At 47.4% G+C, this 60,948-nt stretch overlaps 1 protein-coding gene across 5 annotated transcripts; it reads right to left on the bottom strand.

The window, feature by feature from the left end:
- Nucleotides 1-291: 291 nt before the first annotated feature.
- On the bottom strand, nt 292-43,185 carry RILPL1 (Rab interacting lysosomal protein like 1). 5 transcript variants are annotated; one of them, XM_055551024.1, is made up of 9 exons: nt 42,318-43,185; nt 34,758-34,908; nt 26,063-26,181; nt 25,180-25,401; nt 12,838-13,010; nt 10,327-10,419; nt 3,308-3,395; nt 3,006-3,029; nt 1,050-1,139 (listed from the first exon to the last, which is right to left on the bottom strand). In XM_055551024.1, the coding sequence occupies exons 1-8, from the start codon at nt 42,624-42,626 to the stop codon at nt 3,027-3,029; spliced, it is 1,158 nt and encodes a 385-aa protein (XP_055406999.1). In that variant the 5' UTR covers nt 42,627-43,185; the 3' UTR covers nt 1,050-1,139; nt 3,006-3,026. The 5 variants fall into 5 exon arrangements, with proteins under 5 accessions (XP_055406996.1, XP_055406997.1, XP_055406998.1 ...); XM_055551021.1 differs by lacking the exon at nt 3,308-3,395 and having other exon boundaries at nt 292-1,139; XM_055551023.1 differs by lacking the exon at nt 3,006-3,029 and having other exon boundaries at nt 1,000-1,139; nt 42,318-43,183.
- Between the last annotated feature and the right edge of the window lie 17,763 nt (nt 43,186-60,948).

Here is a 60,948-nt window from a genome sequence, read left to right as displayed (position 1 = left end):
AAAAAGCATTATTTGGGCAAACCCCCAACTTTCCAGTTGCAGACAGGGCATCCGGCTGTCCAACACAGCCCCAGAAGTCAGCCAGACATCAGTGGTCCCCAAGCCATCTTCACCCACCACCCTCTCTTTGCCAAGTCTACCCCACCCACCATCCAGCATCCCCTAGCACTCCACACCCCACTCTCAATCCACTTTGGGATCTTTGTCTTCTTCCCAGGGGACTAAGTATTTGATACAGTAAATGCTGAAAAGAAACAAGATGCCAATAAAAAAGAACACACACGAGAACCATTGCAGTGTCTCATCCTTAGCAACTTTGTTTGGTTAGTACTGCATAACTCACAGCAGATTCCAAGGCACTGGCCTTGAACATTGCTACATGCTCTAGGCATTATCAGTAACAAGGTGCAATAGAGAACCACAGGCTCTTGCAAACTTGTCTCCAGTTTCTGGGTGGGAGGACTGTCTGTTTTCTGTTGCTTTGTGTCTGAGCCGGGCCAATGTGTCCTGTGACTTCGGAGGCCCTCCCTGTCTAGTTGATGCATTCTATATATTCTGCTACCACCATGACAATATCATGAACGCAACTAATAAAAACCTATCAGTTCCCTGCCTCCCATGTCAGTATGCCAAACGTGATCATAAAATTTCTACACAAAGAATTTCATACAAAGCAAGTCAAACAGCAATTAGAGCAGCAGGTGATATATCTGGCGAAGCTCGTGTTACTGAAGTTAATGCAAAAGTCGGCCTCCGCTCATGGTCTTATTAAACATATATCTTAAGGTATCGGAGTCATCTATTAGAAACGGTGGTAGCCCTGGTATAAATAAACGTCTTTTTAGAGTTTGGCATCAGTTTTTCAACGTGCTCCCTCGAAGCAGACAGTCTGTTGGAGGGATCAGTTTTGAGGGTGTGATACCCAAGGTGGCCGTGTTCCATGGCAGCCCCTGGGGGTGGGTGGTTCAGGTCCGAGGACAGAGGTGGGTCATGGTCACAGGTGCTGCAGGGCCTCCTGTCCTTGCTCCGTGTAACCGTCATCGCGGTGGCAGTTGGCCCACTGGCCGAAGGTCTCGTGGATGCGCACGTTTCTCTGCGTGTTGGCCAGACGCTTCTTATCTCGGGAGAAGAAGCTAAACCTTTGGGAAGGGAAAGATGGAAATGAGAGGCTGCCCTTGGCTGTGCACGCCACAGATTTTGCAATTGCCAGGACGTACAGCAGCAAACGTGAGGGGAGCGAATCAACTCAAGGTGTGAAAGAAAAGATTGGGGGTGCGGGTCAGAGTTACTCCAGAAAGCAGCAGGGGGCTGATTCTGCATGTGACTGTCACGGTACCTTGGAGGTGACAGTGTGAGCAGGGCGTGCGCGTAGGTGATGTGTGATGTACCTCCCCCCTTAAGCACTGCAGGGGATTTCTCCTCCTTACCAGTGGAAATAAAAGCTACTGGAAACATACGTCATGGGTTTCTTTACCTCGATGATGCAGAGAAAGGAATACTCAGAAGCCATATGAGATGTAAGATGATTCAGATGTAAAGAGATGAATGTTTTAAAGTAACTATGTATTTATGTGATGTGAACTGGGAAGCTAGATAAGTAGCACCTCAAAGTCCAAATTTCATGGATATTTCTACTGCTTAGAATGAGCTGAAAGTAGGTAGTTAAGAAAAGAGATTAAAATACATATTAAGAAAAAGTAATAGTACACATGTGCACTGATTAGATAAACACTGTGAATACAGACTGTGAAAGAAATTTGGAAACATCAGTTTGGACAAGTGACAAGAAGTGATCTAATGGTGAGAGCCTTTAGAAGTTGCCACAGTTACTATCTGCATGGCTACAGTAGACCATGAAGTCTTTTTCAAATAGCTGTGACTGTTGCTCATTGATCAATCAGAGCGAACCATCAGATGCCTGAATGATAAAAGTGGAAAGCTCAGGCCAAAAGTTGACAAAGTGGCCCGCTTGAAACAAAGTCAGCTTAAACGCCACCTCAACAGAGTTGAGGACCCAGGGCAGTCAACCCGAGTTGGCCCACATTGAGTATTTCCGATAAGTTCTTTCTAAGCTGCCAACTGTCCTCCTGTACTCCCAGCTTCTAATTAAAGATGATTTCTAGTCTTACTAAGTTCCTCTACTCTTGAATTTTGGTTTTTGAACTTGGTCAGAGTTATAGTAATTCAGTTATGTTTTCTGAGAGCAGGAATAGGAAGGAATCCCTGAGAAATCAAAGCTTCAACTATTTTTAGTTCCCTCTGTCCGTTTACCTATTAGGTTTTATTGTTTGTTTGTTTTGTTTCTGTTTTTTGGTGCTGTGGCCTATGGAGTTCAGTTTCAATCACATTTGGGTGAAAATGATTTTCCTATTCTGTGGTTACTGGATCCTACAATCACTTCCTACCTAGAATGAAGTAGTCTTTCACTGTAAAGCTGGGGCAAGCAAAGTCTGCCTGGAGAAATCCTCTGTACTAGCTAAAGTCTCTCTCTCTTTTTTAACAATGTCTTCTTGGACTGTTTTTGTTTGTTTGTTTTTAAACTTTTTACTTTGTACTGCGGTATAGCTGATTAACAATGTTGTGATAGTTTCCAGTGAACAGCGAAGGGACTCAGGCATGTATATGTAAAGCCTCTTTTTCTTCCTGCAGCCAATATATGTACTGGCAAATGAAGGAATGACTCTCGTTCTGGGTTATTTGAGAGCTCTTTCTGTAATGTAATCGAAGCAATTAAGCTGGCCAGAAATATAGCAGCATTCATCACTGATACATATCATGTCTATCTGATTCAAGCAGGAAAGCCACTTGCAACTTCCTGTCTAAGGGGACACAGAAAGAATCAAGACAAAGTCCCCTCTTCTGCTTTTCCTGTTAACAAGCTCAAACGGCTTGCTGAGGATGGCTTGGCAAAACAAAGCAGTTTAGAAAGCCAGGGTGTGAAGATCGAAAAACACAGAGTTAGTGTCACTCAGAGGGGTGGGTCATGGTGGGTGTGGCTTACTGACCCGTCATTTAAAGGACCTTCTTTACTGGATCATGGACAAGGTGGTTTTAGAATGGAAACAGAAAAGACAAAAAGAATTATCGGTGACAGAGCCCAGAATTCCAAGGCTTCACTCGTGCAGATGGAGCGTTCATGAGTGGCGCGTTTGAAATCACACTCAACACCCACTTCAAATGGGAACACGCAGGGGGATGGCCATGCAGCTAAAGGGGCCAGAGGAGACAGGCCAGCCCCAGCGATAGCCGCAGCAGACATTGCAAAGGCACAGCTCAAGAGGAAACCAGAAAAAAATCCAGTGCCTACGAGGGACACAAGTCGTCGGACAGGCTGCAGGGTGGGGTCGTCTATTATCAGTCCGGCTGCTACCATGGGCATTATGGCTGTAAAGATCCTGGTTAGAAAAGTACAGATAGACACAGAGAAGATAAAAACAGGGGAGGTTGGGACTTCCCTGGTGGTCCAGCGGCTGAGACTTCACGATCCCAATGCAAGGGGCCCCGGGTTCGACCCCTGGTCAGGAAACTAGATCCCACATGCTGTAACTAAGAGTTTGCATGCCTCCATTAAAGATCCCGCATGCTGCAACAAAGACTCAGTGGAGCCCAGTTAAAAAAAAAGGGCAAGGTGTGAAAAAGAAACACTTTCCACAGACAGGTCAGCTGAAGGGTTTGCTTATGGTTTATGTGGAACTGTGCTGCCCACCTACCACCCCGCCTCTGTTCGTATTTTGGAAAGTCCTAACCCGTAGCTCAGAATGTGACCTTATTTAGAAATAGAACCCTTGCAGATGTAACTAGTTTTGGTGAGGTCATACCAGAGTAGGGTGGCCCCAGTCCAATACAACTGGTGTCCTTATAAAGGGGGACGTGTGGACACAGACATGCATACAGGAAGAAGGCCACGTGAAGATGGAGACAAAGTTTGGGGTGATGCTTCTATGAGTGAACAAAGGCCAAAGATGGCCAGCAAACCACCAGAAGCTAGGAGAGAGGCATGGAGAAGACGATCTCTCTCGACCCTTTGAAGGAACAGACCCTGCCGAGCACCCTGATCTTGGATGTCTAGCTTCCAGAACTGTGAGACAATACATCTCTGTTGTTTAAACCAGCTTGGTTTGTGGTACAGCAACCCTAGCAAATGAATAGCATGTGACAACCACGTAGGGAAGACAGGCTGGACTCAAGGGCTGAAAACACAGGCCTGGATGTGAAGAATGGCAGATCAAAACCTCCTGTGGGATTCAGTGGTGACATCCGTGGGTATCTTCCAGCCCGTCTCCCCCACCTGCCACAAACTGCAGGCTTCGTATCCTGAAGGCAGCCGGGGGAGACGCAGGAGAGAAGATGAGGCAGCCAGGATGGGCCGGGCAGGAGACAGGCTGCATAATCGCTCCCCTGGATGAGCCAGAGCCTACTCAGCAAGCTCTGGGAGACACTGGATGACAGGGAAGCCTGGTGTGCTCCATGGGGTTGCAGAGAGTCGGACACAACTTAGCCACTGAACAGCAAACAACAGTAATGAATGCTCATCAGTTCCTTGTCTGGGCAAGGAAAATGAAGAAACTCCAACCACGTCTCCAGAACTTATTTTGAATAGCTTGGTTTTGTTTTTGTTTGTTTTGTTTTTTTTAAAGAGGTTGGCTGGGGGAAAGATATAATAATATGATGATCTCAAATGAGGTTTGAGAATTCTCTGTGTCTGGATCACCTTTCATGCAACTCCCCAAAGTAGCTGGGAGCTGGCATCTCAGCAGAACCATCTGAACGGCTTCTCATGGTGACAGTGAGGGGCTTCCTACTGAATGGGCCCAGTCCACAGAGGCCAGGCTAGCGGGCACCATTAGCTTCTCGGCCATAAGGCTCTGCATTCACCTTTATGCTCTCTCTAGCATAACAGGGAGCCCCCAAAGACACAGTCATTGTTTGGGGGATGGCCCCAGATATGCGGGCTGGGTATTTTTCCTGGATAGATGTTTGCCTGCTGGGAAATGCTGGACTTCATTTGGGGCCCAATCAGGGGCCAGACTGATGCATTAGGGCCTTGGGACACCTGGCGGGGAGGCAGGAGGGGGTTCTGGTTGAGCTACTCTGTGGGTCTCGCTGGGATCCCTGACATGGACGGCCCCCCTCCCCTCCCCATTCCAGGTGCCTCCCTGCAGAAGCCACCTCCTCCAGAGGCACAGCCACTGCCATGAAAAAAGACTGGCTTGTTTTGGTCAAAAGTTATATCCTGGATACAATGTAGCTGGTTTCAAGCTCCCACCAGCCCCCACCACCGCCCCACCCTGCAACAATTATTTCTGGAAGACTCAAAGCAAATGAGGTTCTAACAGTGGCATTTCAGGCAGTGCAATGGGCGGCTGTGAAGTTATTTCTGGGCTGCAGTGAGCAGGGTGGCAGGTAGGAGGACAGGGAGAGACTGCACTGTTGTCACTACCGTTGGATACTCAGGTGCCCACCTGCTTCAAGGCCAGCTTTTCTGGTGTGTGAGGCCAGCTGTTCTGATTGCAGCTTCCCTGGCTGGGCCTCTGTGCCCACTACCAGCTGCCTGTCTCCCTGGTCAGCCCCCTTCCTCCGCTCAGCAGCCCTGTGTGTGCCTGTCAGCCTGTGATGGAGAGCTGCGAGTGACACAAAGGGGGCGCTGCTGCCTGGTGTCCACTGGGGACGAGGGTGGAGCCACTCAGGCACTCCCTCGTGACCTTCCCAGGCAGTGCCAGCCCAGACTCTCTGGCCAGCAGCTGCTCAATCACAAGCTATTCTTGGAACGTCCTCTGGGCACGCTGTTTGGACAGGCGGTTGGAGTTTCTGGTTCCCTCGACCAGTTCAGCCCAGAAATGTAGACTCTGGAGTTTTTGGCTGGTGGTGCATTTGAAAGATAAGGGAACTGGGCAGTCAGCCCATAGCTGGTGACTCGGGAAGTGCGGGAGGTAAAGAAAAGGAGGAGCAGGGAGGCCGAATGAGGCGGTTGGGGCAAGCACAGGGCTGGGGGGCAAAAAAAAGGCATGGGTTCCAATCCATCCCAACTTTGATCCTTCCCAGCAAGTGATCACAGTGAAGTCAATGGGCTTCTCTGGGCCTCAGTTTCCTCATCTGAGAAATGGGGCTAACAGTCCCAGCTCTGAATCTCCCGACAGGGCAGAACCTCCAAGGTATTAAATAGTTACTGCTTACTCATTGGTGGGTGGGGAAAGTGGTGGAGAGCAGGAAGCTAAGCTGGGGAAGAGCTGTGAGCTGCACTAAAAAGGCTGTGTCGGGATTTCCCGACACACTGGACACTGTGGTCCAGGGTCTGGGACTCTATGCTCCCAATGCGGAAGGGCCCGGGTTCCATCCCTAAGTCAGGCAACTAGATCCCAAGTGCCGCACCTAAGACCTGGAGCAGCCAAGTAAATTTTTTTAAAAAAAGCTGTATGACTAACATTCCACAAAAGCCAGGACAAAGGGACCAGACAGACCCAGATGGGTGCCTGAGAGTGAAGGATGGAGAGGGAGACAGGCGTGGAACCATCTTAAGAATGGCCACTCCCTTCCCTGGTCCCCAGGGAAGATCCATTTCTGCCCCAGGCTCTGAGCTCGTGGTCACCCTGATGCAGCTTCCGGTCAGCGGCCGAGGTGGACAAAGGCGACCGCTGTCCTGTCTGGGCTGGTCAAAAGCCTTTTGTGCCGGTTTGATCTCCTACTTATCCCCTAGAAGACCGGGGCAGCTATGGGACTAGCCACCTGCACCCCGTGGAAGAGAGAATCTGAATTCTCTCTCCTTCTCTGTCTCTGGCTCCCAGATTCCAGCTGTTTCTCCAGCCAGGCTCAGACCCCAGGTCTTGCTGAGCAACCAGAGGCCAAACTAAAGGGGAAATGGGGTTTGAGAACAGAGTCCTTTCCGGAACAATCTGGAAAAAAAGAGGACCAGACACCACAGCCAACTCAAGTGTGGGTAGAAGAACTAGTAGAAAAAAGAGTGTTGGCTAATTCTGATTCCTTTCCTCTGGATTTTACCTAGTTTGACATTCGCAAAGACCAACACTTAATTACCTGTTTTAGAGAGGGGGGGCTGGAGTGGAAAACTAGAAAATCAGAACCACACTGCTTCAGAAGGAAGCCTTAGAATTACATGTGACTTGGAATTACAGTGCCAGAGATGCTGTATATGCAGTGCTGGTGGAGCAGAGGTGATGGAAAGGTCTGACTGTTAAAGGAAGGAGCTGCTGAGGGAAGAAGATGTTGCTCTCTTGGTCTTATCCTTCCCTTAGCCAAGGGAGGGACTGTGTGAGCTCATAAACATTTTCTCTAGTTCCCCAGGATTTAAGCCAAAGCATGTAAGATCACTTCTGCTTGTCCTAGGGCTTCCTTGGTAGCTGAGATGGTAAAGAATCTGCCTGCAATGCAGGAGACCCAGGTTTGATCCCTGGGTTTGGAAGATCCCCTGGAGAGGAAATAGCTACCCACTCCAGTATTCTTGCCTGGAGAATTCCATGGACAGAGGAACCTGACAGGCTACAGTCCATGGGGTTGCAAAGAGTTGGACATGACAGAGCGAATAACACTTTCACTTTTCACTTTCTGCTCATCCTTACATGCAAGTGGGGCTGGAGGACATATCAGGGTCTCAGCGAAAGGAATCCCACTTCTTACCAAGCACTGGATGGGAAATCCTAACCAAGGATACTGAGTACATCAGAGAATCAAGACCAAAGGGCTCCTTCTCCCCAAAGATGAGGTTACAGTGAACGCTGGTTACTTCTGTCTGCTCAGCAAACTGATCTTGCTTGGGGTCTGTCCCTCCCTTAACGTCAGTCTGTGGGAACTGGATGCAGTTAAAGCTGCTCCAAGCTTCAGGTGTGAGAAATAGACCAGACCAGACCTATGCATGCACTGCCCTGTGATTGATTGGCTTAGGGGGTGGTCATGTGACCTGGTCAGAGCCAATGAGACTCAATTCTGTGACCCTGTGGGAGATTCTCTTTTCCCACTGAAGTTTCATGCCAGAAAGCAGAAGCCTGAGCTGATGGTGGCTGTACTGCCACCCAAGAATACAGCACGCAGAAGGAAAACTGGGGTAGAGGTGGAGGGAACGAGGCAAAGCCCTGATGACAAGGCCTGGATCCAGCTGAATCTAAAGCCAAGATGACCGGAAAATTGTTAGTTGCTTGACCAACAGTTTATCTTAAGTTACTTAGAGGTGCGTTTCAAGTGCCATCAGAAGATTACAAACTAATACATGGCCGACATGGTGTTGAGATCCAGAGGAAGCCTATCAATGAATAGTTCCAAGCTTCACCCCCGGGAAATATTTATCCCTAAGCAGAACTGGGGACCACCCCCCCCAAATCCAGCAGATGGAGGGCCAACGTGTGAAGCTGGCCAAGAGTGGCTTGGAAGAAACCCACATCTTTAACCCCACACTCTACAGCGAGGCCAGCCTTTCCCAGGGCCCAACATTTGAACAAGTCATCCCTTTCTAAGGGCAAAACAAAAACAAAAGCCAACCCAGGGACTTCCCTGGCGGTCCAGTAACCACTGGACTTCTATCATAGAGGGTGCAGGTTCAATCTCTGGTTGGGGACCTAGGATCCCACATGCCTCAGGGCCAAGAAACCAAAACATAAAACAGAAGCAATATTGTAACAAATTCAATAAAGACTTTAAAAATAGTCCACATGAAAAAAAATTCTTAAAAAGAAAAAAGACTGTACTTCCAATGCAGGAGGTGTGGGCTCAATCCTTGGTCAGGAAACTAAGATCCCATACGCCGCCCAGCTCAATCAAAAACCCAAACCAAATAAAACCAAACAAAAACTAAAAGCAGAAGGTCCAGCAGTTACACACACTTTGCATTCCCTTCCCATCCCCCAACGCTGAGGCTTAAGTCAATTCACAGGATAAGAACTAGTCGAGGATTTTCAAACATAAATGGGCTTTAAAGTTTGAGGCATCCTCGTAACACCCCAATTCCCCTCTCCAAACATCCCAGCTAGCTTTCCAACCCAGGCCACTCGCTTTCACAAAGCTTCTACCAAGGTTTGTGTGGAAGAACTGAGGCCTCTTTTACAATAAGTTGTAAGGCTGAGAGCCAGGAAGACCCTCTTAAGGGAGAACAGGAGGCCACAAGACAGCTGGGAACGGGAGGCCCTCCTGCAGTTTAAAATGGGAGCTCTGGGCCAGGTGCCTGGGTTTGAACCCTGACTCTGCCTCTTATTAGCTGTATGACCCTGGGCAGGTGACTGACTTCAGTGCCTCAGTTTCCTTAATTGTAAAATGGGAATGACAATGCCCCCACCTCACAGGGCTACTGGAAAAGACCCTGACGCTGGGAAAGACTGAGGACAGAAGGAGAAGGCAGTGACAGAGAATGCGATGGTTGGATGGCATCACTGACTCAATGGACATGAGTTTGAGCAAACTCTGGAAGATAGTGAAGGACAGGGAAGCCTGGCGTGCTGCAGTCCATGGGGTCGCAAAAAGTTGGACATGACTGAGCGACTGAACAATAACACAGGGCTATGGTGAGGACTCAATCTGCCGGGACAGTACTGGGCACATAGTACATTCTTAGTAGATATTAGCACATAGTACGTTCTTGGTAGATATTAGCTAATGAGACTAGAGCTTTAGCCCTTTACCTGAAGGGTTGCAGGGGTCAATGAACCAAAAACTGTTTGCAAAATTTTATGATTTCCTCCCCCAACCTCTCCAGGAAATGGTCTGAAACCTCTCATCTGAGTCTCAAAGGAGTCTTTTGATGCGAGGATCCCTGAAGTAGCTTTAAGTCTAGTTGAGGGCAATGACTAGGTTGCTCTTTTTCTTGTGTGTTCCCCACAGCAACCAGGACCTGGCTCTGCATGTATTATGCACCAATGAATACTTAATAGAGAGATGGAGAGACAGATAAAGTCATCACAGAAAAGCATAGATAGGGTGGACCTGGGGCCATTCGGACATCTCAGAGCTGGGGTTTCAAGCCCTTAAGATGCACAAACCTTCCCCACCACGCAGTTTTTCAGAGACATGCCCCACCTGATACACTCAAGCAAGCCCTGAGCGTCAGCCATAGGTCCCAGCCCTTTCCCGCACTCTCAGCCTTCCCCAAACCTCTCTGCCCAGGGACCAACCCCCATCCCTCTAGGAGGAACTCAGCCTTCAAGGTATAAGGTGAACGCCAAGTCAAGGGCTAGGCCCAAAGTGCCCCAGGGTTAGGTCCCTCTCGGCGGAAGGTGGTTAGTGACAAGCCCCGGCCTGGAGCAGGTGCCCAGGAGAAGTGAGAGGCCATGTGAACCACCAGCTCAGCCGCCAACGAACAGCTCCAGAGACCGGAAGCGCAGCACTTACAGTCGCTTGATCCCAGACTCGGGCTGGGGAGACATTCTCGGGTGGGCAATGGGTGGAGGTTGGGGTATTTGATTCTCCTCTTCGATTTCTTCACTGGAAGGAGTTGAGAGACATGAAATTAGAGAGTCAACAATTCCATGAAAGCTGGAATATTTCAAGGGCACTGTCTGGTGGTCTGAGAGGGCACATCCTTTTACAAAGGAGTGATAATAAGGGACCCAGGAGGACAACAGTGGCCTTTGCCCCACAAGCTCTCTGCCTCTGGGGCTGGCTTCTAGAATGGCCAGTTAAGAGGAAGGATATGTCCTGGAGGCAGTGCACACAGGTGTCTGCAGCCCCTTTGGCCCAGGTGGCCATGAGTGAGAAATTTCAGGAAGGTACCCACATCTCTATTTTAAGTTTACTTTGGAGAGTCTAGCCAAATAGAATGATTTCCTATTTCCTGTTCTTTCCAAATGTTTCCGTGTCTCCACGCCTTTGCGATTCATTCTGCCTGGAATATGCCACCCACATCTCCCATATCTAAGAAGTACCCTGTCCTTTAGAGAAGGCCCAGTTCAAATGCCACCTCCTCCATGAAGCCTTCCTGATTTCCACCCCATCCCCAAGCCAGAAGAGACTTCTCTCTGTCAAGCAGCCAGTGCACACACTGTCATAAAACTTTCTTACCTGGCAGACTCGCAGTGGGTTTTCAATAAGCATGTATGGCATTGTATTTTCTCTGATGTCTTATCTTCCCTACAAGGGCAGGGACCACATTGGTCCTTCCTTCCACTTTTCTATTCAACAGGCACTTGTGCACCTACTCTGGGCTAAGCTGCCTCCTGAGTGCTGGGAACTTAGTCATGAACAAGACAAGTAAGGTTTCTGGTGCCATGATGGTGCAGTCTGGTGTGGAAACAGACAATAAAACCAGCATGTTCCTGAACAGGAGAATGTGAAATGGTGAAAAAAGCCATGAAGAAAGTAAAACTGAGGGGGGTGTGGGACTTCCCTGGTGGTGCAGTGAATAAGAATCCACCTCCCAGTGCAGAAGGACATGGGTTGACCCCTGGTCAGTGAAGATTCCACAGGCTGTGGAGCACTAAGCCCGCATGAGGGCCTGAGAGCCAAAAGTACTGAAGCCTGTGCTCCACAATGAGAAGCCTGAGCACCACAACGAGGAGTAGCCCCTGCTTGTTGCAACTAGAGAAAGCCTGCACAAATCAATGAAGACACAGCACAGCCAAAAAGAAAGCAAAACTGAGTAAAATGAGAGACTGTGACTAGGACCGAGCACTCCTTTGAAGGGGTGGCGATGGTGAAGGAAGGCCTCTCTCAGGATGTGACACCCAACCCAAACCCTGAGTGACCAGGAGCCAACTATGGGAAGAGTCATGTGGAATGTTTTTCCAGCTGTAGGAGCAGCATGCGCAAAGGTCCTGAAGTTACCTGAACCGAGCAAGGTGTGTTTTGAGGAGCCAATAGCAGGGCAATGTGTACAAAGCTGGGGCTTCCCAGGTGGCGCTAGTGGTAAAGAACCCACCTGCCAATGCAGGAAACATGAGACATGGGTTCGATCCCTGAGTTGGGAAGATCCCCTGGAGAAGGGAATGGCAACCCACTCCAGTATTCTTGCCTGGAGAATCCCATGGATAGAGGAGCCTGGCAGGCTACAGTCCACAGGGTCACACAGAGTTGGACACAACTGAGTGACGAAGCACATGTACAAAGCTGAACGAGTACGAGGTGGCATGGTATGAGATAGTTGTTTAAGTCGGAAAAGTGCTGTGCATAGGACTTTGCAGGTGAATGGGAATGTTTTTCTTCACTGTTCAATATGTGGCCGTCAGCCACAAGTGCTGATGGAACACTTGAAATGTGGTGAGTGCCACTGAGGAACTGAATTTTACATTTTACTTAAGTTTAATGCATTTAAATAGCCACACATGGCTAGTGGCTACTGTATGTGCAAGGACTTCATTGATCACGGATGAACTAAATGATCAAAAATATTAGGCTGGGTAGCTCCATCATCTCTGTTAATTTTTTTCCTTTTTATCCCCCACCATCTCTTATCTGTAATTCCCAAGTCCACACAGCTCTAAAAACCAAAATTCGCTTTTTTGGTCATTCATTTGGTGGCAAACTCTGAAATGAAATCTCGTGAGGCTGTTTATCATCTTGACTGATCCCATTGATTCCGTATGAATGTTCACATCTTTTGCTGCAAAAATATTCTCTTGTTTGATTTGGGGGGAGCTGCCCCAGAACTCACATGTAGTAAAGATCATAAGGTAATACAGTATTTATAATATTCCTTTCTAACTGCTGGAAAAGTTCTGAATTATAAGAGGATTCTGAGCCTCAGTTTCAGAAAGGAATTTTGAGTTGGTATGTAAGTGCTTCAGGCCAGCGACGATGCCTACAACGAACATAGGTGCAGTCCTTGTCTTCCAGGTGTGAATTTGTCCCCAGACTCTGAACAACCCTCAGAATGGAGCCAGCCTGGGAGCTCCGTGGAACACTCACCTCTTATAGTATGCCAGCTCTTCTTGCAACAAAAACACCTTGGACTTGAGCTCGTTCCTTTCATGTAGCACGTCCCGCAGCTCCTGCAGTGTGAACCGGGGGCGGTTGGGGTCCTTGAGATCCATGGCTACCTTCTCCGCCTCAGAGACACACTCTTCTCCGCCCAGCTCTGCCTGGAGGGGGCAGAGATGCTGCTAATGAATTCCTGGCCACAGCCACTAGCACCCACTCTGCATCCTGCCGGAGCCTGAATTTCCCACCCTCCCCAGGGCCTGAGCAGCTTGCCGAGGGCGCTATTTTAAGAACTTGCAGGCGGCCTCCGCTCACGTTCTGTGCAGTCAGCGTTCATCCCTGGGGAGAGCACAGCCAGTGGCCACCTGTGCACTGTTTGCCTTCTCAACACCCAGACCCACAGTCCCATTGCCTCCCCAGTTGACTCAGGGTTTTAATTACAAATAACATTAAAAGGTGTCAGAGGAGAAGAAACTCAATGCTCCCCCAGCGCCACCGTCCTCGTAAGTCTGCCTGGTTTCCCTTCCCCATGTTCTTGCTTCATTTTCTAACCAATTGGCATATTCAGTCCTGTCTGACTCTTTGTGACCCCATGGACTCTAGCCTGCCAGGCTCCTCCGTCCATGGAATTACCCAGGCAAGAATACTGGAGTGGGTTGCCATTTCCTCCTCCAGGGGATCTTCCCATCCTGGGAATCAAACCCGAGCATATTGCATCTCCTCTCGTGTCCACTGCGCCTCCTAGGAAGCCCTTTCTAATGGAGGCTATTGCTAATTTGGCCAAAGTCGTTGGAATCAGATCCAGTGTGCCATTCTCTATTCCTTTTTTCTTTGATAAGAAGTCGTACACAGTTTCCTATTTGTTGCTGGCCTTCTGGTTAAGCCCACTCCTCCCCAGGGGTGGTGGGGATCTATTCACTGGCGTTCCGTGGAAACCCTGGTAGGGGTGGAGGTGGGAGGTTAACGTCGCAGCTGCCGCAGGGCATTTACGTCTCTTCCATGTGGGTCACATAGATGGATCCTAGTCTGCTAAGTTTCCAGACCCAAACCCCACACTCCTGCTCTCTTCCACAGCAAGGAGTTTTGTTGTTTTTCCTAATTGTGATAAAAGTCCACTTAACATAAAATCTCCATTTTAAAATGCACAATTCAGGGACTTCCCTGGCGGTCCAGTGGTTAAGCTTCTGCACTCTTAGTGCAGGGGGGCCAGGTTCAATCCCTGGTTGGAGAACTAAGATCCTACATACCACTTGGCATGGCCAAAAACTAAAAAGAAAATAAAATTCAATATAAAAAGTCAAAACCCTATTAAAAATAAAACGCACAATTCCATGATGTTAGATGGCACAATGGTAAAGAACCTGCCTGCCAATGCAGGAGACTCAGGAGACACATTCAATCCCTGGGTTGGGAAGGTCCCCTGGAGAAGGAAACAGCAACCCACTCCAGTATTCTTGCCTTGAGAATTCCATGGAGAGAGGAGCCTGGCGGGCTACAGTCCATGGGGTCACAAAGAGTCGGACATGACTGAGCACGCATGCGTGTAGCACGTTCTTGGTGCAGTGCAACCACTTCTAACTGGTTTCAAAACATTTTCCAGAGGAAACTCCACACCCATCAGCAGTCCCCCTTCCCCCAGCCTCTGGCAACCACCATCTGCTTTCTGTTTCTCTATGAGTCTGCCTTTTCTGGACATTTTCTAGAAATGGAATCATATAATATGTGGCTTTTGGTGACTGGTTTCTTTCACTCATGCTTTCAAGGTTCATCTACATTGTAGCCCACATCAGCACGTCATTCCTTTTCATTGCTAAATAATATTCCACTGAGTGAATAGACCACATTTTGTTTATCCTTTTATCCACTGATGGACATCTAAGTTGTTTCTACCTTTCGGTAAATGAACAATGCTGCCATGAGCATCTGTGTGCGAAGATTTGTTTGAACACTTCAGTTCCTTGGGGTATACATCTAGGAGTGGAATTGCTGGGTCATATGGTGACTCTATGTTTAACTTCTGGAGGAACTACCAAACTGTTTTCCACAGTGGCTGCCCCCTTTTACATTCCTGTAAGCAGTGTAGGAGGGGTTTGACATTCTCCACATCCTTGCCAACGTTTTTTTCTTTTTTTGATAGCAAGGAAGTTTTTGCAAGCTTTCCAGGTCCAAGCTGGCCATATCAGCAGGTGGCCCATACTCTACAGGCAGTGTACAATTCCTGACAGCCTTGCGTTGCCAATGTCCCATGATCATCCAGAAGGAGTGGACAAAAGCTTAGGACAACAGTTGGAAAGCTTTGGACCAAGGGAAAGGGACTGAAATACAGAACTGGCTCCCCCCACACCAAAACCCCACAGAAGCACAAGGAGAAAGGGACTCCAGCCTAGATGGGCCAGGTGGCTGAAGGACTACAGGAGGCAGAGCTGAGATGCCTCACGTCTGGAGAGAGTCGGGGACGTGCTGTTCTGGGAGAGGACAGTTGAAAGGAGACACCACCCACCAGAGGAGATCAGGTGACGGCAGAGCCACCCGGCAGGCGTGGGATGGGAAGCAGGTCTGAGCCGGAGTCAGCGCGAGCAGGGGCAGCAGGGGAGGGGTCTGGAGGCGGCGGGAAACTGAAACCTGACACATGCTGCCCACCCAAGCCGGCTGGGCAGCTGAGAGGGGCCCCTTCCTGCCCAAGAACTGGAGAGGAGACAGGGGATTAACACCCCAAGAAGGCACTCTAAGGTGGTCACTGATGCTATACCTGCAAAGGACTGTGTTCTCAGGGTACATCTTCAATGGGTTTTGGGTTTTTATTTTTGGCTGTACCACTGGCATGTGGGATCTTAGCTCCCCAACTAAGGATCGAACCTGCGCCCCTGGCATTGGAAGCATGGAGTCTTAACCACTAGACCACCAGGGAAGTCCATCTTCAGTGTTTAACTCCCTCTGCAGAGCCTTTGGGGCCGCTCCTTGGACCACCTGATGACCATACATTCAGACAGTATCCTCTACCCAAGACCATGTAGAGCAAATGCTTAATACACAGCAAGCACTCACTAATGGCAGTTCTCTTCTCTTCGTCTGCCCAGGTTAACCACAGAGCATCCTCGGAGGTGTGTGTGTGTGTGTGTTAGTCGCTCAGTTGTGTCCAACTCTTTGCAACCCCATGGACTGTAGCCTGCCAGGCTCCTCTATCCATGGATTTTCCAGGCAAGAAGACAGGAGTGCGTTGCCATTCCCTTCTCCAGGGGATCTTCCCAACCCAGGGATCAAACCCAGGTCTAACAGTCACTTAATATGAGTGAGCACCAACTTTGTGCCTGCTGGTCACTGAGCTAATAAGACGAATCAGACAGGTGGAGGTGGAGGAAAGATACACACAAATAGAAATTTATAAGATAATATAATGAAAGGTGCAAGGACATCAATTCTGAGGAGGACCACAGATGTTACTGCAGATGTGGTCTCTGTGCACAGGGTCTTGAGGGATGTGTAGGAGTTCACCAAGAACTCTGGGCCCACCCCAGTGGCCCCACTTCCACCCCACCTGCCTTTTATTTGATTCTGTGTTCTAAAACTCCTTTGAAGTAGTTGCCAATTGTTTTAGATCAGGATGTTTCACATTAAAGTTTGGGTTTCGGGCTTCCTTTTGGGAAAAACATTGGAAAACTAGGTCACATGGAGTGTACATGGCAGCACTGGGCTGGCGCTGTGTGGCAGCTACATCCTTTTATGCGCTGTTTCCAGGGCTGCACACTCACCTCCCCTTTTCCCCTCTCTGCCTAGATGCCATAGGTGTTAAAAGCTGTAGACAGAGATCTCAGGCTCACACACTCCCTTCCAGCCCCTCCTTCAAACAACCCAGGCTCTTACACTCGCTGGGCAAGTCCCCTGCCTCTTTCTGTCTCTGGGAAGTGCCAGCTGACAGATGACCACATGCCTGGGGAAGACATAAAGCCCTTCAGGAGGCGTCCCAACCCCTCAGTTTCCCAGAGGGCTCTGGGCAAGCTGCCCGCTCCTTTCCAGGCCCCTGTTTCCCCATCGAGCCCTAAAAAACCCATTAATATTTCTAAGGGGTCTTCCCACGCCTACATCAGGCATTCTTATGAATACTGGCTTTCAGGGTATGGTAGTTCCCTGCTCACCTCCATGGGTTGTCCTCACCCAAGACACCAAAGGGCTTGCTCAGAACCTGAGTTCTTTATCTCTGGCAAAAAGACAGTTCTTTTATCAGAGGAGCAACCTGATCCCCGTAATGCTTGAGGGATGCCGAGACAGGTGTGGGAAAAAAAGTCCAGACTTCTGGCAATGCCTCCTGGAAGTGCAGAAGAGGATGAGACTGGGGCTTCAGCTTTTCCGGAGGCCACCAGGCACTGCTGCAGTGCCCTGGGCAGCCCAGTCCTCGAGAGACATGGCCAAGGCTCTTCCCAACATGGCAATCAGGTCCATCAGCAGCGAGCCTTCTAGACTTACCCCATGAGGGACCACAGAGGTAGCTCAGGTTATCGCTGATTGTCTGTGGTCCCCTGAGGCTCTCTGGGCACAGCTTGAGGGAGATGCCTGAGGCCCCAGGTACTCCCCAGGGAGGCCCAAGAGACCAGCCGACAAGCAATGGGGCCTGTCCAGAGGCCTTAGGGAGACAATACCCTCCATCAGGGCCCTCCATCCTGAGTCCTGACCCCCTGGGCATGCTCCCCTCACCACACCACTGCCTGGGTCTAGCAAGATCACTTCCTGTGCTCCCAAGGTCCCTGGAACATACTTCTGAGCAACCCTGGCCCAGCAGTGGGGAATGACTGTGCTCTGGTCACCCTTGGTAGCTCCGGGCTACCATGGATAAATTCAGTGCCCAAAACCCTGGTTCACAGGCCAGCCATCAGGCCCCTCTTTGCTTTTCCTGTACACTTAAAAACAAACAAACAACTAGAAACAGACTCACAGACTTAGAAAAGGAACTTACAGTTACCATCGGGGAAGGATGAGGGGAAGGGATAGTTAGGGAGTTTGGGATCAACATGTACACTCTGCTCAATTTAACATGGATAACCAACAAGGACCTACTGTGTAGCACAGGGAACTTTGCTGTATGTCATGTGGCAGCCTGAACAGGAGGGGAGTTTGGGGGAGAACGGATACACGCATAGGTGTGGCTGAGTCACTTCACTGTGTGCCTGACACTATAACAACACCGTTAATCAGCTACACTCCAATATAAAAAGTTAACAAACAAACAAAACCCCAACTTACTAAGAAATCATAACTTAAAAGGCGGAGACACTGACATCAAGGAGGTACTATTAACTTTAAGTTTTCTTACTGGTTTTATATAAAGTCCTTTAGACAAGAAGCCGACTTCATTTTCTTAGGGTTTATATGTCCAACTGTCAAAGGCAGGACAGCCATCAGTTAAACTGTGAGAAGCTGGATGAGCTAGAAAACATGCTGAGTAGGAAGGCAGTCAGGATCACATGGTGCATGAGTCCATTTCAACGAAATGTCCAGAAGAGGCGAATCCACAGAAACAGAAAGTAAACGAGTGGTTGCCGGGGCTGGGGGAGGCAGATGGGGAGTGACTGCTAATGCGTAGGGAGTTTCTTTCCGGGCTGATGGAAATGTTCTAGATAGTGGTGACGATCACACAATAGAGTGAATATACTTAATGCTAAAAACCACTGACCTGGGGACTTGCCAGGAAGTCCCGTGGATAAGATTTTGCCCTTTTGGGACTTCTCTGCTGGTCCAGTGGCTAAGACCATGAGTTCCCAATGCAAGGGACCTGGGTTTGATCCCTGGTCAGGGAACTAGATCCCACATGCTGCAACTAAGACCCTGTACAGCCAAATAAATAAATATTATTTTTTAAAGACTTTGTGCTTCTAATGCAGCAGGTGCGGGTTTGATCCCTGGATGGAACTAAGATTCCACATGGCACAGCCAAAAAATAAAAAAATTTATCTGTACACTTTAAATGGATGGATTGTATACCATGTGAATTACCTCTCAATAAATATGTTATAAAAATATACAAAGAGACCTGCCTACTGGAGATCACACTGAAATGACAGCAATAACATCTCAGAAAGAATCATATGAATCAAGAGGCAATGTTAAGAACAGATTCCTCTAGGCATATACCCAGAGAAAACCGTAATTCAAAAAGATACGTGCACCCCAGTGTCCACTGCAGCACTCTTTACAATAGCCAGGACATGGAAGCGACCTAAATGTCCATCAACGCAGGAATGGATAAAGAAGATGTGATACATATATACAAACGAATATTACTCAGCCATAAAAGGGAAGGAAACAGGGTCATTTGTAGAGATGTGGATGGAACTAGAGTCTGTCATACAGAGTTAAGTAAGACAGAAAGAGAAAAACAAATATCGTATATTAGCGCATACATGTGGACTCTAGAAAAATGGTACAGATGATCTTATTTGTAAAGCAGAAATGGAGACACAGAGAACAAATGTGTGGATACTGAGGGGGATGGGGTGGAGTTTGGGATGAATTGGGAAATTGGGATTGACATATATACATTATTGATACTATGTATAAAATAGATAAATAAGAACATACTGTATAGCTCAATGCTCTGTGGTGACCTAAATGGGAAGGAAATTTAAAAAAGGTCGGGGGGTGGAATACATGTATACATATAGCTGGTTCACTGGGCTGTACAGCAGAAACAGACACAATATTATAAAGCAACTATACTCCAATAAGGGCTTCCCTGGTAGCTCAGCTGGTAAAGAATCCGCCTGCAATGTGGGAGACCTGGGTTCCATCCCTGGGTTGGAAGATCCCCTGGAGGAGGGCATGGCAACCTATTCCAGTATTCTTGCCGGGAGAATCCACATGGACAGAGGAGCCTGGCGGGCTACAGTCCACGGGGTCGCAAAGAGCTGGACACAACTGAGCGATTAAGCACAGCACAGTACATACTCTGATAAAAGTTAAAAAAAAAAAAGAATTGATTCTTCCCCGGCTCTGGATCCCTGCATAGCTCCCATCTTCCCTCACTGATCTGGTGCCAGGACTAACTACCACCCCAGCCTCACCCTGCACAGTCTCTAGTCTGGCTTATGCTGTTCCTCTTGCCCCACATTCCATCCCTGGACATCCTACCCAGCCCACAGACCCTCCTCAAGGCCTTGAAGCCCTGCATGGCCATCTCCTCTACACTCCGAATTCACTGTGCCCTTCTCTGATCACCACCCTCTATCCAGCCATGCTAACTTTTTTTATATTGGAGTACGATTGCTTTACAATATTGTGTTGGTTTCTGCTGTACAATGAAGTGAATCAGCTGTTTGTATATATACACCCCTCCCTCCTGGACCGCTCTCCCAGCATCCCCATCCCACCCATCCAGGTCATCACAGAGCACCGAGCTGAGCTCCTTGTGCTATATGGCAGCTTCCCACTACTATCTGTTTTACACATGGTGGTGTACATATGTCAGTCCTCATCTCCCGATTTGTCCCCCCCTCCCCTTCCCCCACCCTGTGCCGACATGTCTGTTCTCTACCTCTGTGTCTCTATTCTTGCCTTGGAAATAGGTTCATCTGTCCATTTTTCTAGAGTCCACATATATGCGTTAATATATGCTATTTGTTTTCTCTTTCTGACTTAATTCACTCTGCATGACAGATTCTAGGTCCATCCATGTCTCTACAAATGACCCCATTTTGTTCCTCTTAGTGCCAGCCATGCTAACTTTTAGATTTACTGAATCAAGTCAAGTTCATGTCCCTCATTTGTCAGATAAGAACCTATTACCAAAGAGATGGACGGGCCCCAAGTCACACGGCAGCAGGTGACGAAGCCACCACTACCTGCAGCTTCCTTGTTTGAGTGACAAGCATCCTGAACGCCACTCAACTCCAAAGGATGTTGTCAAGCCCTCAAAAGACACCCTGAGTTCAGGAACAGACGCTGCAGAGAAGCTTAGTGGGTTAGTCATAACTGCTACTGGATTTTACTCCTCTGTTTCTGCCCCACCACCAGAAAGGAAACTGAAACCTACCGGCAGCCAGGCCAAGGAGGTGTGAAATGTCCTTGTCCGAAAGAGATCTGGAACAGTGCTCAGAGTCTTGTGGCTAGGGGTGATGTCCTCAGGACCCAGGTTTGGACCAGCCAGAGACAGAGCCTGAGCTCTCGTGGGGCTCAGGAGGCTGAAAGGGGGACCCAGGGGAGGTGGAAGGGAGTGACTACCCCAAGCTTCGCCTGCTGGGCGCCCCCACCATCCCAAGGCTATCGACTTGGTCCAGCTCTCACCTTTCTTGCCTGGATTACTGCCAAGGGCTCCTGACAGTCATGGCTGCCATCATCTCCTTGTTCAACTGTCCGCCATAAACTCAGAGCTGATCCTGCCACTCCCCTGCTGAAACCCTGTGAAAGAATCCACAGCCTTCACTGCTCTGAGTTCTGTGTGTGCCATTCTCAAGCCGGACTCTGACACTGACGACAGCTGTTGTCCTGCCTGGCCTGCGCGTCTCTGGGCTGGGTCACGGCAGCTTTCCTCTGGAGAAACTCCTCTTTCCTACTCTCCGTGCATGTGGCTTGGATTGGCACCCTCATGGAGAGCCATGTGCTCAGAAATGGACAACATGTATAATCTAGACCTCAGACCACAGTGATGGATTCAGGTGAGGTCATGAGAAGGTTCCTGAGACTTTTGCTGAGAATTTGAGAAAGAAGCAATTTCTTTCCACTGCGGTTGCAAAGCTGGTTGAGTACTAGGGGCCACTATATGGCAAGAGGCTGCTTGAGAATGACACCAACACAGAGAGAAGCACTGAAACAAATTCCTGCCAGCGTCATCAGGGCACCTGGAACCAGCTATACCTGAAGCCATCATTAACTCAAAGCTTTTAGTTACACAGTCCCAAATTCCTTTTTTTTTTTAATCCTTGAACCATTTTAAGTTAGCTTTTGTCACCTGTAGCCAAAAGATTCTACTCCAGTTTCCCTTTTAAGACTTCTCTCTCTTCCTCCCTATCTGTATCTCGCAGGTTCTTGTCCTTCAAAGAACCTAGGAGTGTATGGCCCAGATTCACAAGATACTTAATGACTCTGCTGGGACTTGAGCCAGCCTGATGGCAAGTTCGTCTATCTTACCTCCCTCACCTGGAACCCAAGAGACCAGCACAGTGCCTGCAAACTGGAAAGTCAAAAAATATGTGCTGGAAGAAATGGGAAGCTCTGAGTTTTTCTCTAACAGTTCATTACACTTTTCTGAAACAGTATATCCATCTTCTACATCTGTCTATCAACATCTTAGCATTGTTATCACTGACATTCAGCTGAAGCAACAGCTGGTCCATGAAACTCCACGCCACCCCCATCAGGATTAACTGCCCCATCTCTATGTTCCTGGAATATCCCAGGGGCACATCCACATGGGAGATACCTTTGGTGCCCTGGGTCACATACTGGGCCCACCCAGATTTCCGCTGCAGCTGTGGTGTGGTTCCATTCATGTGGACAGAGCCCCACCTCGAGCACACACTGGATGTCTTTCCATTTTTTTTTTTTTAATATTTACTTCATTTATTTATTTGGCTGTACTGGGTGTTAGTTGCCACATGTGGGATCTTAGCTGCGGCATGCAGGATCTAGTTCCCTGAGCAGGGATCAAACTCAGGCCCCCTGGATTGGGAGCTTGGAATCTTAGCCACTGGACCACCAGGGAAGTGCCCTGTCTTTCCATTTTCCCCCCAGTTTCTGCTCCATAAGTTCTGCATGGGAGTACTGGGAGGGATAACACCCCTGGGGACCCCACCTTCTCTTAGTAATTAGGGACAGGCATTTGTAGATCACTGCTCTAAGACTTTCTCCTCCAGAAAGACTGTTCTGGGAGGTCTTCTCTGAGGTCCCAGAGGGACTGAGCTTCCCTGTGGCAACCTCAGTGACACATCCTCAAATTCCCTTTTCCTCCTTCCCTGTGTCAGTTCTCTGGTCTTTGAGATCAATCACTTCCCCAGTTAACCTCCTGCCCACATTTCTCTTCTCAAGCTCTGCCTCGAGGGAACCCAGACAGAGACAGCTTCTTAGTGCGAAGACAATCCCGTCCCACCTTGAGTGTGGCTGCTGGGGTCCAAGACTGTCTCCTGTACTGGGCTGTAAGCTCCTCAAACCTCCACAGCGCCCAGCACAGTGCTTGCAGATAAAAGCCAAACTCCACTCTGCAGCACTGGCCCCTGCCAACCTCTCTGACCTCATTCAGACCCTCTCCCTCCCTGTCAGCTTGCACACCAGCCATCCTGACTTTCTTTTTTCTTTTTGGCTGCGCCATGTGGTATGTAGGCTCTTAGTTCCCTGACCAGGGATCGAACCCTTGCCCCCTGCATTTGAAGGGCAGAGTCCTAACCACTGGACCACCAGGGAAGTCCCTCACCCTTTCTTTCTTATTCTTCCTTGACTGCACTGCAATTTCCCCTGCCACGGGGCCTTTGTACAGCCAACCCCTTCACCTAGTTCACTCTCATTCTTTCCATCAGCTCCTCAGCAAAGCCTTTTTGACTCCCTCAGACTATCATGGTAATAATAACAGCTAACACTCTAAATGTTTAACTCATTCAATTCTCATAATAGCAATCTGGGAGTAAGAACTCTTATCAGTATTCCCTTTTTTTTTTTTTTTTTTGCCAAACCACATGACATATGAGATCTCAGTTTCCTGAGCAGGAATTGAACTCAGGCCACTGCAATGAAAGTACCAAATCCTAACCACAAGGCCACCAGGAACTCCCTAGTATTCCCATTTTAGAGATGAGAAAACTGAAATGCGAAGAGGCTAAATAATTTTCTAAAGTCATGGCAGAAGTATGGAATAGAGTAGATATGAACTGAAGCAGACTGGCTCTCGAGTCCATGCAGTTGGGGCATTCTGGCACTATGGCTCTCCTTTAACATAAATTGCTGGTTTGCTTTTTGGGATATAATTCACATACCATAAAATCCGCTCTTTTGAAGTATAAAAATCAGAATACATTTTAGTGCATTCAAGGCTGTGCAACTATCACCATTATCTAATTCCAGAAACATTTCCATCGCCCTCAAAGAAACCCTGTATCCATTAGAAGTCATACCTCATTCTCCCCTCTCCCAGTCTCTGTAACCATCCGTCTTCTTTCTCTCTCTATGGATTTGCCTATTCTGGATATTTCAAACAAATGACTCATACAACATGTGGCCTTTTGTCTGGCTACTTACACTTAGCATGTTTTTGGGGTTCATCCAAATTGCAGCATGTCTCAGTATTCCATTCCTTTTTATGGCTGAGTAATATTCCACGATGTGGACAGACCATATTTTGTTTATCTAGTCGCCAGCTGATGGACATGTAGGTGGTTTCCACCTTTTGGCTGTTGAGACTAGTGCTGCTATGAACATGTGTGTACAGGCTTTTATAAAAATACATTCCTGCATTTGGCTGTGTTGGGTCTTAGATGCAGCGCGTGGGCTTCTGTAGTCGTGGCGCACGGGCTCTAGAGCGCGCAGGCTCAGTACTCGCAGCACACAGGTTTAGATGCCCTGTGGCATGTGGAACCTCAGTCCCCTGACCAGGGATCGCTCCCTGCATTGTCTCCTGCTTTGGAAGGCATTCTCCCAACCACTGGACCACCAGGGAAATCCCTGTGTACAAGTCTTTAGGTGGACATATATCTTCAGTTTTCTTGGACATATACCTAGAAGTAGAATTGCCGGGTCATATGGTATATTAGGGCTTCTCAGGTGGCTCAGCGGGTAAAGAACCTGCCTGCAATTGCAGGAGAGGCAGGAAGCGCAGGTTCAATCCCTAGGCCGGAAAGATCCCCTAGAGGAGGGCATGGCAACCCACTCCAGTATTCTTGCCTGGAGAATCCCACGGACAGAAGAGCCTGGCCGGCTACAGTCCATAGGGTCAAAAACAGTCAGGCTACAGTCCATAGTGTCGCAAACAGTCGGACACAACCGAAGCAACAGAGCACACATGCATGCATGGTATATTATGTGATTATCTGTCTAATGTCTGTCTCTCATACTAGCTGTAAGCCCCATGTGGACAGAAACCCGGTCTCCATTTCATCCCCCATGCCTACAACATAGTCAATAATTATTTGAATGAATGAATGAACAGCAGATGCCCAGTAACCACCAGCGAGCTGGATACTTGGGGCTAGAATGCTGGGAGTCCTGGGTTCCAGGCCCAGTACTACCTCTGCCCAGCTGCGTGTCTCCTGGCTAGAAGCTGGCTCTCTTTGGGCCTCCCATTTCCCTCAAGTGTAATGGCGAAAGCAAGGCAGCCTGGCCCACCTCGAGCCAGCCTACAGAGGCCGGCTTCCCACTCACCACAGGCTCCTCCTCTCCATTTTGGTTGAGTTCGCCTTGCAGCCTCTCTCGCAGCTTCCCAAGTTCCGCCCGCAGGCTGCCCATCTCCTGCTCCTTGGTTTGCAGATCTGCCTCCAGTTCTACCTTCTGTTCAATCAGAGCCTTCCCCTGGGCCTCTACCACTGTGACGCGATGCCGGAGGTCGTGGTTGATCTTCATCAGCCGGGTCTGCTGCTGCTGCAGCTGTAGAGACAGAAAGCCCACTGGACGAGGCCACCACGTACAGTAGCTCACGTTGTGCACTGAACAAGGGCAAACCGTCTACAGGCATGCCATTCACACTGTACACGCTTTGATTTGCTTGAAATTTGTTCACATTCTTACAACTCTGTTGATGCCAGAGATGGGCAATGTATATATTTACTATGACAATTTTATGACAGGTGAAAGATAAGGGTCTTGTTAGTATATTATGACAATTTCCCAACAGATGGAAGTAACATGCTTTGGGAAAGGGGTGTCTTTTTTTAATTTAAGCAGAGACAAAGTATAGGTTTTGGAGGGGCCGAGACAATGCCAGGCCATGAAAGGGTGGACTGGAGGAAGCCTCAGGGTCAGAAAAAGGCTGACCAGGCTCTGGAACTTCCTCAGTGTGTGGCAACAGTCAGGTCCGTGGGCATTGCCATGTTCCCTCCTACTGTTCCAGTGAAGACTTGGCTGAGGGGCCTATCCATAGCGACTGTTTCAGGGCTGGGCCCACCAAGCCATGGGCAGGATCCCTACATCATGGAGCCCATGGAGTGAGACCGAGCGGGAGAAGGGGAGCTTTCAGAGGGGAGGGTGGAGTCCCTTGCTGGTACCTACTGGCCAGGGGTGGACATGGCAGGTGGGGCTCAGCGCTTACCGCCTCAACATCCTCGTTCTTCAGCCCCAGCTCCCGATCCTTGGCACGGATCTCATCTCGCTGTTTGTCCACCACCTCCTTCAGCTTCTTCATCACCTGCCGCTCCCGCTCTGACATGCCTAGAGAGGGGCGAGAGGGACCAGCAGGTGAGTCTACCTCCCGCTCCTGCTTAAACCATCGGCAGGGATTTCCCTGGTGGTCCAGTGGCTAAGACTCTGCTCTCCCAATGCTGGTGGCGTGGGTTGGATCCCTGGTCAAGGAACTAGATCTCACATCTCCATTTCATGGCAAAGAATCTGCATGCTGCAACTAAGACCTGGCAAAGCTAAATAAATAAATATTTTTAAAATGTTCATAGCAGCATTATTTGTAATAGCCCCAAACTGGAAACTGCCAAAATGTCCGTCAGTAGTAGGATGAATAGATAAACCTTGAGAGTGACAGGTAATGGAACGCTGCACAGCAGTGAAAATAGCGACTACCAGCTGCGTTTGAAATTGATCAAGTCAGTTATTTCTCCAGACACTCCCTGTTCCTTAAAGGAGATTCTTCAGCTGGAGTCCTGACTGCCAGGCCCCCAGACTGCTGATGGGGAATCACAGGGCCATCTGAGGGTTCTGGGCGCTGGGTATCCTTCTCTCAAAACTCCTGGGCAACTGCTGTGAGGTGGGACCTGGGCCTGGGGTAGTGGAACAAGAAGACATGACTAACATTTCCAGAAAAACCACACCTTAGACACAATGCAAGAGCGAGTGTGTGTGTGTGTGTGTGTGTGTATCTCTGTCTGCGTAGGGGAGGGGGTGCTGAAATCAGGTGCAGGCAGAGTCTGTGAAAAAGCCACAAAAATGTTTGCTGTCTGCTCTCCAAGCCCCCATACTGCAAAGCCCCGGGGCAGGAGTATCAGGGGCTTCAGTTCAGTTCAGTTGCTCAGTCGTGTCCGACTCTTTGCGACCCCATGAATCGCAGCACGCCAGGTCTCCCTGTCCAATTTAATCCTTGGTGGGGCACATTCCACTCCGGAGAAATCAGATGAGTGGAACTCAAGTGGGATGGGGGCAGGGAAGCACGAGGGCCAGAGAAAGGAAATCTGTATTTGGGACCCACCAACATCTGAGTTCCCCAACCAGGGACTGAACCTAGGCCACCAGGGTGAAAGCAGCCCGTCCTAACCACTGGACCACCAGGGAATTCCCAAAGAAAGTTTTTTTTTTTTTTTTTTGGCCACACCACATGGCTTGCAGGATCTGTTCCCAGGCTGGGGATTGAACCCGGGCCATGGCAGTGAAGGTCCAGAATCCTAACCACTAGCCACCAGGGAACTCGCCATCCGTCACCTTCATGGGTGTTGGTGGCTGTAGGATGGAGCAGTCAGAGAACACATGGTCAAGGGCTGGGAGTCTGGGGCTAGGTTACTTGGACTCATTTGCAGCTGACCTGGTGGCTGTTTTCTGACTTGCAGATGGGGGTCATGTGGTGGCTCCATCTCAGGGGCTCTTGTGAGGCTGCCTCTGTTAATCTACGTGAAGTACTCACAACAGGCCTGGCCCAGAGTGAGTGTCTCCAAGTGTCATTTTATCTATAAAAGAGAAATACCAGTTCTCCCTGCTCCAAATGCTCTGTTAAGACACAGTCCAAGAGTGCTGGAGAAGTGGTTTGAAAAACTAAAAGGTTAAGTGTTTTGAAGAGATTCCCAGACATAGGTAAAAGCCGGGAGTTGTATTGTTACTCCCTCAGTCGTGTCCAACTTTTTGGGATCCCGTGGACTGTAGCCTGCCAGACTCCTCTGCCCATGGAATTTCCCAGGCAAGAATACTCGAGTGGGTTGTCATTTCCTTCTCCAGGGGATCTTCCCAACCCAGGGATCCAACCTGTGTCTCCTGTGCCTCCTGCCTTGGTAAAGGATTCTTTACCATCTGAGCAATTATTTAAGTCACCCAGCAATTCAAGACTCTGGGAGCTAAATTAACGACACATTCAGGGGACTTCCCTGGCTCTCCAGTGGCTAAGACTCCATATTCCCAATGCAGGGGGCCTGGGTTTGATCCCTGGTCAAGGAACTTAGATCCTACATGCTGCAACTAAAAATCCTGCATGCTGCAATGAATATCGAAGATCCCAAATGCTGAAACTAAGATCCAGTGCACCCAAATAAATAAGTAAATAAAAATATTTAAAAAAAGAAAGTGCACCCTTGTGCCCAAGGGTAGGGAGACTCTTAGGTGTAACTTACACTCCAGAGCTCGCTGCCCTGCACGGACTTTATTTGGATTCCTCCTTTCCCTGTCCTGATCCCTCCACTTCCCCCAACAGTCTTGTCTAGGGGGCACTTCCTTAATAAGTCACCTGCAGAGGAACATCCTCATCTCAGGGTCTCCTTATAGAAGATGCTGATATAAACAGAGCTTAGCTCACTCTATCCTCAGAATACTTTACAAAGTAGGAATCCTGCTGTCCCCAGTGCACAGCTGAAACTGCAGTGCACAGTAGCCAGTGAACTTTCACAAGGTCACACAGCTGATGAGCAGCACTACCAGGATTCAGGATTCAGGCACTGCTCAGGATTCTAGACAGCGTATTAATAAGCAGAGACATCACTTTCCCAACAAAGGTCTGTCTAGTCAATGCTATGGTTTTTCCAGTAGTCATGTACAGATGTGAGAGTTGGACCATAAAGAAGGCTGAGCTTTCAAAAGAAGTGATGCTTTCAAACTGTGGTGCTGGAGAAGACTCTTGAGAGTCCCTTGGACTTCAAGGAGATCAAACCAGTCATTCCTAAAGGAAAGCAACCCTGAACATTCATTGGAAGGACTGATGTTGAAGATGAAGCTCCAATACTTTGGTCACCTGATGCGAAGGTCCGACTCATTGGAAAAGACTCTGATGCTGGGAAAGATTGAAAGCAGAAGGAGAAGGGGGCTGCAGAGGATAAGATGATTAGACAGCATCACTGACTCAATGGACATGAATTTGAGCACTCTGGGAGACAGCGGAGGACACAGGAGCCTGGTGTGCTGCAGTCCATGGGGTCACAAAGAGTCAGCACGACTTAGCAACTGAACAACGACAACCAGAATTGAAACTCAGGTAGCCTGGCTCCAGGGTTCACACTGTCGCAACCACTTTATCACCCCTCAAAGTGCTCTATGTAAAATACACATCAGCCATCAACAGATGGGTGGATCAACAAAGTGTGGTCTATCCATACAATGGGATATTATTCTGCCTTAAAAAGGAAGGAAATTCTGACACATACAACATGGATGAAAGTCAAGGACATTTACGCTCAGTCAAGGACATTTATGCTCAGTGAAGTAAACCAGTCACAAAAAGGCAGATATCGCATGATTCAACTTCTGTGAGATACCTGGAGTAGTCAAAATTATAGAGACAGAAAGTAGAATGCCAGTTGCCAGGGGCTAGGGGAGGGAGGCATGGAGAGTTATCATTTAACGGGACAGAGTTTTAGATCTGCAAGATGAGATGAGTTCTGGAGTTCAGCTGCACAATGTGAATGTACTAGACCTAGCTGAATTGTATACTGGGTAAGATGGTTAAGATGATAAATATTATGTGCAGATTACTACAACAAAACATATATAAGACTTTCCTGGTGGTGCAGTGGATAAGAATCCATTAGCCAATGCAGGGGACACAGGTTCAATCCCTGGTCTGGGAAGATCCCACCTGCCACAGAGTAACTAAGCCTGCGTGCCACAACTGCTTACTGAGCCCAAGCTCTAGGGCCTGCAAGTCACAACTACTGAGCTGGCATTCCTAGAGCCTGTGCTCCACAACAAGAGTAGCCCCCATTCAGAGCAACTAGAGAAAGCCCTAGCACAGCACTGAAGGCCCAGCGCAGTCAAAAATAAATAAATAAAAATAAAACATATATGTATATTGCAGAAGGAAATGGCAACCCACTCCAGTACTCTTGTCTGGAAAATCCCTTGGACAGAGGAGCCAGGTGGGCTACAGTCCATGGGGTCACAAAGAGTTGGACACAATTTAGCAACTAAATATTGACAACAACATATAACATAACATTCAGTTCAGTTCAGTCCCTCAGTTGTGTCCGACTCTTTGCGACCCCATGAATCTCAGCACGCCAGGCCTCCCTGTCCATCACCCAGAGTTCACCCAGACTCACGTCCATCGAGTCAGTGATGCCATCCAGCCATCTCATCCTCTGTCGTCCCCTTCTCCTCCTGCCCCCAATCCCTCCCAGCATCACAGTCTTTTCCAATGAGTCAACTCTTCGCATGAGGTGGCCAAAGTACTGGAGTTTCAGCTGTAGCATCATTCCTTCCAAAGAAATCCCAGGGCTGATCTCCTTCAGAATGGACTGATTGGATCTCCTTGCAGTCCAAGGGACTCTCAAGAGTCTTCTCCAACACCGCAGTTCAAAAGCATCAATTCTTCGGCTCTCAGCTTTCTTCACAGTTCAACTTTCACATCCATGCATGACCACTGGAAAAACCATAGCCTTGACTAGACGAACCTTTGTCGGCAAAGTAATGTCTCTGCTTTTCAATATGCTATCCAGGTTGGTTGTAACTTTTCTTCCAAGGAGTAAGCATCTTTTAATTTCATGGCTGCAGTCACCATCTGCAGTGATTATATATAAATAAATAAACTACCAAATTTCAAAGACTTAATATGAAAAAGATATGCAAAATATCCTATGGATAATTACTGATTTGGCTGTATCATGCAGTTTTCAGGATCTCAGTTCCCTGACTAGTACTGAACCCAGACCCTTGGCAGTGAAAGCGTGGGGTCCTAAGCACTGGACCACCTTGGAATTCCTCTACTGATGATTTTTTAAATTGATAACATGTTGAAGGATGATACCTTGGACCTATTGGTTTAAATTGGAATTACTTTCACCTTTTTACTTTTTTAAATGCCACCCCTAGAAAAATTATAATCATATCTGTGACTTGCCTATATTTTTTGGTAAAAGGTAAAAGATGTTCACGATTGAAAGAGTAACCAGAATATTGCCTTATATACATATTTTTGAACAGTGCTGTTCTCAGCTTCCCTTCAGACGATGGCTAAGTGGTCAGTCTTCAGCCTCTCCTAGTGACAAGAGTTGTTTGTCCAGAGTCCAGGAGTTTTTCTCCAGAGGCCTAAGCATATTTTTGTTCCCCCACCCCCCATCGCTTCCATATCTGTAATTCATCTCAGCATGTGCTAACTAGTAGTTTCCAAGTGCTGACAGGACGGTTTCCAAATACAAGAGGCAGCGAAGTGCTTTTTCATCTGGAGACTTTCGGGGAGCTGGAGACAAGAGACTGGCGGGTGCTCTGAGCCTAGCGCCCAGTATCAATGGCTGGGAAAGCAGCACTGTTCCAGGCAGGGTTGGCTCTTATTTTTGTTTTGTTTTTCTTTTTTAATGATTTTATTTATTTATTTTTGGCTGTGCCGGGTCTTCTGGCTGTGTGGGCTTTTCTCTAGTAGCAGTGAGCAGGGGCTCCTCTCCAGTTGTGCTGCTCGGGCTTCTCACTGCGGTGGCTTCTCTTGTTGCAGAGCACAGGCTTCAGTCGCCGCAGGGCGTGAGCTCAACAGTTGCAGCTCCCAGGCTCTAAAGCACAGACTCGGCAGTTGTGGCTTAGTTGCTCTGTAGCATGTGGGATCTTCCTGGATCAGGGATGGAACCTGTGTCTCCTAAATTGGTAGGTGGATTCTTTATCCCTGAGCTGACAGGGAAGCCCTCTTTTTTCTTTTCATAGTGTTTTTTAAAAATTATTTTTTGACTGCCCTGCGTGGCATGTGGGATCCTCGTTCCGCAACTAGGACTCGAACCCACACCCCTGGCCATGGAAGCCAGAGTCTCAACCACTGCACCGCCAGGCAAGTTCCAGGGCCGGCTCTTCTAAGCAGGCACCCCACCCCCCTCATCCCCTATATCTCTAGTTTGCCCCAAGTGCCGGACACATAGTCTAACTTCATGGGGACCTCTCCCCAGGAACCCTCTGTCCTGTGTCTGTTCCTCTCCAAGGTGGAAGAAATGCTCTTGTCCCTGTTATGTTCCCATAGCTTCCTGTGCAAAATAAAAATAACCGTGAGAGGCATGCCTGGCATCTGCCCAGTTTCTCCACTTGGGTGGGGGCTGCAGCCGTGCAGAACACCCGAGCCTCCCTGAGCTCAGCCCTGGGAGCTAGACCCACGTGAGATGCCAATTAAGTGCGTCTCAGATGGCACCTGTGTGGGCTGTCTGATGAAGAGCCCAGCAGGGACGCAGAGAGCCAAGGCACAGCCCTCCCACACGGAGGGTGCCACGTACACACAGATGCAATGAGCCCCGAGAAAGCAGCTCCAGGTGTTGGGACCCACACCTGGCAGACCTGAGGCCTCTGGGGCATCACTGGGGCATGCAGGGGAGTTCCCACATCACCCCTGGAGCCTACTGGGTGACCTCCAGAAATATCACAAACCAAAAGATGGCGAAGGGTGCCTCGTGAAGTCCAACAGTTTCCACAGGCTGTAGCAATTCCACTTAGAGGTATATACCTCTCGAAGCACCGCAAACAGGGACTTCCCTGGGGGTCCGGTGGATAAGACTCCACGCTCCCAATGCAGGGACCTCGGTTCCATCCCTGGTCAGGGAACTAAGAGCCCAAATGCCCCAGCTAGAGAAGCCTGAGTGCAGCAACGAAGACACAGGACAGCCACAATTTATTTAAAAGAAAACAAAAAACACCGAAAACATTATGTCCACATAAAACATATACCAGAACCTTCACAGTGGCACTCTTTACAACACCCAAAAGTTGGAAACAAGCCCGTGTCCGTCAGTGGAGGCATGGATAAAAACAAAACGTGGTACAAACAGATAAGGGAATATTATTAAGCCATGAAGAGGAAGGCTGCACCCCCTCAGCCCGTTTTCCTCCTCTTTTTCAAAAAGGAGATTGGATAACAATAGCTTATAGTGACAATAGTTAAAAACTTTCAGCGTGTGGGCACCACGTACTATTTTAAGCAGTTTACATGTATTAATTCATTTAATCCTCACAACAATCTGATGACAGAGACACGGTTATCTGCCCCATTTTCACATGGGGCACTTAGGCACACCAAGGTCAGATGACTTGAGCAAGGTCACTCAGCAGGTAACTATCAGGTTAGGAATCACCCCTGGTTAGCATGCTTTGAGCACCAATGCTTATCACTGCTAAGACTTTTGTTTTCACTGCACCGTTCATGTCTCAACAAAGGAAACCCATGGAAAAGAGGACGGCAGCACCTGGATCAAACATTTCCTTTCTCCTTGGTCCCTACAGTCCTTATACAGTGCAGTACTTTATACTCACGAGAGTTGTAACTTCTGAACTTCAGGTCTCCTCCCTGGAAGTCCATTCCCCTTCATAACAGACATGAGGAGGGGTTTGTGTCAGGACCCAAGGAGTTTACTCAGACTAAAGAGATGGGTCTAGGACTTCCCTGGTGGTCCAGTGGCTAAGACTTCAAGCTCCTAATGCAGGGGGCCCAGGTTTGATCCCTTTTCAGGGGACTTGATTAGACATGCTACAACTAAGAGTTTGCCTGCTGTAACTAAAGATCTCAAGTGCCCTAAGCTGAAGCAGCTCATCAGGGACCAGACCAAATCTTTCTGTGTTTGCTTCCCCAGCACCAGCAGAGGGCCTGGAGTGAAGGTTCTAGATAACTGTTAATAAGATCAATGACAGCTGGGGTGCTCCAGCGCCATTAAGATCTGGGTGGCCATCCCGGCTTGCTCATTCTTAAACGTGTGCCCATGACACGTACCTCAAATCTCTTCCTAGCACATTCAGAATAAAATCCAAACCTAGGTCTCTAAGGGGCTATGTGATCTGATCCCTGCTGGCCCCTCTGACTTCATCTTTAACCACCTTTGGCCTTCTGTGATGCTGGTCTGTGATGCTGGTCTCCTTGGCTTTCCATAAACAGTCATGCCCCAGGGCCTTCGTACCTGCTTTCCCCCCAAGATATTTGTATGGCTCGCTCCATGACTTAACTAGGGCTCAGATGTCACCTCATTAGAGAGGCTCTCCTTGATCACAGTATCTAAAAAAGCTCCTCACCAAGTCAACTCTATCATATTCCACCCACCTTCCTTTTCAGTTCTTCCACAACCTGGGTCAGAATCAGGGCTGTGTTATCTGTTTACGTATTTATCATCTATCTCTTCTGCACTAGAACATAAGCTTCACGAGGGCTGGGGCTTTGTCTTGTCCAAGGTGTATCCCCAGCACCTAGAAAAGAGTCTGGAAAAGTGAGGAACCTCTAACAATTTATTAAATGAACTGCTCAGTTTCATCACCTGTAAACCAGACTACACAATTTCTCTCAGGCAGAGTGATGGTGGGAACGGCTTCCCCAGTGGCACAGCGGTAAATAACCCGCCGGACAATGCAGGAGACACAGGCTTGATCCCTGGTCTGGCAAGATCCCCTGAAGGAGAAAATGGCCACCCACTCCAGTATTCCTGCCTGGGAAATCCCATGGACAGAGGAGCCTGGTGGGCTACAGTCCATGGGGTCGCGAAGAGTCGGACACGACCGAGCACGCACGCCTGGCATGTGATGGTGTAAATGCACATGACATGAGACACGACGCTTGGGGCCATACTCAGGACTCACTGGTGATGCTGGTGATGACGACGGGAAGAGCCTTTCCCCCCACCTCCCAAGCCAGCCCCTCCTCTTACCTTCGTGTTTCTGGAACTCCTCCTCGGAGAAGCTGACGTCCTTGTGGGAGAGGTTGGTCATGAGCTGCTTGTTCTCCTCCTGCAGCTGGGCAATCTGAGAAAGGAGGTCTTGTGCTTCCCCTCGCCACACGTCCTCCACCAGCTCCAGCTCCTGCAAGGGCGAGGGGCCAGTGTGGGTCACTCAGTGCCTGCCCAGGGCAACAGCCTCACCCACCCCACCCCAACACTCAGGAGCAGCTCAGAGATGCTGGAGCTTTGGGGTTGTTCCCTTCTCCACAAGAACCAGGCACCAGCAGGTGAGAAGTTCAGGCATCACCAGCCCACAAGGCAACTTCACAAAAACTAGAAGACACCCTTCCTCTGGGCAAAGCCCGCACTTACACTGTTAGGACCCAGGCAGGTTAGAACTGCCCTGAAGACAACCATGGCACCAGATCTGCACCTTTTAACAACCCAGACAGGAGACAGAGGATGGAGGGGCAGCCCCAGGTTACAGGGGCCTGAACGTACCTGCCCTCTAGGGAGGTCACATCCCTGATCCTCAGACAGACTTTCCATCCCAGCAGGACACACCTCTTTCCAAGAGACAGAGAGGGCTGCAAAGATCCCAGGGATGTTCCCTGGCCCCGAAGCTCCTAGTATACCTGAAACAGGCACCTCTTCAAGTAGCCTTGAGCAACTAACTTTAGAACTCTGAGCCTCAGCTTCCCTTAGCTGGGGAGCCCTAATATCAAGGCTCACGGTGAAGAAAACAAAAACACGAATTTGAAAAGATACATGCACCCCTCTGTTTACAGTAACATTATTTACAATCAAGATCTGGAAGCAACCTGAGTGTCTGCTGATAGATGAGTGGATAAAGAAGACAAGGTCTATTGACACAATGGAATATTACTGAGCTGTAAGAAAGAATGAAATCTTGCCATCTGTGACACTGATGGACCTAGAGGGAATGATGCTAAGTGGAATGAGTTAGACAGAGAAAGGCAAATACCATATGATTGCAGCTATTTGCAGAATCTACAAAAAACATAGATAGAACAAACAGGTGGTTGCCAGAAGGGAGGGGACCGGAGAGGGAGTGAAATACGTGAAAGGGGTTAAGAGGTACAAACCTCCAGTTACAAAATAAATAAGCCACAGGGATGTAACACATAGCATAAGGAATACAGTCACTAGTATTGTAATAACTTTGCATGGGGACAGATGGTTACTCGACTTATCATGGAGATCGTTTCATAACATATGTAAATGTCAAATCGCTACACTGCACACTTGAGACTAATATATAATACTGTGTGTCAACTATGTTTCAGTAAAAAAAAAAATAAAGGCTTACTGGTTGAATGTGAGGATAAACAAGATGCCTATTAAATAATTTTGTGGATGGCTGTAATCAGAGAAATGCTGTAATCAGAGAAACAGATAATAACAAGTGTTGGCAAGGATGTGGAGAAACTGGAACCCTCCTGCATCACTGGTAAGAATGTAAAATGGTGCAACCACTGTGGAAAGCAGTCTGGCAGTTCCTCAATAAGTTAGACATAGTTACCATATGACCCATCCATTCCACTTGTAGGGTCTGAGAAATGAAAGCATGTGTCCACACAGAAACATGTACACGAACCTTCACAGCAGCATTATTCATAACTGCCAAAAGGCAGAACCAACTCAAACATCCATCAACTAATGAGCAGGTACATAAAATGTGGTGTATCCACACAATGGAATGTAATTCAGACAAAAGGAATGAAGCATTGACACAGGCTACAGCTTTGATGAACCTTGAAAATACGATGCTGAGTGAAAGCAGCCAGATGCAAATGGTCACTCAATGTGTAATTCCGTTGATGGGAAATGTCCACGATATAGATGGACATACCAAATCCACAGATACAGAAAGTATATTGGCAGCTTGGCAGGGGCAGAAGGGTTGGTGGAGAATAAGGAATGACTGTTAATGGGCCTGGGTTTTCTTTCTGGAGTAATGAAAATGTTCTAAAACTGACTGTAACACAAGTCTGGGAAAAAACTAAAAAAAACATTGAATTGTACACTCTGAATGGGTGAACTGTATGGCAAGTGAATTATATTCAATAAAGCTGTTGCCAAAAAAACCAGTATTTTGTAAAACCATTAACTGCATAGAATGCTTGCTTAAAGCATGGATATTGTAGCCTGTTGACCTGAGCATGAATTTAATTTCTGCCACTTACTAGCTGATCTTGGACAAGTTATTCAATCTTTGGGTGCCTTGGAAATGAGGAAGATAGTGTAATATCTACCCTGCAGGTTTTCATGAGGATTAAATGGTTAATATATGTAGATATTTGGAATTGTGCCCAGTACCCAGAAAGTGCTAAACATATGTTTGTTGATTTCTGGTCCTCCTACAACCCATCCCAAGCCAGCCCAGGTGGGCAGATGTCAGCATCGCCTCCGTTCATCTTTTAAATAAGTTCCTAAATCCCATCGCCTTTATCAGGAAGCCTGCTGAACTTGGGAAATGAGAGGTAATAACTTAAGTATTCAGACAGCTGGTTCAAGGTCACCAGGGGAGGTGAAGGGTGGGGCCAAAGGGCAGAAGCAGTGATTGAAAAAAGATGGAGTGGCCATAGGACCTTCCCGCATGCAGGTATGGACTGGAAGTAGAGTCAGGCTCCTCCTGCCCCAGTCCTCTCTGCTCCCACCTGACAAAGGCTGGGCACACAGAGGGCCCCAGTGCTATCAGCCTATCAGTCACGTGTAACTGGCTGGAGGAGGCAGAACAATGCCCCCCAGAGATGTGCACAACCTCATCTCCCTGGAACCTGAGAATATGTGACCTTGTGCGGCAAAAGGGACCTTGAGATGGGGAGATGCTCCTGGGTTATCACGGGTGGACCCAATGTAATCACAAGGGCCCTTAAACATGAAAGAGGGAGGCAGGAAGGGCAGAATCAGAGAAGAATGATGGGGGGACTTCCCTAGTGATCCAGTGGTTAAGACTCCACAATCCCACTGCAGGGGACGTGGGTTCAATCCTTGGTCAGAAAACTAAGATCCCGCACATAATGTGGTGACAGAAGCAGAGATCAGAGTCAGAGATTTGACGATGCCACACTGCTGACTCTGAAGATGGAGAAAGGGGCCACAAGCCAAGGGATGCAGGTGGCCCCCAGGAGCTGGAAAAGGCCAGGATTCTCCCCTAAAGTTGCCAGAAGGAATGAATTTCCTGACACCTGTTTTTAACCCAAGTGAGACTCCTTTCTGACTTCTGACCTCCAGAATTTTATCCAGTATTCTTCATATTGATATTATTCATAGTATCATATTATCCAACATGATAATAAATTTGTGTTTTGAGTCAGTAAGGCTGTGGTAATTAGCTACAGTAGCAATAGATGAATACAGTTCATCTATTATCCCTCAGTTCTTTTTTTTTTATTCTTCTCTCAGTGAGCTGAACTTGATACTGGGGGAGCTGGTTCTTGCCCCTGAGCCGATCAAGGACAATTTGATCCTGCCTCCACACCAGCTAAAAAGGCTTTTCCAGGAAGTGGCCCCTGACTGATCATCTCCTTCACCTTTTCTTGGCACTGTTTTCAAACTCCTTATGCCGGCTCATGAGGCCCAGAGTTATCAGATCCCCGACTTCCCTGAGGGATTCCCAGTTGGCTCAGTGGTAAAGAACTTGCCTGCCAATGCAGGAGGTACAAGAGATGTGGGTTCAACCCCTGGGTCGGGAAGATCCCCAGGAGAAGGAAATGGCAACCCACTCCAGTGTTCTTGCCTGGGAAATCCCAAGAACAGAGAAGCCTGGCTGCTACAGTCCATGGGGTTGCAAAGAGCTGGACACAACTTAGCCACCAAACAATGTCTCCCTGACCTCTTCCTCACTTGCTCTGCTCTCGTCATACCAGCCTTCTTTGCATTCCATGCACACACCAACCTCCTACCTCAGGGTCTTTGCACTTGATGCACTTCCTGCCTAGAATGCCCCTCCCCCAGATCTCCCTATGCTGGTACCTACCCTTCATTGGATCTCAGCTCAGATGGCACTTCTCAGGGAAAGCATTCCTGACTGCTCCATCTATGAGACCCCAATGCTGACCAGTCTCTTTTATATTTCCCCATTTTATCTTCTTCATAGCACTTATGATAAGCTGAAATGTTTTAAACTGTAAAAAAAAAATCTATCTCCTCACTCTAGAATCATATCATCCTATTAGAGTAGCCATTAGTCATGTGTCTACTGAGCACTTGGAATGCAGCTGGTCTCAACCAAAACATGCAGTGAGGGTTAAACATTCACCGAATTTCAAAGACATGGTAGAAAAAAAGAATGCAGAATACCTTATTAATAATATTTTGGTAACTGTGTGGTGATGGATGTTAACTGACCTTAGGTGGTAATCATTTTACAATATACACATATATCAAAGCATAATGCTGTACACCTAAAACAGTGTTATCTGTCAATCACATCTCAATAAAAAGTACCTTTACATGGATTACATGTTGAAATAACATTTTGGAAAGCCTGGTTTGGTATGTTATTAAAATTAACTTTATCTGAGGAATTTCCTGGTTGTCCAGGGGTTAGGACTAGGTATTTTCATTGTTCTGGGCCCAGATTCAATCCCTGGTCAGGGAGTTAAGACTCCGCAAGCCACAGGTGAGGTTAAAAAAAAAATGTTAACCTTAGCTATGTCTTTGTATCAATGTGATACACCATATTTATTTCTACGGGACAGCACTGCACTAGAAAGTCAAGCCCTTGAAGACAAAGACCTCATCTCTTGTGGTCACCACTGTGGCCCAGAACAGTGCCTGGCACTTTGTAGGTACTCAATACATATATCTGTCGAATGAATAAATGAATAACGGACGCTATTTACATGATATGCATCTGCCACTGCTTTCTAAAGTCTCTTTCTGTGTTTTCCCGTCTTCTCTGTTACGCACTCGCTGCCTGAGATGAGGACCTGGTCTTCCTTTCCTTTGCATCACCCATGTCACCTGGGAAGGCACTGTGCAAGCTGTGGTCGGTCAGTGGGGTTGCAGACTGAGCAACCAGGCAGTACCTGGTAAGACTGTGGCCTAGGTCTGCGTGATGAACAGAACTGAGTCTTTTGGGGGCCTTTTGGGAGGAGGAGTAGAAGAGAGGGTGCAGGCTTTACTGGAGCCATATTTGCTTTGTTTTGATCTTTTTTGACTGCGCCATGCAGGATGCGGGATCTTAGTTCCCCAAGCAGGAATCAAACCGGTGTCCCCTGCATTGGGAGCTTGGATTCTTAACCACTGGATCACCTGGGAAGTCCCTGGAGCCAGTTGAAAGAGAGAGAAGGAAGAAAGGAAAGAAGGGAGGGAAGGAGGGAGGCAGAAAAGGTGGGAGGCAGGAATGAACAGACAGACAGATAAGATCAAGGACATGCTAAGAAGATTTTTGTGGAAATAACACCTTGAAGATCCTTTGAGGCTTATGATGGGGTGGGGGTGGAGTGGAGGAGGGAATAAGAGGAGTCTCTCTTGATCTCAAGAATATGAAGTAAAGGGGACTGGAGCTGGGATGGGAAAAAAAAGGATTTTGTCCTCCGAATTATAAAAGATCATCCTCGGTGTTTACAAACGAGCCCTGGCTCTGAACACACTGCTGTTTACTTCCTGGCCAATGGCACTCCAGAAGTGACAAGTGAGGCTGGCTGGGAATTCCACCTGACTCCAGGCCCAGTGGCCTCCGATGGCTCCCAAGGGTGTCTCCCAGCCCAGCTGCAGCAGAACTTAAAATGCCAAGGATGGGGACACAGGTGCCAGGACTTGTGTGACTTGGGCTAAGGCTCTTAGTCCTTGTCAGTAAGAAGCAGTTTGTATGTGAGCAACTCAAAGTGCCTTCCTTCCTCGACCTTTTGGGAGAGATGGAAGGTGCAGGAGTCTGGGTACCTAGGGTGGGGGAAACATTTCCAACATCAGCCTAAGAGAACTCTGTGAAATCCCCTCCTGACCCAAAAACAAAAGTCAACACTTGGCAAAGCCCTCAAAATGGGCCAGGTTTTGTCCTAAGCACCATAACCCTATGAGATGGGTACTATCAATATTCTATTTCCCTATTGTATAGCCTATTATTAATATTCCCTATTATTAATATTTCCCTACTGTATAGCCCAGAAGCTTGAGGCACAGAGAGGTGAGGTGATTTGCCCAGGGTCACACAGCCCATGAGTGACAGCTTTAAACCAGGCTATCTAACTCCAAAGGCCCTGGGAATCTTGATTTTAATTACAGGGCAGGGGACATTTTCAAGCTCCCTGTGAGATCTTGTCTAAGCTCCCTGTCTAAGGCTTGGGAGCTTGAATTTCCTACCTGACCTCAGGACACAAGGACCTCTGAGGACAAACACAATCACACCTCCAAAACATGAGTACTTTGAATCACCCAGGGATCTGCCCTTAAGGTTAAGACTGCGAACACAGCCCAGGCTCTCTTCCTTGAAAAGACACAGACCTCAAAGCACACAGTAGGTTGATGGCTGGCCGGAGAGGTTCAGAGAGGCCAAGGGTATTTTCCCGAGGACACACAGCGAGTCAGAGTCTACTCAGACACCCTGATCCTCCAAGGAGAAGCGTTTCCTCTCATTCTGTCTCAAGGATCTGCCAGGAGCCTCCCTGGGCTGAGGTTGGGACAGGAAACCACAGGTCTCCCACTTCCTTTTCCCCGGCCACCTCATGTGGACTGCGAGGAGTCCCTGATTCATGAGTCCAGAAGGATCCTTGGTCACAAGCAGAGTCTGAGCCTTAAAGGCGCCCCAAATCATCTTTCTCCAATTCAAAGACGGTGGGGAAGAGACACTAGAATTACCTCCATGGGGGCTGGGAGTCTCAGCACTAACTTGGGACAAATCCCTCCACGTGGATCCTCAGTTTCTTCATCTGTAAAATGAAGGGAATTATCCCTACCTCACAGAGTAAAGTCAAGGTGGGGAAACCAACCTAGGTTAATAAACTTGAAGGAACTCTGGAGAGTCATTGGCAATCAAGAGCCCAGAGACGGAGGGTCAATGAACTCGGTGGCTGGAGGTCCCATCCCCTTGGCTCTGAAAAGGTCTGGAGTACGATGAAGAAAGGAGCCCTGTGTCACACGTTCTGGGTAGCACTGAAAGGTAGGGGCGCTTATTTCATTTCTGGAAAAGAATAATATTATCTAAGCACTTTAGATACTATTCCATTTAATTCTTATAAGGCGGGTCCTATTCCTATCGCCATTTGATATGTGAGGAAATGAAGCACAGAGAGGTGAAATAACTTACTCAAGGTCACACAGCTATTAAATGGTAAAGGTGGGGTTGGAACTCAGGTTTGACTCCAACCAACTACCCTTAATCTCTGTGGGTGGTACATGCCAGGTGCCCAGGCTGGGTAAGAGAGGGCCAGGGGCCTCGCTCCTTCCCTCATCCAGTAGGATCTTCTCTCATCTATTCCCTGTATACACGTACGTGTGCACCTACAGAACCCCAGTGCTGAAGGGCCCCCTAGGTCCCAGCGGCCCCATTGCCCGGATGGGCAGACTGAGGCTACCGCCCACCTTCTGGTGCTTGCGCTCCTTCTCGATGCGGTCCATCCTTTCCAGTCGCAGTCGGTCCAGCTCGAGGCGCAGCTCGTCCAGTTCGGGAGCGACGTGGTGGCGGCTGACGAGCACCTCAAGGATCTCCAGGACACGCACGACCTTGGGCATGAGGCGCGCGATGGCCTCGCAGCCGTGCTGGTCGATGACCCGCTCGAACTCGTGGCCCACGAGCGACGCGATGTCGTACACGTCCATGACCGTCAGCTCCGCCACGTTCTTCTCCAGCGCCGACTCGGCCGCCAGCGCCGACCCCCGGTCCTCCTCCATGGCCCCCCCGCCCAGCCTCTCCCCCACCCCGCAAACTAGTGCAACTCCCAAACTTGCCGCTGTCGAGGGCAGCGCCGGGGCCGGGCCCACCTTTCGCCGCCGCCGCCGGCCGGCGCTTAGCTGGCCCTCGGGCGAGGGCGCACCTGGCAGGCGGCGGGCGTCGGCATGGGCGGAGGCGGTGGGCCGGGAGCCGGAGGTGAGCGATCAGGGTGCGGGTCTCGGCGCCCGGATCGGCCCGGAGCCTGCTCCCCAGTGAGGGGAGGAGGAGGCGGCGGCGGCGGCGAGGAAGGCGCGCGCGTGCGCAGGCCCGCGGCGCCTCCCAAGTTGGGAATTCGAGTTGGGCGCAATGGAGGCGCGGGGTCTAGCTGGAGAAGGGGCTACGCTGCCCTCTCGCAAGCAGTCCTCGCCCGAGGGCTCGCTCCCTCGCCCTGGGCCTGAGAAGGAAGGGCGGCCGCGGCTCCTCCGGGAAACTTTGGCGGCGGCGACGCCGGCTGACCAGCTCCCCCCGCAGGGATGCCGCGCGCCCCGCCCCGATCCCGGCCTGGAGAGGGGCGCGCCCGGCTGCCGCCGCCCGAGGGCGCCCTAGGGTCCCCGCGGGCACCGCACCCCCACCCTCCGACTCTGCAGCCCCCCGCCCCGCTCCCGCCGCTCCACCCGCGGGACCTTCCTTCCCCGCCTCCAGCCGGCGCCCCCAGCGCGTCCGGAGGCGCCACCCCCGCCTCCAGCGCGGTCCTAGCTCCTCCTCTCCCAATCCTGTCGCGGAGGGGTCGAGACTAGCCCAGAGAAGCAAGGTGGGTGGTAGGGTGCGGAGGCGGTGGGGCTGCGGGTCGCAGATCTCTTGGGACCACTCACAGCGCCGGGGGGCCACTCTGCGTTGCAGAAAAATGGAGGGCTCAGGAGGTGGACTCCGGGATGCGGCCCATCCCGGGAAAGGGTCGAGGACCCCACGGCTCGCCTATCCTCCCCGCCGGCCGGGTCAGCGGGCGGACCTGGCGGCGCCGGGCCCTGAGCTTCAGAAGAGGCGCCCAGGAGAGGGACAGAAAGATCGAGGGGTCCTCTGGTCCCTAAGCCTCCGGGCTGCCCCGCTTGCCGGCCAGCCGCATCCGTTAGCGGCTCTTTGTGACACACCTACACCACTTCACAGAGGCGGTGAGAACAGGGTTTGAATTTCAGCTTTCTTGTCACAAGCCCCCTGTTCTTTTGACCTGGCTAAACCTGCTAGTCCATCAGACCATCCTTCCTCGCCCAGGTGAGCCTTCTCGGAAGCCACAACCCCATCCTTCACACCCCTTTCTCTGCATCCCCACATCCCACTTCGTACTCCTATAAAGCTGCTCTTAACACAGTGAGTTTTGACCAAGGTTACACTTATTTCCCTCTTCAGAGCTCCTTGAAGTCAGAAAAAACCCTGAACGCCATTGTAGCTATAAAGTGCACCCCAACTTGACACACATTATTTAAAACGAAAAATGCTTAAAGTTTATGTAAATATATATATAATTTTTATGTATTTATTTTTGACTGTGCCTGATCCTTGTTGCTGCATGGGCTTTTCTCTAGTTGCAGTGTGCAGGCTTCTCTTGTTGTGAAGCACAGGCTCTAGGGTGCCCAGGCTTCAGTAGTTGTAGTACATGGGCTCCGTGGTTGCAGCCTCCTGGCTCTAGAGCACAGGCTCAGCAGTTGTGGCACATGGGCTTCATTGCTCCGCAGCATGTCAGATCTTCCTGGATCAGGGATTGAACCTGTGTATCCTGCATTGGCAGGCGGATTCTCTACCACTGAGCCACCAGGGAAACCCTAAAAATGTTTAAAGTTTAAAATATATTGAGCATTTGCTTTATATTTAGTTTAAAAGTAGTGTTTACCATGTGTCAGGCATTATTCCAGGTACTTTACAAATATTTCCTAACTTACTACTTCTTAAAGTATGGCCACATGACCATCAGGGTTCCTCAATGCCCGAAGGGTCTCTTTGAGGTCCCTCTGCTAGCTATACTTCAATGACAGGCTGCATCTACTTCCTACAGGTAAAACAAATCAGCATATCGTGATTGACTGAATGTGCAGATACAGATCCTAGGGGCTAGCTCTCTGATAATGAGCTAGATTTTAAAGAGATTTGCAAAAATATGGAACAATGTCACTGTCCTCAGCACTTGTTTGTTTCTTTTGGAGCATAGTTAATGTTTATTGAAAAAATTCATGCTAACATGTGTCTGTTTTAAATTAATCAGTGTTTTTTAAAAACAGCTCAAATTTCTAGTTATAGTAGATATCAATAGATGTAACATTTTAACAAAGTCTCTTTAAGGTCTTCAACAGTTCCTAAGAGTCCCTGAGAGGAAAAAGTTTGAGAACTGCTGCCTTACTACTTCTTAAGAAGTATTATTATACTTTACAACAGAGGAAACTGAGACACAGAGAAGTCAAATCACTTGCCCGAGGTCAAACAAGCTGGTAAGTGTTAAAGCCGGGGTCAGATCTGTGCACAGCCTCCCAATAAAGTGGATCTATGATTTGTTGTTTAGTCACTAAATCTTGTCCGACTTTTTGTGAGTCCGTGGACTGTAGCTGCCAGGCTCCTCTGTCTATGGAATTTCCCAGGCAAGAACACTGGAGTGGGTTGCCATTTCCTTCTCCAGGGGATCTTCCCAACCCAGGGATTGAATTCAAGTCTTCTGAGTTAGCTGGGGAGAAGGCAATGGCACCCCACTCCAGTACTCTTGCCTGGAAAATCCCATGGATGGAGGAGCCTGGTAGGCTGCAGTCCATGGGGTCGCTAGGAGTCGGGAACGAGTGAGCAACTTCACTTTCACGTTTCACTTTCTTGCATTGGAGAAGGAAATGGCAACCCACTTCAGTATTCTTGCCTGGAGAATCCCAGGGACAGAGGAGCCTAGTGGGCTGCCGTCTATGGGGTTGCACAGAGTCGGACACAACTGAAGCGACTTAGCAGCGGCAGCAGCAGTGTTAGCTGGTGGATTCTTTACCATCTGCGCCACCTGGGAAGCTCTGATCTATGATTATCTCCACCCTAAATCAAGGACAGTGAGGAATAGGGAGGGACATTAACTTCCTCTAGCTACTGTAACAAATTGCCACAAACTTGACTTCAAACAATAGAAACATTCTCTGACAGTTGGGAAGCTGGAAATTTGAAGTCAAGGTGTGTTCCTCTGATGGCTCTAGAGGAGGATCCATCCTTGCCTCTTCCAGCTGCTGGCTTCCAAAAGTCGTGGCAGCATCACTCCAGTCTCTGCCTTGTCTTCACACGGCCTTCTCTGTAGGTCTGTCTTCTCTGTGTCTCTTAGAGGAACACTTATAGGACTTCCCCGGTGGTCTACTGGTTAAGACTCAGCATTTCTACTGCAGAGGGCAAGGGTTTGATCCCTAGTGGGGAACTAAGATCCCACCCACATGCTGCTCAGAGCTGCAAAAAAGAAAAAAATAGGAACAGTTGTCTTAGATTTAGGACCTACCCACACAACCCAGAATGATCTCATCTTGAGATCCTTAATCACATCTCTACAGACACTTTTAAAAATAAGGTCACATTTACAGGTTCTGAAGATTAGGACAGAAACATAGCTTGTTTTGTGGGGTGACGAGTGTCAGGAGGAATGGCACCATTCAACTTGCCACAGGAGGTTAGGTAACTTGTTTAGGGTCCCACAGCTAGGAGGGACAGAGCTGAACCTGGTGTGCCCCCATGGTGAACTAAGGGATAAGTAATGGATGCTCAGACTGGGGCAACTTTGCCTTCCTCAAAGCAGGCAGCAAAGAACTTTGCTAGAGAAGCCACAGTGTCAGCCAGCAGCTTGAGCCTCAGGACCGGGACAGGAAAGGGATGGGCGAGTGGAGGAGATGGAAATGACTTTGCCACAACATGCCACAACTAAGACCCCAGGAAGGGAAAGGGGAGGCAGGAGTCCAGGATGACCTCCCCCCGCCAGATGATGAGCCTGAGTTCTTCAGAGAATGTTTACAATCTTAAGTAGGGAGAGGCAGTTAAGCTCTGATGGTTAAGCTTCCAGTTCACTCTACATTCTAAGCTTGGTGCAGTCACTGACAGGGTGTGTGGCCTTGGGCAGGTCACATGACTCTTTGGGGCCTCAGCTTCCCACTCTGTAATATGGGGTCACAAAGGGTAATTGTGATTATTAAACAAATAAGCATGTGAGCCAGCCACACAAAGTTCTATAGAAAAACTAGATGAAGACGATGAAGATGAAAGAAACCTGGAGGCGAGAATTCCCTGCTGTCCAAAATTAGGACCCCATGCTTCCGCTGCAGGGGTCCAGGTTTGATTCCTGGTCAGGGAACAAAGATCCCAAAAGCTATGTGGCATGGCCAAAAAAAAAAAAAAAAAAGGAAACCTGGAGGAGATGTCTAGGTTGGGTGTAGACGTCTGGTTGACAGCGGGGACCTGGAGTAGAGCAGTTGATGTGGTAAGACCAATATTGACGTTCACTGATTCAATAAATACTTAGCTCTTAATAAATTGCCACGTTCACTGCTAAACCTGTGGGCTATGACAGTATCTGAGAGACAGGATTACTGCTCTTGTGGGAAACAGATGGTAAACAAGTAAAACCAAAAATAAACTAATTTCAGGTAGAACAAGAGAGGGCTGAGAAAGAGGAGGGGAATTAGCAAATTAGTGTGTTACAGGAACTAGATGTGCTAACACAAGTCAATTTCAAAAAAGAGTTCCAGACACCATATTGTCTCACCTACAAATATTTTAATATGTATTTCTAAAACAATGAAATTATAAATCTATAGTATCATGATCACACTTGAAAAAATTAATAATTTCTTCATATCAAGCATCCAATGTTTGAAATGTTGTTTTATGAGTTTATTTTTTAAGTTTGTTTAACTCAAGATCCAAATCATATCCACATATTCCAATTGGTTGATATGTCCCTTAGTCTCTTTAAATCCTCCTCCATCTCTTCTTTTTCCTCCTTGCCTTGAAATCAATTTGGTGATGAAACAGGATTGTTTGCCTTATAGAGATTCTCAGTCTAGATTCTAATCATTTTACCTCTGTAAAGCCCTTTAATCTGTTTGTTCCATCTTTTCTTTAGACTGGTGTTGGCTTGAGAGGTTGATCTGATTTGAATTCAGTTTATCTGGTGGTAATGTGTTCTAGCATTTCCTTTTGTTAGGAAAGAGTCTTTTCTGTTTAGATGTAAACCACCTGCAGTGATACTGACCCTTTAATGTGTGCAATTCAGTAGTTTTTAGTATGTTCACAAAGCTGTGCAACCATTATGCTTGTGTGCTAAGTCACTTCAGTCGTGTCTGACTATTTGTGACCCTATGAACTGTAGCCCATCAGGCTCCTCTGTCCATGGGATTCTCCAGGCAAGAATACTGGAGGGAGTTGCCATGCCCTCCTCCAGGGGATCTTCCTGACCCAAGGATTGAACCAGTGTCTCTTACGTCTCCTGCATTGGCAGGCGGGTTCTTTATCACTAGTGCCACCTGGGAAGACCCATGACCACCCTGTAATCTCACATTTTCATTAACTGCCCCATAAAATCCTGTACCTATTAACAATCAACCTCCATTCCCCTCTGCCCAAACCCCTGGTCACCACTAATCTGCTTTCTGGATCTATAGATTTGTCTATTCTGAACATTTCATATAAAGGAATCATATACTATATGACCTCATGTCTGACTTCTTTCACTTAGCATCATGTTTTTCAAAAATATTTCTATTTGTTTATTTATTTGGCTGTGCTTGGTTTTGGTTACAACATGCGGGATCTTTGATCTTTGTTGTGGCATTTAGGATCTAATTCTCTGACCAGGGATTGAACCCAAACCCCCTGCATTGGGAGTGCAGAGTCTTAACCACTGGACCACCAGGGAAGTCCCTTTAACTCATTTAATCCCCACAAAAATTGTTTATTCCCATTTTACAGATGAAAAACTGAGACAAAGAATGATTCAGTGCCTCACCAAAGGTCATATAACAAACAAACCTACTGCATCAAATGTGAACTTGGACCCAGAATCAATTTCTGGTGCTCTCTTCCACCGCCTTCCCCCTGCTCCCCAACTTGCCCCATCCAATCCATGCTCAGCCTGCTGACTCACACTCAAACAGAGCACATTTGTTCCCTGGGCTTCACACACATGGGCTGTGGTCTTCTCTTATTCCCTCCGTATCATATGATTCCATTTATTCAGAATGTCCGGAATAGGCAAATGCACAGAAAGCAGGTTGGTGGTCGCAGGGCTGCCCCACCCGGCACACGAAAGGTGCTCACTCAATAGTTGTGAGCTTCCTGGTTGGATAAGGGCCTTTTCTCTTTTTCTACCTACCCTCTTCTGGAGCCTGGTTTATCTCAGAGAAATGAGGAGTTCTGTTCCTATGAAGTGATCTGAAGAAAAGTATTATTTAACCACAGGCAAAACAACACAGAAGGTGGAAACAACCCAGGAGTCCACTGTGAGATGAATAAACAAAATGCAGTCCATCCATACAATGAGACAGGATTCCGCTATAAGAAGGAATGAAGCACCAACACAGGCTACGACACAGACAAACCTTAAAAACTCGAGGCTGGAGCCTTCCCTCACGGTCCAGCGGCTAAGACTCGGCTCTCCCAGTGCAGGGGGTCTGGGTTCGATTCCTGGTCAGGGAACTAGATCCTAAATGCCACGGTGAAGATCAAAGATCCCACATGCCACAACTAAGACCCAGCACAGCCAAATCAATAAACAAATGGAAATACATATTTTTGAAAAACATGATGCTAAGTGAAAGAAGTCAAACCTGAGGTTACATAATATATGATTCCTTTATATGAAATGTTCAGAATAGGCAAATCTATAGACCCAGAAAGGTTAGTGATGACTGTGGGCTTCAGGCAGAGGAGCATGGAGGGTGACTGTTAATAGGTACAGGATTTTATGGGGCAGTTAATGAAAATGTGAGATTAGAGAGTGGTCATGGGTACAAATTCGATCCCTGGTTGGGGAACTAAGACTCCACATGGCAAAAAAAAAAAAAAAAAAAACAAACAGGTCAGAGGCTGGCACGTGGTAAGAGCTACGTTAATGTTAGCGGCTGCTCTTTATATTGTTGTTGTTACTATTACGTTTGCTGTTGCTGTCACCACTGAAGCATTTCATTCAGAACACTGACGCCGTGGAGTCAGCACTGTTCTCTTACTGTGGTGTTTGAAGCTACTAGAGGAATTAGAAATTAGGGCAACCAAGTCCCATCAATTGCACCTGCAACACATCTCAGAAATTCTTCGGCTTCCTCATCTCCCTCCTAGCACCCTAGCCCCACTTAATATTATTTCACCACCTGGAAGGCTACAGTAGGCTTCTAATTGAGTTTTCTGCTTCATCCCTTCTTCCTTCTAATCTTCTACTCAACAGTCAATATTTTTTTTTTTTCTCCACTACATGGCATGTGCAATCTTCCTGACTAGGGATCAAACCTGTGCCCCCTGCAGTGGAAGCATGGAGTCTTAACCAAGGAATACAGGGGAAGTCGGCATTCAATAATCTTGATAAATACATACATTGTATCACACCAGGTATCAATGCCAAGTTATAATAAGCCCAAAGTCCTTCCCAAGGCTGACATAACTTTTATAGTCCATCTTCACCTCACACCTAAGCAACTCACTGTCTGAGCACCAGCCACCCTTCTGTTCCTTTAGTCCTATGTACATGGTTCATCTAGTCCAAACTCACATCCTTGGTGAGAGCATCCAAATGGCTGAGCTTGGATCATAGCCCATGATCAAGGGAAGTGAAGTTTAACCTTTTTTGTTCCTTTTTTTCCCTTAAGTTTAACTTTTTAAACTTCCATAGAAGGAATAAAACTCTGCTTTCATCAAAAATCACATAGGGATGGACAGCCCAAACTTAGAAAGCAAGTTCAGGTGCTGAGTGGGAGACAGCATATGACTTGTTGAGGAGGGCATGCAAATTTGAGTCAGAGCGGAATTGCTGGGAAATAATGGAAAGGTGATTAAAGGTCAGTCCACTGGAGGGTCTCTTTCTCCATCCACTCTACACACAGTACTCAACCTTCCCTCCCAATAACATGGAACAGCTATTCAAAGGTTATGGGCTGGGACTTCCCCAGTGGTCCACTGGTTAAGACTTTGTGCTTCCAATGCAGGGGATGTGGGTTCTGTCCCTGGTCAGGGAACTAAGATTTCTCATGCCATGTGACAAAAAAAGTTAAAAAAAAAAAAAAAAGACTATGGGCTTGCTGATATATTCATGAATAAAATGATGTAATGTCTGTGATTTTTTGCTTTAAAATAACCCATTGGGAGGGTGGGATGGTTGGGAATGTGGAGAAGATGAACACTTGCCTTTTTGTTAATGATTGTTTAAGCTGGGTGATGGGTATATGGAACTCCATCATACTATTTTCTCTCCTATAATATTAGAACATTTTCATTACAAATTAAAAAAAATACAGACTGTGGGCTTGAGTGAATGACAAAATATTAGCTTTCCTGGGATGAGTTTTGCTTCAACTATGGGTAAAAGAAGAGAGACTTGATGCCACCAACAAGAATGGAAAATCTGGAGTGGGGAGAAGGGTGAGTGGGTGCTGGGAGCTCCCACAGTTAGCTGCATAAGGAAGAACTGAGCCAGAGGTTCCCGGAGCCAGTTGCCTGGGCACGTGGCAGAGAGAAGCAGTGATTATGTGCAAGGAGAAGTTACTGCTTCCTGGAAAATCAGGCCACCAGCTCCTGAGAAACCACACTAGGACTTGAGAGGGAACTTTGGGGCACTAGAGAATAGCTCCCTGTGCTGTTGCCATAGACTATCTAAAAGACTGAAAGTCTGTGCACCTCAAATTCATATGTTGGAAACCTAACCCCACAATGTGATGATTTTAGGGGGAGGGGCCTCTGGGAGGTGATGAGGTCATGAGGATGGAGCCCTCATGCATTGGATTAGTGCTCTTATAAAAGAAAGAAATGCCTGCGGGCTTCCCTAGTGGCCCAGTGGTTGAGATGCCACCCTTCCACTTCAGGGGTCGTGAATTCAATCCCTGATCAAGAAATTAAGATTCCGCATGTTGCTAGCCTTGGCCGAAGTTTAAAAATAAATGAATAAAAATTTTAAAAATGACAGAAATTCCTCCTCTCTCCCACCATGTGAAAAGACAGAGGTCTATGAACCAGAAAGGGGGTTCTCACCAGACACCAAATCTAACAGTGCTTTGATCTTGGACTTTCAGCCTCCAGAAGTGGGAGAAATAAATTTTTGTCACTTATAAGTCACTCAGGCTATGGTACATTTTCTGGCCTTCTTTATAAAAAATTGAGATGTAGTTAACATACAACGGGCTTCCCTGGTGTCTTTGATGGTAAAGAACCTGCCTTTAATGCAAGAGACCTGGGTTTGATCCCTCGGTGGAAAAGATCCCCAGGAGAGGGAAATGGCAACCCACTCCAGTATTCTTGACTGGAGAATCCCATGGACAGAGGAACCTGGTGCGCTACAGTTCATGGGGTCACAGAGAGTCAGACAGGAGCAACTAACACTTTAACATACAATATTGTATAAGTTTAAGGTATCAGTTCAGTTGCTCAGTCTTGTCTGACTCTTTGCAACCCCATGGACTGCAGCATGCCAGGCTTCTTTGTCCATCACCAGCTCCTGGAGCTTGCTGAAAGCTCAAACTCATGTCCATCGAGTCACTGATGCCACCCAACCATCTTATCCTCTATCGTTCCCTTCTCCTCCTGCCTTCAATCTTTCCCAGCATCAGGGTATTTTCCAAGGAGTCAGTTCTTTGCATCAGGTGGCCAATATTGGAGTTTCAGCTTTGGCATCAGTCCTTCCAATGAATATTCAAGACTGATTTCCTTTAGAATTAACTGGTTTGATCTTGCAGTCCAAAGGACTCTCAAGAGGCTTCTCCAACACCACAGTTGAAAAGCGCTCAGCTTTCTTTATGGTCCAACTCTCACATCCATACATGACTACTGGAAAAACCATAGCTTTGACTATACAGACCTTTGTTGGCAAAGTAATATCTCTGCTTTTTAATATGCTGTCTAGGTTGGTCATAGCTTTTCTTCCAAGGAGCAAGCATCTTTTAATTTCATGGCCGCAATCACCATTTGCAGTGATTTTGGAGCCCAAAAAATAAAGTCTGTCACTGTTTCCATTCTTTCCCCATCTATTTGCCATGAAGTGATGGGACTAGATGCCATAATCTTCCTTTCCTGAATGTTGAGTTTTAAGCCAACTTTTTCACTCTCCTCTTTCACTTTCATCAAGAGGCTCTTTAGTTCTTCACTTTCTGCCATAAGGGTGGTGTCATCTGCGTTATCTGAAGTTATTGATATTTTGGCCAGCAATCTTGATTCCAGCTTGTGCTTCATCCAGTCTGGCATTTTGCATGATGTACTCTGCATATAAGTTAAATAAGCAGGGTGACAATATAAAGCCTTGACATACTCCTTTCCCAATTTGGAACCAGTCTGTTATTCCATGTCCAGTTCTAACTGTTGCTTCTTGACCTGCATACAGATTTCTCAGGAGGCAGGTCAGGTGGTTTGGTATTCCCATCTCTTGAAGAATTCTCCACAGTTTGTTGTGACCTACACAGTCAAAGACTTTGGCGTAGTCAATCAAGCAGAACTTAAAGTAAGATTAAGGTATACAGTGTGTTGATCTGATACCTTTATGTGTTGCCGTATGACTGTCACCATAGCATTAGCTGATCTCTGAGTGTCTATGGGTCTTTTTGTTACAGCAGTTCGCACTGACTAAAACAGACCATTTTACAAAGACTTATTTTTCAGGAGTCCGAGTAGTCTTCTGCTTTACTTGCCCTGTCTCTTGGGCTCAGTTCCAAGGGTTGACATCCTGAAATAGCCTCAGATCCACTCTTCTACCCATGGCAGCCTTGACTTCCCAAAGATGCTAATCTGGATTCTTATTCCTCTTTCTCACCCTGTCCTCCTCCTCTTCCTTCTCCTTTTCCTCCTCATCCTTCTTTTTTTTTTTTCCTCATCCTTCTTTAATTTGATAGACTTGAGAACAGTTCTGATGTCATCATTGCATCTTTTTTAGTAATATTTTAAAAAAATATTTATTTTACTTATTTGGCTGCACCAGGTCTTAGTTGTGGGATCTTTGATCTTCCTTTCAGCATGCAGGATCTTTTTTTTTTTTTTTTAGTTGCATCATGTGGGATCTAGTTCCCTGACCAAGGATTGAACCCGGGCCCCCTGCATTGGAAGAGCAGAGTGTTAGCCACTAGACCATCAGGGAAGTCCCCTCCAGAAATGTCACAGGAGACTCAGTCTGTTCTACTTAATAGTCACCCTCACTAAGTCAAAAACATTATATGGAAGATAATACTGTCCCCAAACCCATCTTAGAAAACAGGAAGATCAAACCTTAGCAACACGATTGTTTGAAGTGCACTGGGCACGCTCTCTGAATTTCAGTGTCTGTTTCACCTGAAGAGAGGTTACTTGTAAATACTGGCTCTGTGCAGATTTTGTATTGCAGTTATATTCATTTGGTAGCACTTCTCTGCTTTGAGGATCCTCATCCACTTTTTTTTTTTTTTAAAGATCTTTTGGATGTGAACCATTTTTTAACTCTTTATTATGTTTGTTACAACACTGCTTTTGTTTTTATGTTTTTGTTCTTGTTTTTTTGGCATGTGGGTTCTTAGCTCCCCAACTAGGGATCAAATCCACACCCCCTGCATTGGAAGACAAAGTCTCAACCACTGGGTGGCCAAGGAAGTCCCAAGTGGTTGGGCCCTTAAAGAAAATGTTGAAAGAAAGCTATTTAAAATGTAAAAAAAAAAAAGAAAAATCACCCATTGACTTTGTATGGGCTCCTTGAAAAGAATATGAATTAATGCTTTGTTGGAGGGTATAATACCAGGGAAGCAAGAGTCAGGGAAGAAGTAAAGTGAGGCTGAAAAGGAGGGAGACCAAGTTTAAGGTGGAATATTGCCAAAGTTGGTCCAGCTTTGCAAGAATGCTCAGCTGGTTGCTTAATCCAATGCGTGCTGAGGTGACCTTGGCGCTGCACAGGGCTCTGCCTTGGGTGCTGTTCATGCCGCAAAACCAAGTATCCAGGTGAGGGTGGGGAGGGTCCTGGTGGGATGAACGGACCTGGGGTTTCCACACCCACAATCCGGCCATTTACAAAATTATGTATTTAGTAGGATTCTTCCTATCCCATTTCCACTCCCAGGTAACTACTGTTGACAGTTTGACTCATGTTCTTTCTGATTTTTCTCCTGAGAACATGCATATATATATATATATAACACACATTTATTTTTTATGGAAGTGTGACAAACATATTAATATACAATTTGCTTTTTTCACTTCATGTTACCCTATAATCATCTTTCCAGCTCCAGCATATATACATATATCTTGTTTTATTTTTCTTTTTTAATAGATAATCCCTGCCTCCTTCTTTCAAATGATTGTATAGTTCTCTGTTTTATGAATGTACTGTAATTTACCTGATTATTTCTTCCCTTGATAGACATTCATGCCATTTCCTGCTTTAGGCTATTTTAAACAACCTTGCTGCGTAAGTTGACTTTTGGTTCTTTCATTTTTATGGGAAGTGAGTGGCCAAAATATGTCACATCCTTGTCTGCCCAGCACCTCTGTTCCTGCGTATAAATGACGCAGTGAGGCCACAGCTCACCCACTTGCAGCCAGCCAGCCTCAGGCTGTGTTGCTGTTCTGGGGGCTGGGTCCAGGGGCGTAGGTTGTGAGTTGGGGCTTTGGTTGGGTGGTTCTGGGGAGAGTATGAGGATCTGGGAATTTGCTCTAGAGTGGGTGCTAGCAGGAACCAGGGATGACTCTACGATCGAGGCTCTTAATATATCTCATCTATATGGGGGGACAGACTGGTGAGAAGCTGAGGCTGTAACTGGTGCAGAAGCAGCTGTCACTCATATTCGCCAGGAGAGGGTTGGATCTGGTGTTCTGTGGCTTGGACCACATTCATGTCTTGTCTTGTTCCATCATCATCCCAGAGTGGCCTTGGCTGATGCTCTTGTTCTGTGAAATCGTTATCTCAGTGGGAGAGCAGCAAGGCCAGCTGATGCCAGGTCAGCAGGTGGGTGTCCAGCACTGCTCCCTCTTTGTCAAAGCTGCAAAGGTTGTTTGGTATTCAAGATGGAAGTAGATAGCTGCACAGTTGCTCAGTCATATCAATCCTTGCGACCCTATGGACTGTAGCCCGCCAGGCTCCTCTGTCCATGGGATTTTCCAGGCAAGAATACTGGAGTGGGTTGCCATTTCCTTCTCCAGGGGATCTTCCTGACCCAGGGATTGAACCCACCTCTCTTGCGTCTCCTGCATTGGCAGGCAGATTCTTTACCACTAGCGCCACCTGGGAAGCCCCAGAAGTAGGATCTAGGGAAAAACAAAACTGGACCCTGACCAACTTTGGAACCTGACCTAACCTCAAAGGCATTATCTCTCTTGACTGTCCTTTGTACCTGAACCTGGCTGTTTCTGGACCACACCTTGGACAGCTGAAAATTCTTCCTTGTTTTAAACATATTTTTAATATTTATTTTTATTTATTTGGCTGCACTGGATCTTAGTCATGGTATGCAAGATTTTCAGTCTTCGTTGCGGTATGTGAAGTTGTAGTTGTGGTATGTAAGATCTAGTTCCCTGACCAGGGATCGAATCTGGGCCCCTGCATTAGGAGCACAGACTATTCCGGGAAGTCCCCCTTGCTTGTTTTAAATAGCTTATTGAGATATAGTTCATATGCCATAAAGTCCACACATTTAAAGGGTACGGTTCAGTGACATCAGTATGTTCACAGATACGTGCACCCGTCACTACTATCTAGTCCTGAGTCTTTTTATTTTTTTTTTTGGCTGTACCCCATGGCTTACAGGATCTTAAGTTCTCCAACCAGAAATTGAATCTGGGCTCGGGCAAAGAAAGTGCTGAGTCCTCATCACTGGACTGCCAGGGAATTCCCAGAATATTTTCATTGCTCCAAACAGAAGGCCCTACCAGGTGAGAAAAGAGTGGGTGAGGGATAAACTGAGAGATTGGGATTGACATATACACACTCATTGTTGTTTAGTCACTAAGTCCTGTCTGACTCTGTGTGACCCCATGGACTGCAGCACGCCAGGCTCCTCTGTCCTCCATTTTCTCCCAGAGTTTGCTCAGATTCATGTCCATTGAGTCAATGATGCTATCTAACCATCTCATCCTCTACTGCCCTCTTCTCCTTTTGCCTTCAATCTTTCCCAGCATCAGGGTCTTTTCCAGTGAGTTGGGTCTTTGCATGGTGGCCAAAGTATTGGGGCTTCAACTTCAGCATCTGTCCTTCTAATGAATATTCAGGGTTCATTTCCTTTGGGATTGACTGGTCATATACACACACTACTATATATAAAAGAGATAACTAGGGGGATTTGCCTGGCAATCCAATGGTTAAGAAGACTCCATGCTTCCAATTCTGGGGGCACAGGTTCAACTTCTGGATGGGGAACTAAGATCCCACATGCTGTGGGGTGCTTCCAAAAAAAAAAAATAGGCAAGTAATAAGGACCTACTGTAAAGCACAGGGAACTCTACTCAGTCCTCTGTAGTGACTTACATGAGAAAAGAATCTAAAAAAGAGCAGATATATGTGTAACTGGTTCACTTTGCTGTACAGAAGAAACTACACAAGGTAAATCAACTATACTCAAAAAAACAAAAAAAAACCAAGCCCCATTAGCAGTCACTCCCCGTTTCCTCCTTACTTCTACTATAGCCTAAGGAAACCACTAATTACTCTGTCTTTATGGACTTGCCTGTTTTGGACATTTTATTTAAGTAGAATCATACAATGCATAACCCTTTTGTGACTGACTTCTTTGACTTAGTTTACTGTCGTCAAGGTCCACCTTGTTGTAGCTTGAATCAGTACTCTATTCCTTTTAATGGCTGAATAATAGTCTGTCATAGGGATAGACCATGTTTTCTCTATTCATTTACCCATCAGTGAACTTTTGGGTAAATTGGACTTTCCCTATTATCTGCTTGTGGTAAAAGTAGTGCTTTCCTTCTGGAAGCTCAGGTGCCTAAGTTATCCACTGCTGTGTAACAGGTTGTCCCAAAACTAAGCAGCTTAAAACAACAATAATCATTATCTTTCATCCTTTTTGCAGATCTGGAATTCTGGAGCAGTTTGGCTGAGCAGTCCTGATATGGGATCTCTCAGGAGACTGCAGTCAAGATATCAGCAGGGGCTGCAACATTATCTGAAGGCTTGACTGGGGCTGGAGGAGCCACTTCCAAGATGGTGCCCTCACGTGGCTATCAATAAGAGGCCTGAGTTTCTCTCCCCTGTGGGACTGTCTCCCAGAGCTGCTTGAGTGTCTGTATGACATGGTAGCTGGCTTCCCTCAGAGAAGTGTCAAGAGAACACTGAAGCAACAATTCCTTTTATGACCTAGCTTCAGAAGTCATAGTCATCTCTGCCACATTCTCTTAGAGGTCAGTCACTAAGTTCTGCCTCTCATTCCAGAGGAGGGCAATTAGGCTCCAATTTTTTTTTTTTTTTTTTTTTGGCTGCTGTAGCATATGGGAATCAAACCCATGGCCCCTGCAGTGGAAGCGTGGAGCCCCAACCACTGGACCACCAGGGAATTCTCTAGATTCCACCTTTTAAAGGTGGGAAGATCACAGAACTCCTGGATATATTTTGAAACCATCACAACAGGCAATGATAGAGCTGAGGAGTCAAACAAGATTGTGAGACAAAGGCATAGATTATCAACAGTAGAAAGATATTAATCCACTTAGGACTAGAGAAAGGAAGGGAGGAAGTAGGACTATCAGAGCCCAGGAGCCAGGACCATCCAGTAGAAACTGGACTTTCAGAGGATCTGGAGCCTCGAACGTGCAGTCACTGGCAGAGATGCTTCCCAAAGCAGCAAGGGAGACAAATGCTCTGGCTTCTTCCTTCCTCGGCCCTCCAGTCTTCCACAAGTGCCTGCGACTGGCTGAACCTACCAGGAAGCAGAGTGAAAGGGAGCCTGGGAAACAGATTTCCTTGTGATACAAAGGTGGGCAGAGAGGGCCAGGATGGGTGTGAGATGAAGGTCCTAGCACGGCATCTCCCAGGACGGCTTATTTGATTAGGTGGTGACATTATGGTTAAACTTGTCTTGAATTTTCACTTTTATATCAACATTGTGCTTCATAAAGTAACATTTACAAACTGAAAATGAAAAAAAGAAAAGAAAAATGAAGAAAATTCTCTAGTCTCCTTTACTCTTCTCTACTTTTTAAGAGAGAACTTCCGTGGGACCAGAAGGGAAGGCGAATGTTAATACCCAAACAGCAGAAAGCTGATCTAGCCTTTCTGGGGAAGCAGCCTTTGTTATTCCCTTTAAAACCTGTCAGCATCTGAGAACTGACTATGCAACGGATGCAAATGCCTCATCAGTGTCTAACCTAGTTTCCTGGTTTCTGCCATAACAAGCTTCTGATTCCCAGAAAAAATAATTGATCTTGTCCTCTCCAGGTATATACCCAAGAGAATTGAAAAATCTATATCCATTAAGAATATGTACGGAAATGTTCATAGCAACGTTCCTAATAATAGCCCCAAAGTAGAAACAACCCAAAGTCTATCAGGGGGTGAATGGCTAAACAAAATATGGTCAGGGGGAATGGGGAATGGGATATGACTGCTAATGGGTCAGGATTTCTTTTAGGGGTGATGAAGTGTTTTGAAACTAGACAGTGGTGATGGTTGAACAACTCTGTGGGTGACAAGTCCTGAGAACTTGTAGGTCTTTGAATTAATTTGTTTTCAAATCCTGAAATATTGTTGAAAGATACCTGATGACCAATTATGCATGCGTGCATGGGTGCTAAGTTGCTTCAGTTTTGTCTGACTCTTTGCGATCTCATGGACTGTAGCCCGCCAGGCTCCTCTGTCCATGGGAATCTCTAAGCAAGAATACTGGAGTGTGTTGCCATGCCCTCCTCCAGGAGATCTTCCTGACCCAGGGATCAAACTTTTATCTCTTACATCTCCTGCATTGGCAAGCGGGTTCATTGGCAGGCAGGTTCTTTATGGCTAGGGCCACTTGGGAAGCTCGAGTAATTATGACAAGGATGCTGAAAAGAAAAACCTGGGCAAAGAAGAACATATCCCAAGTTTATAAAAATATACCAGATTATATAGTATTGTGATTAGAGTTACTTTTGTCTCTTTTCCAATTTTTAGACAGCCCTGTTACTTTTATAATATAAAAATTTATAGATGACTTCTGGTGTCGTCTTTGGCTTGGCCCACCACGTTTTCAAAAACTGGAGTTGAATGTATTTATTTTATTTGCTACACTGAGTCTTAGTTGTGTCATGTAGGATTCTCAGTTGCGGCAGGTGGGATCTAATTCTCTGACTGGGAATCGAACCTGTGCCCTGTACATAGAAAGCTTGGAGTCTTAGCCACTGGACCACCAGGGCAGTCCCCTGAATGTATTCAGATACAGAATCTATGCTCCAGTTTGCCACAGTCCTTCCTACTCCTTATTGCCTTAAGCTGGTGCCATCTCTCATATAAACTGCCTGATCCCTAAAGTGAGTCCCTTGACTTACATAATAAAACTCCCATAATATACAATTCACTGTGGTCCAGTGATATGATAAATATCCATGTTTTAAATCCCTGACAAGTGGGGTTAGAATGTTATTGAATCAGTTTGAAAATGAAAATTAATATTTAATGTCTAGATAAAAACAAAATTGTTCTTCAAACTTTTCTACAGAGCTGGGTTGCTTGGAAAGTCAAAAAGATGATATTCACCAGTTTAATTCAGTTTAATAGGAAACCTCTGATGATATTATAAGCAAAAAGAGATTTATTATAGGGAAATTGTTGTCGTTGTTATTTAGTCGCTAAGTCGTCGTGTCTGACTCTTTTGTGACCCCTTGGACTGCAGCCCATCAGGCTTCTCTGTCCATGGGGTTTCCCAGGCAAGAATACTGGAGTGGGTAAGACATTTTCTTCTCCAGGGGATCTTCCTGACCCAGGGACCGAACCAGCGTCTCCTGCATTGGTAGGCAGATTCTTTACCACTGAGACACCAGGGAAGCCCACTATAGGGAAATAGAGGCTTCCAAATGGATTGGTGAAGCTGGGAGAGCAGGCTCTAGGCTGAGCCTCCTTCCAGTGATGGCTGCCAGGATGACACTACAGAACTGACCTGCCAAGAGAAGCAGGGCCCTTGCCAGTCTGCAAGGTGCGGAATCAGGGGACCATTATTAGAACTCTTGAGT

This window comes from Bubalus kerabau, chromosome 16 (genome assembly GCF_029407905.1).
Source record: "Bubalus kerabau isolate K-KA32 ecotype Philippines breed swamp buffalo chromosome 16, PCC_UOA_SB_1v2, whole genome shotgun sequence".
Taxonomy (NCBI): domain Eukaryota; kingdom Metazoa; phylum Chordata; class Mammalia; order Artiodactyla; family Bovidae; genus Bubalus; species Bubalus kerabau.
The sequence above is the reverse complement of the archived record's forward strand: the minus strand, read 5'-3'. Positions and strand labels throughout refer to the sequence as shown.

What these genes read in the sequence shown, in the direction of transcription:
- RILPL1 (XM_055551021.1), bottom strand. Translation starts at nt 42,626, where the DNA reads ATGGAGGAGGACCGGGGGTCGGCGCTGGCGGCCGAGTCGGCGCTGGAG. An exon ending in GGAGTTCCAGAAACACGAAG is followed by an intron (nt 26,182 to 34,757) that starts GTAAGAGGAGGG and finishes GCCCCTCTCTAG; the next exon opens with GCATGTCAGAGCGGGAGCGG. An exon ending in GAGCTGGCATACTATAAGAG is followed by an intron (nt 10,420 to 12,837) that starts GTGAGTGTTCCA and finishes AACTCCTTCCAG; the next exon opens with TGAAGAAATCGAAGAGGAGA.